At 43.4% G+C, this 71,706-nt stretch overlaps 2 protein-coding genes and 1 pseudogene across 7 annotated transcripts; all 3 read right to left on the bottom strand.

Moving 5' to 3' along the window:
* Positions 1-10,621: 10,621 nt before the first annotated feature.
* On the bottom strand, positions 10,622-12,886 carry SMIM26 (small integral membrane protein 26). Of its 2 annotated transcripts, none has more exons than XM_025399378.1 (2): positions 12,692-12,886; positions 10,622-10,949 (listed from the first exon to the last, which is right to left on the bottom strand). In XM_025399378.1, the coding sequence occupies exons 1-2, from the start codon at positions 12,807-12,809 to the stop codon at positions 10,780-10,782; spliced, it is 288 nt and encodes a 95-aa protein (XP_025255163.1). In that variant the 5' UTR covers positions 12,810-12,886; the 3' UTR covers positions 10,622-10,779. The 2 variants fall into 2 exon arrangements, with proteins under 2 accessions (XP_025255163.1, XP_025255164.1); XM_025399379.1 differs by having other exon boundaries at positions 10,626-10,946.
* A 7,575-nt stretch (positions 12,887-20,461) lies between these two features.
* SEC23B (Sec23 homolog B, coat complex II component) lies at positions 20,462-67,807 on the bottom strand. 5 transcript variants are annotated; one of them, XM_025398656.1, is made up of 20 exons: positions 67,632-67,807; positions 64,255-64,489; positions 63,051-63,108; positions 59,288-59,374; positions 57,280-57,516; positions 56,901-56,986; positions 55,977-56,121; positions 55,381-55,539; positions 54,041-54,156; positions 50,828-50,951; positions 48,881-48,961; positions 45,225-45,314; positions 39,572-39,678; positions 38,810-38,963; positions 35,651-35,728; positions 32,903-33,064; positions 30,601-30,687; positions 27,041-27,196; positions 26,601-26,666; positions 20,462-20,940 (listed from the first exon to the last, which is right to left on the bottom strand). In XM_025398656.1, the coding sequence occupies exons 2-20, from the start codon at positions 64,473-64,475 to the stop codon at positions 20,851-20,853; spliced, it is 2,304 nt and encodes a 767-aa protein (XP_025254441.1). In that variant the 5' UTR covers positions 64,476-64,489; positions 67,632-67,807; the 3' UTR covers positions 20,462-20,850. The 5 variants fall into 5 exon arrangements, with proteins under 5 accessions (XP_025254441.1, XP_025254439.1, XP_025254443.1 ...); XM_025398654.1 differs by having other exon boundaries at positions 67,311-67,800; XM_025398658.1 differs by having other exon boundaries at positions 57,280-57,462; positions 67,311-67,800.
* Positions 67,808-71,455: 3,648 nt separating this feature from the next.
* Positions 71,456-71,706, bottom strand: part of LOC112633625 — a 502-nt pseudogene continuing 251 nt past the window's right edge.

Genomic DNA, 71,706 nt, shown 5'->3' with positions numbered 1-71,706 from the left:
AGTCTTAACAATCCAGACTCTGACCACCTTTAAATTCCTCAAATAGTCATTGGTTGCTACCTCAGGACTTCAGGATCTGCTCTTGCTCTACCCGGAACAGGTAGGTTCCTCTACCTTCATCCACTCTTTGTACAACATGCTTCTCTCCTGCCTTTAGGTTTTCAGCTTCAATGCCACCTCCTCAGACAGATCTTCTCTATCTGCACCAAGAAAAGTAGGTGTTCCTGCTCCCTGTTTTTCTCATGTTTGTCCCGTGGGTTTTCTCTCATAATCTTCTGGCGACTTTCAATGACTGTATTTGCCTGGTAAGCTGTGTTCTTCTACCTGTGTCTCTCATGCTTACCACTGAATCCTCAGCATCTAACACAGTACCTGGGGCTCAGGTAATATTGCCAAAGGAATAAATGTGAGAAGCCAATTTTTTGGCTTAACAGTGTATCATGGATTTACAGTATTTCTCTATTAATAGATGTGCAGATGTTAAGGGCTAATATATGTATTGTAATTACCCTAAACAGTTTTTTCTGTTGATGAACATTTAGGTCTGAATCAGCTGGGATGTTTTTTGGTTCATGGAACTCAAAATGACTCAAACTTTTAAGAAGTGTGTTATTTCCAAGTAGCTGGGACTACAGGTGCCCGCCACCACACCCTGTCAAGGCAGGAGAATGGTGTGAACCCAGGAGTTGCAGCTTGCAGTGAGCCGAGATCATGCCACTGCACTCCAGCCTGGGCAACAGAGCGAGACTCCATCTAAAAAAAAAAAAGAAAAAGAAAAAAAAGAAATGTGTTATTTGTGCACTGTTTTTTTGTTTTTTGGTGTTTTTCCTTTTTTTTATGACCTTAGGAAATGTGACTTAGCCCGATTCAGCTTCAGTCTTCTTATCTGTAAAGTGGGGATAATATCTTGTCTTCAAGATTGCAGTGAGGAGTAAATATAACACAAGAGCACTCAAAAAACGATCTTGCAGCAAACAATCTAAGTATATTTTCACAACCACACAGACATGATGGGGCCGTATCTGTCATTTTGGAAATGATAATAGGCCATATCATTAATCTTAAAAGTCTAATTCAGGCATTAAAGCAGAGCTCCCCAGAGGGTCGAAAGCCCAGTGCTAAAACCCGCTGGAGCACAGCACCCGAGAAAGCATGGTTCATTCCACCTGGGTGAGTTTCTATTGCTAGGAGCACCTTAATTCCATCACTTCTTTGACATCAGCCATTTCAACGTTTTTCTCTAATCTATCAGCACACAAATTGGGGAGCGATTTTCTTCTCTGGAAATGGATTAGTCCAGGAGATTCTCATGTTTGCTTTGAAGTATGCTGGATCTGAGATGGAAAAATCCAAAAACATGGCCAGATGGTCCTCTGATGTGAAATCACCAGAAAGTCTCTGTGAACTCCACGTGCCTAGTTCCCATCTACACGTGTCCTTCCAGAAAATCCACTCAAAATACCTCCTCACCTTGGATGTTACCTTGATTCACCTACAGTGTTTGGCGAGGCACCAACTAAAGGGCAGGCCCGGCCCGGCCACTGAGCAACCAACCGAGTCCTGGGACCTCCCAATGACCTAAGGCAAAAGGTAGTGAGTTCTTTCAATGTCATCTTAGGGCACTGTGTTTAATGGGCTCACTCAAGAATTATTTAATTAATTAGGGAATTTAATGAACTAGGGTACCTTTGTTTGACTCATCATCTACTCTTTTTTTTTTTTTTTTTTTTTTTGGTTGGAGTCTCGTTTTTTTGCCCAGTCTGGAGTGCAGTGGTGTGATCTCAGCTCACTGCAACCTCCGCCTCCTGGGTGCAAGTGTTCCTCCTGCCTCAGCCTCCCAAGTAGCTGGGATTACAGACGCGTGCCACCATGCCCGGCTAACTTTTGTATTTTTAGTAGAGATGTGGTTTTGCCATGTTGGCCAGGTTTGTCTCAAACTCCTGACCTCAAGTGATCAGCCCACCTCGGCCTCCCAAAGTGCTGGGATTACAAGTGTGAGCCAGTGCTCCTGGCCAACATTTTTTTCTTTTTTTTTTTCTTTTTTTTTTTGTTTGAGACAGGGTCTTGCTCTGTCACTCAGGCTGGAGTACAGTGGTGTGATCATTGTTCACTGTAGCCTTGAACTCCCAGGCTCAAGCAATCTCCCACTTTAGTCTCCTAAGTAGCTGGGACTACAGGTATGCACCACTGTACCCCACTGATTTTTTTATTTTTTGTAGAGACGGGATCTCGCTATGTTAGCCAGGCACCATCACCTACTTTTAATTAAAAGCTTGGATTTTGTGAAGCTTCATGTTAACTTGTAAACTTTTGTTGGATAAAAATAAAAATAATTCTGTCCATTAAAAAATAATAACCCTAAGTTTAGGGCTTTATCCCCGCTAAAACATTAACCAGAAATCTTATTCTAACACTTTTTTCTCAAGTGCCTAAATAACCTCTGGTCCTTTCTTCTTCTTTGAATCAGCTTTACCATCCTGCTGGTTTTCTCATTTACAAGTTGAACAAATATTTGACATTTGCTCATTCTTGTATTTGACTCATGTTTTTAACTTTTGAAAAGTATACTTGATGGTCCTGAGCCTCTATGCATCACAGATACAGAGTGGGACTTTAACAGTATTCTTCCATAGCTGGGTGGCCTTTGCCTGCACAGCACATCCAGGGTCCCCAAGACCACCCCCAGGTTCAGTGATTTGCTGGGAGGACTCACAGGATTCAGCATATAGTTATTGTCACATCTGTGGTTTATTACAGCAAAAGGATATGAAACAAAATTAGCAAAGACAAGAAGTGCACGGGGCAAAGTCTGAAGGAAAACAGGCACAGGCTTCCAAAGCCCTCCTCCTATGGGGTTGCAAGGGACACATTCTTTTCCTCTAGCATTGATTTTTTTTTTTTTTTTTTTTTTTTTGAGATGGAGTCTCACTCGGTCAGCTCACTGCAACCTCCCTTTCCTGGGTTCAAGCGATTCTCCTGCCTCAGCCTCCCAAGTAGTTGACATTACAGGCATGTACCACCATGCCTGGCTAATTTTTGCATTTTTAGTAGAGGAAGGGTGTTTCACCATGTTGACAGGCTGGTCTCAAACTCCTGACCTCAAGTGATCCACGTGCCTTGGCCTCCCAAAGTGCTGGGATTACAAGCGTGAGCCACCACGCCCAGCCTGACAACACTTTTCAAGTGTGGTCTACCGGGGTAGCTCAATAGAGACTCAGAATTTAAGTTTTTTTATTGGGAGTTTTAAAATATAGACACCCTCTACATAACACATAAATTACAGGTGGGTGGAGGCAGGGTGAAGGGTGGGCTGGACATAGAGAGATGTTTGAGTCTGCAGAAGCAACACTTGGACCCCCAGGTACCCACCCCAACTTCCTGCACTTCACTCAGGAAACCTGAGGTTTCTGCTTTGCCCGGAGCAGAGGAGGGGGATGTGGCCCCGGATTCAATGGAAACCCTTATTCTAAACAACCATCTCCAAACCCCCTCCCCAGTCTAGTTCCCAGGATTCCTACAGCCAGGCATCTATCCTCAATCCCTGTGGGAGACTGGAGAGAGGACCCTTCTCCTGGGAACTGATTGACAGATGCTGGCATGTCAGTACCTCCCACTAAAAAAATCTGGCTTGCTGTCTCTAGTGGACATTTGTCATAGTATTTGTCTTCCCAGCATTTTGTGAACATCCTGTATTTGGGGAACTTCTCACCTTAAAACTCCACATATCCCCACAGTAGAAGCCAGAAATTCTTTCCCAGACTTAACTGCAGCTAAGGCAAAGGAATGTGACCAACACGCCCTGAGTTAGGCATCCCCAAGTGAAACTAGATTCGGAAGCGAGTGATAAGCAGGCTGCTCCAGGAAGCCATTCTGATGTGGGGTCTTCAGAAACTCCCTGCTCTCAGAGGTACCGGAGGCAGGGGCCCAGCAGGAACAGCCTATTTTGCCAGCATGACCCCACAGTGCCTGTACCTGGTGGCGGTCTGCAGGATACTTGGGGTGCCATTCCTGGCTGCACTGTCTGTAACTATGTTTCCCTGATGATCCCCCTAATTCTAGGAGTTTCCCAATATCCTTTCCAAAGTTCCTTTTCAGCATGAACTGGCTCCAGTTCTGTGGTGTGTTGCTAAGAATCCCAACTTCAACACCAACCACCAGTAAAAAGCTAGTCATAACTTATCAAACACCTACCCCTATCCTCAAGCTGCAGAAGGTTCGTGAAAGGTTCTTAAATCGATGCCCGTACAATAAGAAGGGACATTAGACAAATGCCTCCAACTTGAGACAGAGACAAAAATGAGTCACGCAAAGGAACTTATAGCAGTACAAGAAGAAAGAGTAAGACAACTTAGAACACCTTCAGCCATCAGAAAATATTGTATTCATCAATGAATACGATACCATAAAAAGGAACTAATTTACAAGAGCTTTCTATAATAGCCAATATTAAAATGCAATTAAAAAGTTGGATTGGCCGGGCGCGGTGGCTCAAGCCTGTAATCCCAGCACTTTGGGAGGCCGAGACGGGCGGATCACGAGGTCAGGAGATCGAGACCATCCTGGCTAACACGGTGAAACCCTGTCTCTACTAAAAAATACAAAAAACTAGCCGGGCGAGGTGGCGGGCGCCTGTAGTCCCAGCTACTCGGGAGGCTGAGGCAGGAGAATGGCGGGAACCCGGGAGGCGGAGCTTGCAGTGAGCTGAGACCCGGCCACAGCACTCCAGCCTGGGTGACAGAGCAAGACTCCGTCTCAAAAAAAAAAAAAAATAAAATAAAAAAAAAATAAAAAGTTGGATTACAGCCAGGCACAGTGGTGCACACCAGTAGCTCCAGCTACTCAGGAGGCTGAGGTGGGAGATTCACTTGAGCCCAGAAGTTCAAGACCAGCTTTGGCAATATAGCAAAACCCCATCACAAAAAAAAAAAAAAAAAAAAAAATTATAGGAGACATAATGTATTTGCTTAGTTTTTGTTGTCTGTTTCTCTGCTGGAAGCTAGAACTGCTTGAGGGCATTGTTTATATAGTACTCAGCACACAGAGCAATGCTGGCTCAGCGTCCCGTGGCAGGCAGGGCTATACAAACTGGCCCCAAAGTCTGAGGAAGCTCAGAGGCCAAAAAGGAGGCTGACAAATCTGGTTTCTTAGAAAGAAACATTTAATAGGGACTTAGAACAGAAGCCATGTCTGTGTCTTGGGTGGCTGCCAGGCAAGATGGTGGATCCCCGAGCAGTCACCCCTCAGACCCAGGGCTTTTATACCGTAGGGAAGGGGTGCTTTAGCAGGGATATGTGGGACAACTGAAGTACAATAACATCAAGGTTGTTGGATCTAAGGGCAGGATTGACTGTAAAGACAAGCTCTTACACAAGGAACAATAGATAAGCTACAAATCTTAGAGGTATTCATGGACCAAGGGTTAATCAGAATCCAACATGGCAGATCAGCATCCAAGATGGACTTGCTTTGTCCTCCACAACCAAAGTAGGGGCTCAGCAGGTGTCTGTTGAATGTGAAGGATAATGGAATACACCACCAAAAAATATGCCACTTTGGCATAAGATTTATTTTGAGCTAAAGACACTTGAAAAATTGCAGGTGCAGGAAGGGTGATCTGACCTCCTCTTTTCTTTTTGACAAAAAGAGATAGGCCGGGCACGGTGGCTCACGCCTGTAATCCCAGCACTTTGGGAGGCAGAGGTGGGCGGATCACCTGAGGTCAGGAGTTCGAGACCAGCGTGGCCAACATAGTGAAACCCCATCTCTACTAAAAATACAAAAATTAGCCGGGCATGGTGGTGCACCCCTGTAATCCCAGCTACTCAGAAGGCTGAGACAGGGGAATTGCTTAAACTCAGGAGCCGGGGGTAGGAGTGAGCCAAGATCATGCCACTGCACTCTAGCTTGTGTGACAGAGCAAGACTCTGTCTCCAAAAAAAAAGAAAAAGAAAGCAAGAAAGAGATAAAACTGCCATGTGGAAGATGCCCTCCCTATAGCAGGAGGAAAGAACCATTCTTATCACCAGAGATGGAGAGTCAAGGTCAAGATAATTCCATACAAACAGGCCTTGTTTAAATAACTCTTATCCTCCTCTGGTTTCCTGTACATTTTAGTTATTTTTCCATAGTTGCCTCTTTTTGTTCAACTCAGTATATAACCAGTTAGGTTTTGCCACTTTGGGTCCCCATTTTTCTATGGGGGCTTCCACGTGCATGTAAGAATCTGTACATTTTACTTTGGCTAATCTGTTTTATGTCAATTTAATTCTGAGGCCCAGCCACAAACCCTAAAAAGTATAGGTAAAATTTTGCCTCCTCCACAGTTGTATAAGTAAATGAATGATCCTCTCCCTGAAAAGTCGAAAATAAAGAGATCAACAGTAGTTAAGAAAAAGTATAAAATAATAAAAAGTAGTCTGGAATGTCTATTAGGAATTCCAGACACACAGAAAAAAAATTAAAAGGCAAACGGAATTCCTAAAAAGAAAATGCCCCAGAACCAAATACGAGTTTCCATAAACTAAGAGCCTACTGAGTGATCAGCCTAATCAATTTTTTTTTAAGCCACACTAGGTGCATCATTGTAAAATTTCAGAACACTAGAGATAGGTCCTAAGACCTTCTGGAGAGAAGAAAACAGGTAATAATCAAAGATTAGGACTTTTCAGCTGAAATATTGGAATTGCTAGAATACAGGGGACTGACGCTTTCAAAATTCTGAGGGAGAGTAATGATCAAACCTGGGGTTCTATACCCAGGCCAACTAGTAATTGAATATGAGAATACAATAAAGACATGTTCTGGTCGGGCACAGTGGCTCATGCCTGTAATCCCAGCACTTTGGGAGGCAGAGGCAGGCAGATCACTTGAGGCCAGGAGTTTGAGACCAGCCTGGCCAATATGGTGAAACCCCATCTCTACTAAAAATGCAAAATTAGCTAGGTGTGATGGCGCAGGCCTTGTAGTCCCAGCTACTCGGGAGGCTCAGGCATGAGAATCACTTGAACTTGGGAAGCGGAGGTTGCAGTGAGCCAAGATCGCACCACTGCACTCCAGCCTCGGTGACAGAGCGAAACTCTGTCTCAAAAAAAAGATGTGTTCACACATGAAAAAGAGACAAAAAATTATATACCCTTTCTCAGAATTATGGGGACACAGATCAAGAAAACAGAGATCCATTATAAGATGGCAAAGGAAACAGCAAAGAAAAATGTATGCGAAGCAGAACTAGAGTGATCAGTCCAGATTGTAGCAAGAAGACAATGAGCTCCAAGATTTAAAAAGAGAAAAGAGAAACTGGGAAGGTTTGTGTGGAAAATTATATTGTGAGGTTAGAGGATGTGGAAAGAATGAGAGAGAAACATCAAAGAAACAAAGCAAATGAAAAAAAGAATGCAGTTAACTCCAGAAAGAAAAGTTATATGAGAAACAATTATAGCTTACTTACTTGGCTTATCAACAAACTATGTTTGCATAGTTAAAACAGGGTAACTATCAATTATTGATTCATCAAAAATATGCAATAGTTTTACTGGTTAGTCAGTTGGAAAGAAGGATCAAATCCTGATTAATAAATCCCATATATGATTGATAAATTAAAGATATTAGTAAAAGCTTATTATTTAGAAATGTGGACATAAATACCAAAAAAAAAAAAAAACAAAAAAAACCTAATAGTTAAAAGCGAGGAGGGATAAAGCAGGAACTGTTTTTTCGGTTACAAACTTTTGATCACTAACTTTTTAATGCATTTGCTGCTTTGTTAAAAATATAAAAATTAATTTCAAAAAAGTCATGCTGGCTAATACTATAGAAACCAATTGGAGGGGACTCCAAGTAGAGACAGAGACGACAGGAAGTTGAGGCTACATAAGCAAAGAGGATGGAGGATTTAGGTAAGGTAGTGTTAAAGGAAACGGGGAGGTGGGAATGGAGTGGAATATCTGCAGTAGAAATAATGGGACCTGGTGGCTGGAGGAAGAAGGAACAAGAAGAGGGAGAAGTCTAGAATGATAGGTTCCGGCCGGGCGCGGTGGCTCAAGCCTGTAATCCCAGCACTTTGGGAGGCCGAGGCGGGTGGATCACGAGGTCAGGAGATCGAGACCATCCTGGCTAACACGGTGAAACCCCGTCTCTACTAAAAATACAAAAAAATAGCCGGGCGAGGTGGCGGGCGCCTGTAGTCCCAGCTACTCGGAGGCTGAGGCAGGAGAATGGCGTGAACCTGGGAGGCGGAGCTTGCAGTGAGCCAAGATCGCGCCACTGCACTCCAGCCTGGGTGACACAGCGCGAGACTCCGTCTCAAAAAAAAAAAAAAAAAAAATAGAATGATAGGTTCCTAATTTGAGGAACTGAGCACTCTCTGAGAAAGAGAACGGAAGGAAGAGCAGGCTTGTGGGTGATGGCCGCAATTTAAGTTATGGACGAAGCTGAGGCAGCTAGACATCCAAGTAGCAATGCTAGATGGACACAGATCTTGAGTTCAGAATGCTGGGCTGAAATAAGAGAATAAATTAGATATAGCAGAGAAACCCAGCCAGGTCCCAAGGAAAGCTAGCCCAAATGTCCCCTTAAGCCCCACAAGTGTACAGATCCTGGGTACAGACTGCCAGGTGAGAATAGAAGTTCAGCTGTTTATCCTAGGTGTGCTCCATTAACAACTCTCACCTGCCAAGTGCCACAGCCCTTCAGCCCTTGCCCTTGGTTTCTCTGGAAGTCCCTCATGTTAGGAAATGTCTTCCAAAAGGTTCATGCTACTGTTCCCATCTCTCCCATACTTCTGATTCACTTGCTTCTCACCTTCCCCGTCTACTGTCGCACACTGCTTCTCATTCATCAGTTTGATGCCAACCAAGATGGTCCACTGGAATACACAGCCAACTGGCACGAATCCATGCCTGACCTGATATCCCTTGGGAAGTTGAGTCTCTGCTGCCAGCATCTGGAGCTGTTGTGATTTTGGAATCCTTGTCACTAAGGCTGACTGCACCACAGCACTCCTCAGGCCACCCATATGGTGGAACTGACACCAGTGAGAAATCAAGATGAGGATCTGAAGGTCATAGCACTATAGAGGAACCCTGAAATGTCTAATTCCTGTCCCACCACACATCTCTACTCACAGGGTCCTGATAGCTATGAACAGGAAAACACTACCTACATGAGAAACAAATGCCACATTATTCATAACTGAGGCAGTCTCTATAATCCATAGGCAGGGATCTGATAAAAACTGAACCGAGTCTCTTGCAAGGGTGGAAGCCAAACACTGGGTTGAGGAGAGGCTGGTCAGACTTTGGCACTGCACATGGGAGGTAGTATCTTCTTGGGATACTTGTATTACTCCAGAAAGGTGGGAAAAGCAGCTTGTGTGCAATAAGAAAAGCAAGGCCGAGAGCCCAGGCAGGCTCATCAAGTGGCTGCCTGCGTTTCAGTCCCAGTGTCAGGTCTTCTGAAGACCTCAACATACTCTGCATTTTTTTTTTTTAAGATGGACTCTCACTGTCACCAGGCTGGAGTGCAGTGGTGCGATCTCAGCTCACTGCAACCTCCACCTCCCAGGTTCAAGCGATTGTCCTGCCTCAGCCTCCCAAGTAGCTAGGACTATAGGCGCATGGTGCCATGCCCAGCTAATTTTTGTATTTTTAACAGAGACAGGGTTTCACCATGCTGGCCAAGATGGTCTCAATCTCTTGACCTCGTGATCCACCCACCTCGGCCTCCCAAAGTGTGGGGATTACAGGCGTGAGCCACCGCTCCTGGCCCATACTCTCTGCTTTAATTCTGAGCGACAATACATTTTGTATAAACACCCCCTTTTGATTTAAGTTCACTTGTTTGTTGCCTGCAACCAAGAGACCACTGAGGAAACTGGTCCAGCATCAATCATGTCGTTCTGACTGCATTCTCAGCATTAGAATAGCACTGGCCACAGCTGGTGGGTAATCCACACCTGCCGAAGGAATGAGGGGTATGTGCACTAGTCCTAAAGAATAGGTCCAGTCTATTTAATTCAGAAGTTACAATCTAATTTATATTATACTTACCCAGTATGCAGTAGTACCCAAAGGGCTACTGTAGATTCAGTAGAATCCCAAACTGAATGTGGGGATTTGCCGAAACTAACCTTAAAGTGGCCAGTAAAGCTGTGCCTAATAGCAACATGAAAGAAATACAAATCTTCCTTAACTAGTTTCAGGAAATCAAGCTTATGGAAGCTTTATGTGAAATTTCACATCAGTCTTTCACTCATGCAAATACAGAGGAACACCTCTCGAAAATGCAGATAGTAGGCCAGGTGCGGTGGCTCACACCTGTAATCCCAGCACTTTGGGAGGCCGAGATGGGCGGATCACAAGGTAAGATCGAGACCATCCTGGCTAATACGGTGAAACCCCGTCTCTACTAAAAATACAAAAAATTAGCCGGGCGTGGTAGTGGGCGCCTGTAGTCCCAGCTACTCAGGAGCCTGGGGCAGAAGAATGGCATGAACCCGGGAGGCAGAGCTTGCAGTGAGCCGAGATTGCGCTACTACACTTCAGCCTGGGTGACTGGAGTCTCCCTCTCAAAAAAAAAAAAAAAAGGAGACTCCCTCTCAAAAAAAAAAAAAAGAAAATGCAGCTAGATTCCTTCAAGAAAATATTTATTGCAGATTATTAGTGATTATGTTTTATAGCAATTTTAAATACATACACCTTTCACAAACACAAAATGGGAATCGAGGCAACTATCAAATTTAAATGTTGAACCAAGTCCTGGTTTTCAGAATTCAGCAGCCAGTCATGGTTCTGCACCAGGGCCACCAGTCCACGATTTCCAATAGTTGAGGATCTTTTCTGTAATTGGAACAAAATCTTCTTTATATATGATAACTGTTTCCACATAAAATCCTTTTGGGTGTTCAGATACTTCACCGGGTGTTTCAGTTGTTAAGCCATCCTTTCGGTCTACTTTATCACCATTAAGAGAGAGAAAAAAAAAGGACACCTGAATTATTAACTTAGAAAGCAGTCTCTAAAGTCTCAGAAATTAAGATAAGAATTATGTTCACTCCCTCCAACCCCAATAAGGAAGAAAGGAATGAAAGGAAGGGAGGGAAGGGAGGGAAGGGAAGGGAGGAAAGAAGGGAGGAAGGAAGGAAGGAACGGAAGGAAGGAAGGAAAAAGGAAAGGGAAGAGAAGGGAAAGGGCGAGGGAAAGGAAGGGCAGGGCAGGGGAGGGGAGGGGTAGGAGGGGAGGGGATAAGAGGGGAGGGAAGGAGGCGGTGGACCACCTGAGGTCAGGAGTTTGACACCAGCCTCACCAAGCTGGTGAAACCCCCTTCTCTACTAAAAATACGAAAATTAGCCAGGCGTAGTGGCATTCGCCTGTAATCCCAGCTACTGGGGAGGATGAGGCAGGAGGACTGCTTGAGGTGGGAGGTGGAGGTTGCAGTGAGCCGAGATAGCACCACTGCACTCTAGCCTGGGCAACAGAGCTAGACTCCATCTCAAAAAAAAAAAAAAAAAAAAAAAATTCGCCGGGCAGTAGTGGCCTGTGCCTGTAACCCCAGCTACTCGGGAGGATGAGGCAGGAGAATCGCTTGAGCCTGGAGACGCAGGTTGTGGTGAGCTGAGATCATGCCACTGCACTCCAGCCTGGGCGACAGGGTGAGACCCTGTCAAAAAAAACCAAAAAAAAAAACAAAAAAAAACGAAAGAAAACATAAACATGGACATTAAAATATTTTTACTTTATATATATATAAATATAAAATATTTTACCATATATTATATATAAAGTAAATATATATAAAATTTTGGGGGGGTAGAGATGGTGGTCTCCCTATGTTGCCCAGACTGGTCCCCAACCCCTGGGCTCAAGCAATCTGCCACCTCGGCCTTCCAAAATTATGGAATTACAGGCGAGAGCCACTGCACCCGGCCAAAATGTTTTTAAACGCCTAATGCTGGACACATGTACTTTCAGGCCATTGATAGCTTCATCACCAAATGTAATCTTCAGCATAGTTTTTACACAACAACTTTACTGATATATAATTAACATATCATACGATTAACCCCCTTAAAAGATACAATTTAATGTTTTTTAGTACATTCAGATTTGTGCAACCAGCACCACAATCAATTTAAAAATATTATCATCCACAAAAGGAATCCATACCTTTGGCAGTCATTCCCCATCTCCCCAACCCTTCAGCCCCTAGTAACCACACTGATCAACTTAATGTCTCTATACATTTCCAGCATATTTTTCAAAGCTGAGAAACTTTCCTCCCTTTGCGCCTAGTAACTGGAAGATTTTAATACGCCTTGACTGCTAAAAGTCCTGAAATTGCTCGCCATATATCATGAGGGACAGTAGTACTGAAGCATCACTCTTTAAAAATCACCGGACAGAGTCTCTGAAAATCCACCTTGCACTTTACACAGATTCTTCCAATTCCGAGTATAGGGACGGCCCTATGCAGTAAATGACTAAGATCTAGGTAACAATATTTACAAGGTATTAATAATTCCTGGCGTCTAGTTCTTTGCAGATTCCATTTAACAAACGGCTGTTAGCACCCGTTTCAATTAGTTTTGCAGAATAAACCTGGGGTTTACAGAACAGGGAGGTTGTTTCGACGACCCCCGGGGAACTCTCCACCGAAGGCCGTGTGTCCCGGGGCCGGCCCCGCCGAAGAGCCCTACCTGATGACTTCGCCATTGTCCAGTTGTAGTAAAACACTGAGCCCAACACAGACCAGGCGCCGATCCCGTAGACCACCGACATCCGCCGGTACCAGGCCGTGAACTCTCTTCTATACATGGGTACGCCGACGAGTGCCTTGAATCTCGCAGGCCCACGGCGGAGGCTCGACTTCCGGTGAGGTAATCGCTGCCATCCCCGCCGCAGGAATCATCAGGGAGCCGCCAGTTTTCCGCGTCCGCTTCCGGCTCTGCCCCGATGCATCTTGGGGCCTGTGGTTCGGAAAGTTGTTCCGGTGTCCGGACTTTCGGGTGCAGAGCTGTGGGCGTGCGATACTTCTTACCACGTGACGAGGACTAAATGACAACTTCTTAGAGGAGAAGCTTCTCACTTACAAAATTGTAATGCCTTCATGGGCTCCAGACGGTATCTGAAAAGGTTACTTCCAATTCCTCTTCCAGTTTTCAGATTTGCAGGGATACCGCTTGTCTCTCCCCGCAACTCTTCTTTTCCCCCATTTTGCTTTCCGGAAATCTGGGTGAACTTTAAATACCTCCAAGCCAAAGCTAATCCCTCCGCTAGGCTCTGGGTCTTTTTTCCTGCCTCAGGGGCCTTTCGCCTCATTGACACCCTAAGCCCTCCCCCATTTTCATTACTGACGTTTATCATTCATGCAAACGTGCCCATGTCTCAAAAACAAAAAATCTCCTTCGACTCCGTCCAGCTCCAGCTTTTGTCTTATTCATACATTTTTTTAAGGCAAGATGCCCTCAATAGACTGAAAAACTTAACACACTGAAGAGCAAGTGTGATGTGCTTGGCACAAGGCAGGATCGGTAAATTGACATTAAGTACTTTTCAGCCATACTCAAACTTGGTTTCGGAAGCATTTGCCACCACTGACCCCACCTGCACCTTTCATGGCTTCAAAAACATCCTTTTCCCTGGTATCCTTCAGGGTTCTTTTCACCTTGCCCACCCTTTAAAAACTGATGTTCTGCCCTACAGTAATATATATCCACAAAACTTAACTCTGAATGGATCACTCACTTAAATGTAAAAGCTAAAACTATTTAATATAAGCCTAGAAAAAAAAAAAAAGGAGAATATGTTTGCCATCTTGGAATAAGCACAGATTTCTTAGAATAAAAAAGGCATCCCAGGCCGGGTGGCTCATGCCTGTAACCCCAGCACTTTGGGAGGTAGAGCAGGGAGGATTGCTTGAACCCAGGAGTTCCAGACCAGCAAGGCCATCATAGTGAGACCCCATCTCAGTTTATATATATATACATAAAGCAAAAATGGATAAATAGGGCTTTTTAAAAAAATAACATTTTTGTTCTTTGAGGGTCACAGTTGAGAAAATGAAAAGCCAAGCTACAGAATAAAATATTCACAATAACATACATCTAACGAAGGACTTGGATCCAGAATATATGAGGACCCTTTACAATTCAGTTATAAAAATACAACCCAACTAAAAATCAGGCAATAAATTTGAATAGAACAAAAGAAGATATACAAATGACCAATAAGCAGAGGAGCATCATTAGTCATCAGAGAAATGGACATTAAAACAGTACAATAAGAGACTATTACACACCTACTAGAGTGGCTAAAATCAAACTGAGAATGCCAAGAGCTGTAAGGATTTGGAACAATTGGAACTCTTATTGATGGGAACATAAAATGTTACAATCTCTTTGCAAAACTTAGTTTTTAAAAAGTTGAACATATGCCTACCATATAACCGAGGCATTCCATTTCTAGGAAATGAAAACCTTTGTCTACACACAGCCGTGTACATGAATGTTCATAGTTTTATTCTTTTTTTTTTTTTTTTTTTTGAGACGGACTCTCGCTCTGTTGCCCAGGCTGGAGTGCAGTGGCGCGATCTCGGCTCACTGCAAGCTCCGCCTCCCGGTTTCACGCCATTCTCCTGCCTCAGCCTCCCAAGTAACTGGGACTACAGGCGCCTGCCACCACGACCGGCTAATTTTTTGCATTTTTAGTAGAGACGGGGTTTCACCGTGTTAGCCAGGATGGTCTCGATCTCCTGACCTCGTGATCCGCCCACGTTGGCCTCCCAAAGTGCTGGGATTACAGGCGTGAGCTACCGCGCCCGGCCTGATAGTTTTATTCTTAATAGGAAAAAATGGAAACCACCCCAATATCCATCGAGTTAATGGCTAAACAAAACGTGGGATACCACTTGGCGATAAAAAGGAACTACAGGCTGGGTGCAGTGGCTCATGCCTGTAATCCTAGCACTTTGGGAGGCTGAGGTGGGTGGATCACCTGAAGTCAGGAGTTCGAGACCAACCCAGCCAACATGGTGAAACCTCGTCTCCACTAAAAATGCCAAAATTAGCCGGGCGTGGTGGCGGGCGCCAGTAATCCCAGCTATTCAGGAGCAAACTATAGTGGGAGAAAGCTGATCAGTAGTTGTCTGAAGTAAGGGTGTGGAGAAAGAGAGGGACTAAAAGGGGTCTGAGGAGACTTGGAGAGGTGATGGCAATGTTCTCTATGTTGATTAGTTTGGTGGTTTGTCAAGATTTATCCAATTGTATGCTTTAAATCGGTGCAGTTTACTATATGTGAACTATAGCTCAATAATTGTAGACAAAACAGAAAAATTGGTATTGTTTCAAGCTTGCCTCTCTTCTCACCCTTCTCATCAGCCTTATTCATGATACCTATTTTATTTGTTAATAACTCTCAAATCGGCCGGGCGCGGTGGCTCAAGCCTGTAATCCCAGCACTTTGGGAGGCCGAGGCGGGCAGATCACGAGGTCAGGAGATCGAGACCATCCTGGCTAACACGGTGAAACCCCGTCTCTACTAAATATACAAAAAAAAAAAAAAACTAGCCGGGCGAGGTGGCGGGCGCCTGTAGTCCCAGCTACTCGGGAGGCTGAGGCAGGAGACTGGTGTAAACCCGGGAGGCAGAGCTTGCAGTGAGCCGAGATCGCGCCACTGCACTCCAGCCCGCACGACAGAGCAACAGAGCGACAGAGCGAGACTCTGTCCCAAAAAATAAATAAATAAATAAATAACTCTCAAATCTACTCCAGATTCTCTGAAAGCAAATTCATGTTACTGCCAACCTGCTATGCATCCTCGGCTGCATATTCCACAAGCTCCTGAAGCTAAAAAAAATGTTCAGAATTGAATTTATCAGTGCCACTGCCACAGGAAACAAACCTTCCCTTTCTCTTCCCTAATTCAGAGAGTGATTGAGAAATTTCCCAAGCCAGAAACTTGGAATCATCTCACCTGACATCCTATCTGTCACCTCTGTCTAAATACCGTCTCTGTTTAGGCCTCATTTCTCACCTGGATTAGTCTCCTCTCATCCTTCCCCCTCTGGAGTGTGTTTCAAACCTTAAATTATCATTTCACCCTCTGCCTAAGATAAGTCAGAGGCTTGCCTTACCTTCAAGATGGAGTTCAATACCCACAAAAATTAACAATTAATAAAAAGATGGAGTTCAGAGTCCTCACTGGGCATACTGGGCTCAGTGACCCCTTCTCATGATGGGTGTTTTCCACACAGCACTATCACCCCACCACCCCCTACATTCTGTGGAAAAAGTCACTGGTACCCCAAGGTGGGACCTGCATGGCCATGTCATACCATGCTGTTCCCTCAGTTCCTTAACTCACTGACACTTGAGATCACCCCAGAGTTAGCTGGGTCTATCATACACTCTTTTTTCTGTTAATTTGAAACAGAAAAGCTGAAGAAGGATGTTTTGGCCTTAATCTGTACAGACAGCTTTATGTATTCTTCTATATGATGTGTTAAAAATTACATCCAAAACTAAAAATATTCTTGGAAAAAGCGCAGAAAATAAAAGCTCTTGGAATTTAAAATGTAAATGTTCAACTTTTTTTTTTTTTTTGAAATGGAGTCTCCCTCTGTCGCCCAGTCTGGAGTACAGTGGTGTGCTCACTGCAACCTCCACCTCCCAGGTCCAAGCGATTCTCCTGCCTCAGCCTCCCAAGTAGCTGGGATTACAGGTGCCCATCACCACTCATGGCTAATTTTTCTATATTTTCAGTAGAGACGGGGTTTCACCATGTTGGCCAGGCTGGTTTTGAACTCCTGACCTCAAGTGATCCGCCCGCCTTGGCCTCCCAAAGTGCTAGGATTACAGGCATGAGCCACCGTGCCTGGCCAATGTTCAACATTTTAAGATAGGAAACTCTGCTAGAATTCTGCTAGAATGTACCGCAGAGACAAAAAGAAATACAATAACTTGTATTCAAATACAAATTCAAAAGATAGAATATCAGAATAAATCCAGCTGGTCCAACATCCAATTAATAGGAGCTTCCAGCTTCATTTTCTACATAGCACTCATTACCTTCTAATGTATCATTTACTTCATTTTTTTGTTTGTTTGTTTTGGTTTTTTTGAGACGTGAAGGGGTGGCCTGCCCCTCCACACCTGTGGGCGTTTCTCGTTAGGTGGAACAAGAGACTTGAGAAAAGAAATGAGACACAGAGACAAAGTATAGAGAAAGAAAAAGTGGACCCAGGGGACCAGCACTCAGCATACGGAGGACCCAGGCCAGCACTGGTCTCTGAGTTCCCTCAGTATTTATTGATCATTATCTTTACCATCTTAGAAAAACGGAAGTGGCAGGATAATAGGATCATCATAGGGAGAAGGTCAGCAGTAAGACATATGAATAAAGATCTCTGTGACCTAAGTTTAAGGAAAAGTGCTGTGCCTTGATATGCATATGCAAACATCTCCATAAACCTTTTTAGTGCATAAAGAGCAGAATTGTAAACAGAACACACAATGGGATTTTACACCGAGATGTTCCATTGCCCAGGGGCAGGCAGGAGACAGATGCTTTTCTCTATCTCAACTGCCAAGAGGCCTTCTTTCCTCTTACACTAGTCCTCCTCAGCACAGACCCTTCACGGGTATCAGGCTGGGGGATGATCAGGTCTTTCCCTTCCCACGACGCCATATTTCAGACTATCACATGGGGAGAAACCTTGGACAATACCTAGCTTTCCTAGGCAGAAGTCCCTGCGACCTTTGGCAGTGTATGTGTCCCTGGGTACATGAGATTAAGAGAATGGTGATGACTTTTAACCAGCAAGCTGCTTTCAGGCACTTGTTTAACAAAGCACACCCTGCACAGCCCAAAATCCGTTAAACCTTGAGTCACCACAGCACACGTCTCTTGCAAGGACAAGGTTGGGGGTAGGGTCACAGATTAACAGCATCTCAAATACAGAACAAAATGGAGTCTCTTGTCTACTTTCTATATAGATACAGTAACACTCTGATCTTTCTTTTCCTTTCCCCACAGAGACGGAGTCTCGTTCTGTTGCCCAGGCTGGAGTGCAGTGGCGCAATCTCACTGCAACCTCCGCCTCCTGGGTTCAAACAACTGTCCCTGCCTCAGCCTCCCAAGTAGCTGGGATTACAGGTGTGCGCCACCATGCCTGGCTAATTTTTGTATTTTTAATAAAGGGTTTCGCCATGTTGGCCAGGCTGGTCTGCACACCGCCGCGCCCAGCCATAACATTTACTTCTCACATTGTTACTGTTGGTCTTCCCTAACTAATGCATAAGCTCTATGAAAACAGGAATTTTTGTTTTATTGGCAATATTCCCAATGCCTAGAAGACTACTCCATGGACAAGTACTGGATAGTTATTTGTTGAATTAATGAAAGAATGGCTCCAAAGTTCTGAGATTATCTTGGGCCTATACTTTTAGAGCCAGTGGGTTAGTCTGTTTTTGCCTCTCTGTAACAGAACACCTGAGACTGGGTAATTTATTTTAAAAAGAGGTTTATGGTTTATGTTTATGGCTCATGGTTCTGTAGGCTGTACAGGAAGCATGGTGCCAGCATCTGCTTCTGAAGCCCTCAGGAAGCTTACAATCAGGGCAAAAGGCGAAGAGGTAGCCCGATGTATCACATGGCAAGAACGAGAGGAAGAGGTAGGGGAGGTAACACTTTTTAAATTTTTGAGAAAGTCTTTGTCCCCCAGGGAGTGCAGTGGCATGATCTCGGCTCATTGCAACCTCTGCCTCCTGGGTTCAAGTCATTCTCATGCGTCGGCCTCCTGAATAGCTGGGATTATAGGCGCCCGCCACCACGCTCGGCTAATTTTTGTATTTTTAGTAGAGACAGGGTTTCACCATGTTGGCCAGGCTGGTCTCGATCTCCCGACCTCAGGTAATCCGCCCACCTTGGCCTCCCTAAGTGCTAGGATTACAGGCATGAGCCACCATGCCCAGCCAACACACTTTTAAACAATCGTACCTCGTTTGAACTCAGGACAAGAACTCTCTCATTTCTGTGAGGATGGCACCAAGCCATTCATGAAGGATCCACTGGTATGACCCAAACTCCTCCCACCAGGCCCCACCTCCAATCCTGGGGATTACATTTCAATGACAGACTTGGAGGGGACAAATATCCAAACCATATTACCTAGCAAAGCTGTAAAGTATTGAAGACAGAATAGATTTGCAGATATGCTGAGATCCAGTGAATTCTCCCCAAGTACTCCCTTTAGTAAAAGTCATTTGAGAATGCAAAATGCCTTATGGAATAAAGGGAAGAGTGGAACTAACCCAAGATTCCAAACAGAAGAAATTCCTGGATGACAGCTGTGCAGCAGGTCAAAGTGATTGGCCCTCGTTAAAAGGGGACATCAGTGGCCTCCAAAGAAGAAAAAAATGGACTTCATTCAGTAGAATAAGCTAGAGTTTCTTAGTAAATAGAGAACAAAATATTTCTTCTCTCAAAAAGCAAACAAAGTTTAGAAATTCTGAGGAAAACCACAGCAAATCTAAGAAATCATAATCCAAATAGGGAGCAAGCCAACATATGGCGCGATGGAATGTAAGAAAGTAACTCTGATTCTGTCCTTCGGAATGTTTTCCTCCAAGTGGCATAGGGACTGACTGGGACACTAGCACCCTAGAGAAAAATGGCATCCTACCTGGCTTGGACTTGAACAATATTTACATCATCATGACTGTGTAAATGCTTCTTAGGAGCTTTCAGCTTTCACAATCAACTTAGTGACAAAAGATATGATAATAAGCCAGAATATAATTTCTTTTTTTTCTGAAACAGGGTCTTGCTCTCCCACCCAGGCTGGAGTGCAGTGGCATAATCAGAGCTCACTGCAACCTTGAACTCCTGGGCTCAAGCGATCCTCCTGCCTTAGCCTCCCAAGTAGCTAGGACTACAGTTACACACCACCATGGCCCAGTAACTTTTAAAATTTTTTGTAGAGACAGTCTTGCTATATTGCCCAGGCTGGTCTCAAACTCTTGGCCTCAAGTAAGTCTCCTGCGTTGGCCTCCTAAAGCATTGGGATTACAGGTGTGAGCCACTGTACCTGACCCAGAATATAAATTTTACCTATCTTGATAATATAAAAATAAATAATATATATAAAAATAAAAATACAAAAATGACCAAAGGTATAGCTGGAGAATAGAGAGAAAGGTCTTAATATCTTGATTCTTTGGGAATTGAGATATGGGCTAAAATTAAATACATCAACAACAAAAATCTTGTAAGGAGAGGTTAAAAGCAGTTATCTTCAAAAAGTAGGTCTGAGTTTATAGAGTGGAGGTAACTTATTTGTTATAAGCTCTTTAGGATAAGGTATTTGTTTCATTTTGATCCTGCATATGTATTACTTTAATTATGAGGATTAAGTTCAGGAAACACCTCTTAAGGAAGTCACTTAAAACACATACACACTCACACAGACACCTCAGGAAATCACATTTGTATTAGCAATATTTTAGCCAGTACTTTCTGCATCTAGATTTATTTCCTTTATGATCATTAAGATTCTCACCTAAACAAGTTGCCAAAATACACTACCTCTGATTTTATTTAGATTCTAAAAGTTAGGATACAAAAAGCACATAAACATCTACAAGTACCAAAACATTTATGACCTTATAATTTTATAGTGCAAGAAAAAGGACAAAGACAGGAATACAAATAAATTATAATCTAAAGAGTTACATACAAAATTTCCTTGATTATTTGTTAAAATCTGCTAGAAAAGTAACAGGAATGTTATTAAGCCTTTCTAGACATTTTGAACACGATCTGACACCGTTCTCTTCAATTTCCTGGTTGCATCCTCAGCTTAGCAGGCACTGGAGACAGCCAGCTTCTTCAAATGGTCCATGAACACCTGCAGGCTAACATCATCAGTTAGGATGGGTGCTCCAGTTTCCTGAAATGTAATGATAAAGATTAGTTGGCAGATATCTTAGAAGCTGGTTAGAATTCATGAGCTGTCAAGCACCTTCCCTCAGAGTATTCACAGGTGTTGTCCCCTCTGCTATGAGTACTCCCATCACCCCATCCTCTGCCTCACTAACCACTTCTTTTGACTAAAGCACAGTTTCCTCACAAAATCCTTTCCTGGTATGCCGAGATAGGCCGCCACCACCTGCTAGTTTTGAGCATCAGGACTTCTACTTTACCCTCTTCTCCACAGTCCTCATGAAGTACCCAGGGTCTAGCTCCCCACCAATGTGAGCTCACGGAGCCCACATGCCTGCCCTTCCTCTTAAATGCTCTGCTTACCACAGAAGCTGGATAATGGTGTACCCATGAACAAGTGAACCGGTATCTCCACTGAACAGATGGATACTTCAAATATCAGAAAAAGCTTATAATTTTATTAATGTTATGGGAAAAAATTGAATAGAAACCTCAATTTGTAGTAAGATTCCAATTTTGTAAAGACATTTAAAAATATATATACACACACACACACACACAATAATACACTTTATATTATGTAGAAAAAAGCTGGAAATAGTTAACTCTTTAGAAAATGATTCTAGGTAATTTAAATTTTCTTATTTTTTAAAACATATTCATTTTCTAAAATGAAACCGTACTGTTCTAATTAGAAAAGTGTAAGCATGATCAAAATGTTTTCAGAGGATTTCGAGGAAGAAGGAGTAGAAGATATACTTTTCTCTATTCCTCCCACTAAGTACAACTGAAAACCTTGGGCATCTTATATAAACCAAGCCTAAGACGACGTTTAAAGGTGGAGAGAAGACAGAAGACACACTGAAGACCTCGGGACGCAAGCAACAACACAGCAGCGAGTCTCCGGGCTTTCTTATGCCTCATACACTCCGAGTTTGGAGCTGAGGAAGCTGGCAAATTGTCACTGAGCGCAGACTCAAAACAAAACAAAACAAAACAAAACAAAAACAACAAAAAGCACCCACTTTCTCTAGCCAAAGGACTAAAGCAGCCTAGCAAGACAGAACAATCTTAGATAATAACCCCTGTACTCCAGGCAAAAATGAGAGGAAAACCTGTGGCCCTGACCCCCCTGAACCAGCAAAGGCTGGGTGGGCAGCCAAAATTTCTACCCTCACAAGGCAGTACCAAGGCACCCCAACACTCCCACCAAGATGGTGGCAGAGAAGGCTAAGTATGGAACCAGGAAGTTCATCCCCAATGGCCAAATAAGAAATTGTCCTACCCCTGTGGTGTCAGTAGAGGTCATGTGGGGAGCCTGGACTTCCACCCCAACCTGGCAAAAATATATGCGCCTCCCCCTGCCTACTGGGGTGGCATCAGAGGCCTGGTGGAGGGTCAGGACTTTCACCATCACCCAAGTGTAACAAGGCCATCTCCACAGCGGTGTCATTGGAGGCTACGGGGGAGCTGGAACTCCCATTCCCACTAAGCAGTAACAAGATATCACTAGGCGCCCCCAGGTGTCAACAGAGGCCAGTGGAAAACCTGGACTTCACCTCCACCTGGCAGTAATGGAGCCCACCAGCACCCCCCACACCCCCACCACCACCTTCCCTGTCAGAGCAGTGTAAGAAAAAATCAGTGAAAAGTAGCAGGTTTAAATAAGATCCAGGGTCTCATACAAACACTCAAGTGTCCAAGTTTCAATTAAAAAAATCACTTATACAAAGTGATTACCAAGACCTCCAAATGAATTTAAAAAGACAATTGACAGGTGTTAACACCAAGTTGACAACAATGTTAAAATCACCTGACAAAGATTTTAAACTAGCCATGATAAAAATGCTTCATGAGCAATTACAAACACACTTGAAACAAATGAAAAAATAGGAAGCCTCAGCAAAGAAACAACAAGGTCCCAGGAAAGAAGTGGAAGACATGGAGAACCAAAAGGAAAGTTTGTAACTGAAAAATACAGTGACAAACAAAAAGCTCAGCACATAGGTTCAATGCAGAAAGGGAACAGAAAAAAGAATCAATAAATTGGAAGACAAAATAATAGAAGTTACCCAAATGAACAAAAGAAAGAAAATACATGGAAATGTAGTACCTGGGGTACTGCAACAAATCTAACATTCATGTCACTGGATGTCAAAAAAGAAAGAAAAGAGAGCAGGTGACAAGGCATTCAAAGAAATAATGACCGAAAACTTTCCTATTTGGCAAGAGATACAAACCTACAGAAGTAAAAAGCTGAGTAAACCAAAATAGGATAAACCCACAGAAATCCATGCCAAGACATGTCATAATTACACTTTCTTCTCTGCCCCTGCCCATCCACCCTGAAAACTAACAACAGAAAAAGACTACTGGAAGCAGCCAGAGGAAAATGACACCTTCTCTACAGGGGAAAACACTGAGACTGACGGTGAACTTTTCATAAGAAACCATAAAGGCCAGAGGAAGCGGCACAATATTTTTCAACTGCTTAAAGAAAAGAGCTGTTAGTCAGAATCCTATACGCAGAGAAAATATTCTTCAGAAATGAAAGGGATTATCAAGACATTCTCAAATAAAAGAAAACTAAAAATTTATCACCAGCAGATCTATGCTAAAAAGAATGGCTAAAAGTAGGCTGGGCGTGGTGGCTCACGCCTGTAATCCCAGCACTTTGGGAGGCTGAGGCAGGCGGATCACCTGAGGTCAGGAGTTCAAGACCAGCCTGACCAACAAGGAGAAACCCTGTCTCTACTAAAAATACAAAATTAGCCAGGCGTGGTGGTGCATGCCTGTAATCCCAGCTACTCGGGAGGCTGAGGCAGGAGAATTGCTTGAACCCAGAGGTGGAGGTTGCGGTGAGCTGAGATCCCGTCATTACACTCCAACCTGGGCAACAAGTACAAAACTCTGTCTCAAAAAAACAAACAAAAAAAAAAGAAAAAAGAAAAAAAGAATGGCTAAAAGATCTTTAAAAATAAAGAAAACAATAAAAGCAACCATATAGAGAAATATAATAGGTTTTCCTTTTTAAGACTTATCAATTACGTTTGATGCTTGAAATAAAAATTATAACATTGTCTGATGTGATACTAAATGTATGCAGAGGAAATATTTAACATAATTATATTACTGACGGGGGAGAAGAAAGTGATGGAAGAGGGAGGTAAGGTCTCTAGACTTCACTTGAACTGATAAAAAAATACCAGTAGACTGTGATAAGTTAACGCATATATGATGTAATACCTAGGGTCTGACCAGGTGTGGTGGCTCATGCCTATAATCCCAGCACTTTGGGAGGCTGAGGTGGGAGGATCGCTTGACCTCAGGAGTTTAGGACCAGCCTAAGCAACATAGCAAGACCTCATTTTAATTAAAATAAAAAAAAACCTAGGGCACTTAGGAGCAACTACTTAAAAAAGCTAAATTAGGAGATACACTCAAAAACATTACAAACAAGTCAGAAGGGAATCCTAAAACATGTTCAAATAACTCATGGGAAGACAGGAAAAAAGTACACACAACGAAGGCAGGAAAAAAGTATACAAAACGAAATGAAAAAAGAAAAGCAGAAAACAAAAAATAAAATGGCACACTTAAGCCCTAACATATCATTAATTACATTTTATATATAAATGGTCTAAATATACCAAGTAAGAGAGCTCAGCAGATTGCATTAAAAACCATGACCCAACTATACACTGTCTATAATAAATTCACTTCTTTTTTGAATTTTGTTTTTCAAGATAGAGTCTTGCTCTGTCGCCCAGGCTGGAGTGCACTGGCGCAATCTCGGCTTACTGCAACCTCCACCTCCTGGGTTCAGGCAATTCTCCTGCCTCAGCCACCCGAGTAGCTGGGACTACAGGCACGTGCCAGCATGCCAGCTAATTTTTGTATTTTCAGTAGAGACGGGGTTTCACTGTGTTGGCTAGGCTAGTCTCGAACTCCTGACCTCGTGATCTGCCTACCTTCGCCTCCCAAAGTGCTGGGATTACAGGTGTGAGCCACCACACCCAGCCGGAAGAGTTTTTAAAAACCTATTGCAAACAGGAGAGAGTAAATAATAATGACTAGAGCAGCAACCAATGAAATTGAAAATAAAAAGATAATAAAGTCAATGAAATGAAGAGCTGATTCTTTGAGAAGATCAATAAAATTACCAAACTCTAGCAAGACTGACAAAGAAAAGAAAAAACAGAGATGACATAAATTTATCAATATCAGGTATAAAACGGGTATCACTGCAGACTCTACGGACATCTAAAGGATAGTCAGGGAATCCTACAAGCAACTTTATACACGTAAGTTTGACAGTGTAAACAAAATGGAACAATTCCTCAAAAAACACAACTGCCATAACTCATCCAATATGAAATCAATAATTTGAAAAGCCCTATAACTATTAAGGAAGTTGAATTAGTAATCTAAAAACTCTCAAAAAAGAAATCTCTAGGCCCAGATGGCTTCATAGAAAAATCAACCAAATGTCTGAAGAATCCCCAATTCTACACAATCTTCCCCAGAAATTGGAGAGAAGGAAAGACTTCCCAATTTATTTTATGAAGCTAGCATTATCCTGATACCAAACCAAACAAAAACAGGAGAAAAAAATGAAAACTACAGACCAATATTCCTCATAAATATAGATGCAAAAATTCTCGAAAAAATATTAACCAATAGAATTCAGCCATATATACAAACTCCACCTCCCATCAGATCAGTAGCAGTACTAGATTCTAATACGAGTGCAAACCCTATTGTGAACAACGCATGTGAGGGATCTAGGTTGTGTGCTCCTTATGAGAATCTAATGCCTGATGATCTGTCACTGTCTCTTGTCACCCCCAGCTGGGACCATCTAGCTGCAGGAAAACAAGCTCAGGGCTCCCACTGATTCTACATTATGATGAGTTGTACAATTATTTCATTATATGTTACAATGTAACACTCATAGAAATAAAGTGCATAATAAATGTGGTGATGGAAATGCCGCACATCTTGACCTTATCAATCTCAGTATCCTGGTTGTGATACTGTATTATAGTTTTTGCAAGATGTTAACACTAAGGGAAAATGGGTAAAAGATACAGGTGATCCCTCTGTATTATTTCTTATAACTATATGTAAATTTACAATTATCTCAAAAAAGTTTAATTTTAAAAGTGTTATAAGAAAACAGAATGAAAGGAAAGACTCATCTGAGAGAGACACAAATGCTGGGAACAGTTAGATAAAGTAGTAATTGGTGGGGGGCGGGGGGGTGGGAGAAAAGGAAAGGAATTAGGCTGGAAAGTGAGGAGGCGGCAAAATCGATGGTGACAAGTTGCCCTGTGTTCTCAGCAGAGAGAGGACTAGGGGCCACGCTGCTGTGTGACGAAGGAGACGACCCCCATGGAGGCCACAGTACAGTGCTCTGTCCCCTGGCCTGAACCTGGTATGTTATGCTGTATATTGTGGAAGGGGACCCACCCAGGGAGCCCCCTCAAGCTCCGGCCCAGTCATGTTATTCAAGTGGATTCGCTGCCTGCTACTCCCCAGCAAAATACCCAAGTTATGCAGTTATTCTGTCTCCAGGCCAAAAGAGATCCAATTTGTAGAATTTTAAAACAAATTTAAAAAAAAAACTAGCTTGGCATCCTCCCCAAATACCTGAAAATTTCTTACCTGGCCCCAAGCATAGAGGTTATTGTGTGTCTGAGATGGGTTCACTTTGGACAAAAGGAATCGAGCCTTTAACAACAACAAAAAGGTTTAAAGATTAAAAAGTGACATTAATATTAATGTAACAGAAAAAAGATAATTTTTTACAACATTTCTTTGGTTAAATTAGAATTGTTTTACTGCACAGTAATTGATTTCTTTAGCTTAAGCCCACTGGCTCTCCATTTAAGGATCCTAAAACATAAAATGTGTATTTTATCTCGGCAATCCCTTTACATAAGTGTATTCTGACCACTCATTTAAAAATAAGTCATATTTGGAAGATTACCTGTGTGTCAACTTATGTCATCGCATAAAATATTAACCATCCTGTTTGGATGTATAGCAATAACAATCTATCATAAAACGAACAAACCACTGGAGCTAGAACTCAGCTTGCTCACCTGACTGCCTCCATGCTCCGTGTTAATGTAACGTGGCATCGGGAAGCGTGCTTGCAGAATTTCTTGAGCATCATCCAGTGGTGCCTGCAGAAGATGCTTGAAGTTTTCGTACTCGGGCATGTCCTGGTAGCCAGCTTTACGCCATTGGGCTATGGTCTACACAGAAACAAACCAACCAAAAACTATTGTGGAAACTGTAACAACAGCCTTCACTGACACTGACATTCTACCATTGCCACCCAGAGCTTGTTTCCAGTGAAAAAGTCTAGTGTCAAAAATGACAAGCTTCAGAGGGAGAGCAAAGCAGAGCTACCGGCAGGAGGAGAAGCAGGAGTAAGAAAAATGGGTGCATCCAGGACACCCCTGCCTGCACATTACCCCAGGAATGTCAGGCATCACTCATGCCTCCTCTCTTCTATATCAACTAGTTAACAAAGCCTGGGGATTACTCATCCCAAGGAGAGGCGGCCTCCCTCCTTTTCCACTTCCGCTGTTATCACTCAGTCTAGCCTCTCTTCTCCACATATCTGGTAAGGAAAGGGCTTTGCTGGCTGCCCACACAGACTCCACTCCCCCATCTCCTTGCCTAATGGCACACATATTACACTCCTCCTCCAGTAAGCAGTAGTCATACAGACTTGGGTGCAACTGACTCATCCCTATCCCCTGCTCCCCCTGGGCCCTGAATTGGGGTACCCTTGGCAAAGGAGACAAGAGCTGTAAGAATCAAAGTATGAGTGTTGATCAGGCAGTGAAGAGAAGCCATATGCTAAACTGTAGAAAGCAGACGATCTGTCTCCCTGACTAAGCTACACATTTTATCACCCTTCCTTCTTTTATATTCATCAACAACTGCTCTAGAAAATATCTTATATCACAGGAAATCAAGAAACATTCATTAACTGATTCATATACCTTTATAAATAAAGTGAAGTGCTTTTGCATGTTATTTAGGGGAACAAGAAGACAATGGACAGGAAAAATGGAGAAAGAGGCTACAGCAAGTGTGCAATGTGTCTTAACAGAGCCATTAACATGGCTCCAGGCAGAGGATTCTCATCAGATGCCTCCTTCTGTAGCCTGCTCGCTTCCTCTCAGAGTGGCAGTTACCATTTTCCAGGTCTAAATGCTGTGATTGACAGTTGGCCTATGGGAAATGCCCACAAGCTCACCAGGGGCCAGGAGTTCCTAAGAACACTTGCATTCAGCACACTCGGGGCTTTGGGAAGGTGACAGCAGTGTCACTGTCTTTATCCTTAGAACCCCTCACTTGCACAAGAAGGTGCTCAATAAACAAGTAAATGAACAGCATCAGGGGTTACAGAGGAAATGTCGATAAGGGGTGAGCTTAGGGCAAAGAATGTTTCATCGTCAGTACAGTCGGCCCTCGGTATCCACGAGATTGGTTCCAGGACTACTCCTCCCAATACCAAAGTCCATAGATCCTCAAGTCCCTCATACAAAATGGCATAGTATTTGCATATAACCAATGTACATCTTCCCATATACTTTAAATCATCTTTAGATTACTTATAATACCTATTACAATGTAAAGAATATATAAATAGTTCTTGTGTGTTTCTTTTCTTTTTCTTTTTTTTTTTTTTTGAGACAGAGTCTCACTCTGTCGTCCAGGCTGGAGTGCAGTAGTGCAATCTCGGCTCACTGAAACCTTCACTCCCCGAGTTCAAGCGATTCTCCTGCCTTAGCCTCCCAAGCAGCTGGGATTACAGGCGTCTGACACCACGCTTGTATTTTTGTATTTTTAGTAGAGACAGGGTTTTGCTATGTTGGCCAGGCTAGTCTTGAACTCCTGACCTCAGATGATCCGTCTGCCTTGGCCACCCAAAGTGCTGGAATTACAGGCATGAGCTACCACACCTGGCCTGTGCTATACATTTTATTTGTATTATTTTTTATCATTATTTCAAAATTATTTTTAACCTGCCATTGGCTGAATCTGCAGAGGTGGAACCTGTGGATACGGAGGGCCTACTGTACCGATACCAAAGGACCCAGTGGGAAGAGCAGCTGGTCATCCGGCTCTCAGTCTAGGACTATTACTGACAGCCTAGCACTTGTGTGCAAGTGGCTAGCAGACTGGGTGTTAATATGCTGAAAAAAGTTTACAGTTATAAAATACTGAGGAGTATTAGAAAACGAATACTTCCTAAGTTACTAAAGGAATCCCAAAACACAATTTATATCTTTTCACGATATCAGAAATCATTTCTAATGGTTGGCCACTAGGAAACCAAATCAATAGCCAATATTATGAAGGTAGAGAACATACAATAGAAGAAAAAGCATCACTGAATATAAATATCACCATCATCTCCATTAAAGGATTTTTCCATAAAGATGCAAATAATTCAGAGAAGCTATTCCCTTTCTCAGGGCATGAGCCCCACTGAGAAACCCCACAGAGTCTCAGAATTTCTTTCTGAGAAAGAAATGGACTGAAAGCTATCCACAGCCATCCTAGGGATCCACAGACATAGTGTGAAGTTCCCTGGGCCATGTTATTTCATCAAAGCACAACTTTAGCTCTAAACGCTAACTCTGAAAGAACAGTAGTATGTATAAAATATTTACTGAGGAGAATAAACTAGTTTTGCCTAACTTTGAAGGTAATGATTTACAGTGATTTAAAAGAACCGGCCAGGCGCAGTGGCTCACGCCTGTGATCCCAGCACTTTGGGAGGCTGAGGCGGGTGGATCACGAGGTCAGGAGATTGAGACCATCCTGGCTAAAACGGTGAAACCCCGTCTCTACTAAAAATACAAAAAAAATTAGCTGGGCGTGGTGGCGGGCGCCTGTGGTCCCAGTTACTCGGGAGGCTGAGGCAGGAGAATGGTGTGAACCCGGGAGGTGGAGCTTGCAGTGAGCCGAGATCCGTGCCACTGCACTCCAGCCTGGGCAACAAAGCAAGACTCTGTCTCAAAAAAAATAAATAAATAAAAATAAAAAAAGAACCACCTGAGATTTTTTTATGGCATATATTATTATTTATTATTTTTTGAGATGGAGTTTCACTCTGTTGACCAGGCTGGAGTGCAGTGGCGTGATCTCAGCTCACTACAACCTTCACCTCCCGGGTTTAAGTAATTCTCCCACCTCAGCCCCCCAAGTAGCTGGGACTACAGGTGTGTGCCACCACACCTGGCTAACTTTTGTATTTTTAGTAGAGATGGGGTTTTGCCTGTGGTCAGGCTGGTTTTGAACTCCTGACCTCAGGTGATCTGTCCACCTTAGCTTCCCAAAGTGCTGGGATCACAGGCATGAGCCACTGTGCCCGGCCCATATTTACAGCAAATATTATTAAAATTAATAAACATACAAATACTCCAGAGACATAAGAAAAGGTTCTATTCACTAGAATAAAAGCCACTGCGCTTTCTAAGCCCAAACTGTTGTTACAAATGTCATTAAAAACCTAAATTAATGAATAAGAAGAAAACAAAAACCAGTTAAGGACAATAATTCTCCTTGTGTGCACAATTAAATAAATGTGTATGCCTTTTCCCCAATTTAAAAACAAAAAATAGTATCATCTTACCTCACCAAGATAAATGACAATTTGAAAGAAAGTATCCATCAGCAAAATTCTGTCAGCTAGAATGCTGCTGCTATCCAAGAGTACTGGCTGAAGAAAAAGAGAGAGAAAGATGGCATTGGTTTTCCCTGCTCCCCACACAGCCACCACTTCCACCCAACCCTGACCCCATGCCTGGTATCCATAGCAAAGGCTATTTACAAATGGTGCCCAGCACAGTGGCTCCCCCGTTTTCTTCCTGACACACTTCCACTTTCTGCTCCTGACTCATTCTCGACTTTGTAGGAAAAAGAGACTCCAAATAATTCCTCATCAACTGAGAAGGGAAATTAATACCTTTTTTTTTTAAATTAAGAGTCGGGGTGTTGCTCTGTTGCCCAGGCTGGAGTCAAGTGATGTGACCCTGGCTCACTGCAGCTTCGACCTCCTGGGCTCAAGTGACCCTCCCACCTCAACCTCTAGAGTCGCTGAGGCATGCCACCATGCCCAACTAATTTTTTATTTTTTGTAAAGACAGGGTCTGACACTATGTTGACCAGGCTTAGTAATATCTTTTGATCTTAGAACGAAAAATAATTCTGAATATTCTCAGTTTTGTATGTATTTTAGCAATTAGAGACACTCTCTGTAGATGAGACAGAATAAAGATGCCTATATGAAAAATAGCATTTAACACAAATTTTGAAGTTTACTACAAAATATATATTATGGCTGGGCGTGGTGGTTCACGCCTGTAAACCTAGCACTTTGGGAGGCCAAGGCAGGCAGATCACTTGAGCCCAGGAGTTCAAGACCAGCCTGGGCAACATGGCAAAACCCTGTCTCTACCAAAAACACAAGAAATTAGCTGGGCAGTGGTGGCATGTGCCTGTGGTCCTAGCTATTCAGGAGGCTGAAGGGGGACAATCACCTGAACCTCGGAGGTGGAGGTTGCCGTGAGCCAAGATCACACCACTGTACTCCAGCCTGGGTGACAGAGTGAGACCCCATCTCAAAAAAAAATACATGTCTATTATTTATTTATAAGTAATATTTTATATATTATATAAATAACTATATAATTTTTATATCAGTAACTTTTTTTTTTGAGAGGGAGTCTTGCTCTGTTCCCAGGCTGGAATGCAGTAGTGCAATCTCAGCTCATTGCAGCCTCTGCCTCCCGGGTTCAGGCGATTCTCCAGCCTCAGCCTCCTGAGTAGCTGGGATTACTGGTGCCATGCCCAGCTAATTTTTGTATTTTTAGTAGAGACGGGGTTTCACCATGCTGACCAGGCTGGTCTCAAACTCCTGATGTCAGGTGATCCACCTGCTATTTTAGTAATTATTTCAATAATGAAAGTAAGTTGTACTCAATAAAGAAAATTTTAAAATGTGTACCCAAGAATAACAAATATTGATATTTTGGTTTTTTTCCATATAGTTCTTTATTTTTGCAGGGAATATTTAGAAAAGTTTCTATTTTGACTTTTTTTCATGTAACATTTTTACATAAGGACTTTCTATTTTATTATGTTACATACATTTTGTGAATACTGTTGGCCCTCCATATCGGTGGGTTCCACATCTGAAAATTCAACCAACCTTGGATTGAAAATATATGAAAAAAATATGCATCTGTACTGCACATGTACGGACTTTCTTGTCATTATTCCCTAAACCATACAGTATGACAATTATTTACATAGCACTTACATAATAGGTATTATAACTAATCTAGAAATGACTTAAAGTATATAGGAGGATGTGCCTAGGTTACATGCAAATATTACACAATTTTATATTAGTAACTTGAGTATTTAAGAATTCTGGTATCTGAGGGAGGTCCTGGAACTAATCCTCCATGAATACTGAGGGTCAACTGCATTTCTAAGGTTACTTATTTATTTTCCTATATTAAACATTCGGATTGTTATTTGATTCACTATTATAGTGGTTCCTTTACTATTTTTTTTTTTTTTGCACAAAGTCTATTCTGTATCTAGGAGTCTTTCTTTCAGTTACAAGACATGGAATTGCTGGATGTAAGTATACAAGCACAAGGAAAAAGAAAGCAACCATGTTATTTCTTAAAGTTTTTTACATTTATTCCTGCCTTCCACAAATAATAGCTTTATATGTCTTTGACATTTTCCTAAAGGTATTTTTTAATAGAAATTTAAATTAAATTAAATTTAATAATTTAAATTACTATAAAAACTCAAAGTTTTATTTTTTTACAGTTCTGCTCTCTAAGTAAATTTGCTTAAAAAAGAATATACAAGTTAGGTATTCCAATCCTCAGGAAAGCACTCAGGTAGAGCCTTACCTCTGGTGGCCCATGAAAGGAGTAAGAGTAGAGAATGGGCTGGATCATGATGAGAGACTGGGTCAGGTCCTGCCGGGCAAAATGATGTCTGTAATATGACGACTCATCAGGACTATTGTTAAACACTTGAAGAAATGGAGATCTTCTCAGATGGAACATGAACTGCATTCACAAAGAATGAAAGAGAAATGCATATAGTTGTAACCTTCTTAGACACCCACAGAGTAGATCTACCTCAGGGGTCTGAAATAGGAGAACCCAGAAAAGGGCTCTCTGGGTTCACAGAACAGAAAGCATAAGGTGGTACCAGGGGCTGGGGAAAGAGGAAAACTGGGAGTTGTTGCTTAATGAGCACAGAGTTTCAGCTCTGCAAAGTGAAAAACTCTAGACATCAGTTGCTCAATAATGTGAATACACCTAACACTACTCAACTGTATGCTTAAAAATGGTTAAGATGGTAAATTTTGTTGTGTGTTTTACCACAATTAAAAATTAAATTATTTTATTTATTTACTTATTTATTTATTTTTAAAAAGGGCCTCTGGCTGGGCGTGGTGGCTCATGCCTGCAATCCCAGCACTTTGGGAGGCCAAGGCAGGCAGATTACCTGAGGTCAGGAGTTCGAGACCAGCCTGACCAACATGGAGAAATCCCATCTTTACTAAAAATACAAAATTAGCCGGGCATGGTGGCGGGCACCTGTAGTCCCAGCTACTCAGGAGGCTGAGGCAGGAGAATCGCTTGAACCCAGGAGGCGGAGGCTGTGGTGAGCCAAGATCGCGCCATTGCACTCCAGCCTGGGCAACAAGAGCAAAACTCCGTCTCAAAAAAAAAATTAAAAATTAAAAAAAATATATATATATATTTTTTTTAAAAAAGGGCCTCTGGGTATGTCAGAGCTTCCACAGTTAAAAGAAACGCCAAAGAAACATTTCCAGAGTCACTGTGCCAGGCAGTGGAGACAGAATATCTGCTCTCAGAGAAGTCAGACCCAGTGAGAAAGGCACACTTGGGGCTACGAGTTATGAGCCAGCGTATAGGATAGCACTGGGGAGGTGGGGGTGGAGGGCCAGGAGGAGACTTCCTAGAGCTCTGGGGACTGACGGTGCACTCTGAGAGACGTGGCTGAGGAGGCCACAGCGCCAGGGGGAAGGGGATTCCAGGCACAGGAACAGCAGGTGACGGCTTAGGACACAAGCTGGGATGGTGAAGTACGGGTGCAGGGGAGAAAGGGACAAGGGATGACACTGCAGCCATAGGTTCTCACCCTCGAGGATGAGAAGAAGGGGTGAGGACAGACTTTCAGCTCACGTTAAAGAGTTGCCAGAACATGAAAATGAGCTGCCTTGTGAAGTACAAAGCTTCCTGAGACTCCAAATATTGAATCATAGGTTCCTAAATAATAATCAAGGCTGACATTCAATACATCCTACATGCAAGGCACAAAGCACTTGACAAGAACTACTTAATCCTTCCAATAAGCCCATGAGGTAAGTTCTCTTACCATCCCTAGTTTACAGGTGAGGAAACTAAGGCACAGAGGGGCGAGCAACTTGTCCAAGACACTCACCCCACCACTGAGTGTCACAGCTGGACTGTACACCAGGCCGCCTGGCTCTAGAGACTGGGCTCTTGGCCTCTCTCCTAGAATGCCTTGACAGAAGGAATCTGAGAAAGCATTTCATCTGGTTTTCAAGCTGTGCTCTTAGAGTTTTCATCAAGTCCTCAGGGGCCCAGGGATGAGGGCTCTGGTGGGACCCACTATGGGGGTGGTACATGGGCACAACCAGAGAAGCGCCAACTCTATCTGCTTTATGTGCTGGCTTTTCAGGGCAGCTCCTCTCAAAGAAAGGATTCTATGACTTAAAAAAAAAACAACCCTGCAAATCACTTCACCAGAGCAACTCCCCACTGCTAGAGGTGGGAAACCAAACTCTACAGGACTCTGGAACTTCCTCTAAGGTCAGCCCAGCGGGGCCAGCACTGGAACCTCACCCTGACTCTGGCCGGTCCAGGGCTCTTCCCACAACACAACTTTAACCTCTCACACATGGGCACCTCAGAGTCCCAGGCACCTGCTATGGAGCTAGGTCACATTTAGTGCTAAACAGGTGACTGGCATTGTGCTAAATATTTAATACTCAATTGGCCTCAGCTCCTGCAATCCTTATAGACACCCATGAGTTACACTCTATTTGCTAAATCACAATGGAGATGGAAATTCATCTACTTTTCCCGCTCCTCTCTCTTGTCCAATGGCTTCCAAAGGCTTTGTTCATGCTGAGTGCAGTTACTTTCAGGAGCTGCTTATTGCTCACTCCTGGTTGTGATGCACATAATAACCACAGACATATTATTAAATACTTGTTGCACTAACTGTGGTTTTGTTTTGTTACATTCATCTCCATGTGTGCTCATTTTCTTGGTTTGTCGCTGAGGTAGCTGACTGTTTCCCCAGAACTTCTACACATCAGAGATATTTTTTATGGCCTTATATCAATGATCCTATTTTGCAAGTTCATGAAAATGTATGCATGAGTTTCCTCCCCTCTGCATGTCATCTTTATCTTCTATAGGGCTTAGGGTGCTGTCTTGCCTCGACACACATTCAACTTGGGTTGAACAATCTCTGTCACCTATAGACTGAGTCTCAAGACATTAAAAAGCCTTCACTTTACCCTGAGAATAAAGTTAATTTCTATCAAAATTTACTGTTCTGTAGTTATTTTAGAAACATATATTACTTACCTGAGGATACAGAGAAAAGGAATCTGATAACCTAAAGGAAGTGGGGTCTTCTTTGTTATACTGTCCAAACTTTTGACACTATGGAAAGAAAATACCAAAAAACAAACAAATACACACAAAGAGAGAGAGAAAAATCTAAGTTAGCATTACCTGGAAATATTCTTGGACTAAGCTACATCCAGTCTGAACTCTGCCACTTACTGTAAGTCCTAGACTAGCATTTCTCAAGCAGGCAAATGACCAGGGGGGACTTGTTAAAATGCAGGCTCTGGCCAGGCGTGGTGGCTCACACCTGTAATCCCAGCACTTTGGGAGGCTGAGGCGGGCGGATCACGAGGTCAGGAGATCGAGACCATCCTGGCTAACACGGTGACACCCCATCTCTACTGAAAATACAAAAAAAATTAGCCGGGCATGGTGGCGGGCGCCTGTAGTCCCAGCTACTCGGGAAGCTGAGGCAGGAGAATGGCGTGAACCTGGAAGGCGGAGCTTGCAGTGAGCCGAGACTGCACCACTGCACTACAGCCTGGGCAACAGAGCGAGCCTCCTTCTCAAAAATAATAATAATAAGAAGAAGAATAAATTTTTTTAAAAAATGCAGGCTCTTGGGAGGAATTGAAGATTCTGCATCTCTAATCAGCTCCCAGGCAGTGCTGGCCTGAGGACCGCCCTGACCAGAGAAGCTAGGTGAGCTCTTCCAGGCACCTGTTCCACATGAAAACCCTCTAACATCATGAAAACTAACAATTACAGTTACGCTTTGATGTTCTCTCACACTAAAACTCAAATTTATTTCTTCCAATGGCAGATTTCTGAACCACAATGTTTTCTCTTCCTGCCTTTATTTCTGCTCACACATTTCTGGTCACTAAAGAATTGGGTTATTCACCATTTAAAGAAACCCCATTTCTAACAATAACTTTCTTCCCACAAAATCTGGTGTCCTTCCGCAGTTCTCATCTTCTTGAATTTCCTAGCAGCGTGAGCCTGGTGACTGCCCAAACGTCTTGAAACTTTCTCCTTCAGCTGCTAATACATCACTTTCCTACTTCTCATAATCTCTCCAACCAACCCTTTTCTGCCTTCTTCAATGGTTTTGTTTTCCTCCTCCCCCTAACTGTGAACTTCTTCGGGGTTAGTTCTTGGCCCCCTCCTCCTATCCTCACTGTTATGGGTACAAATGAACACTAGAGCCAGATGGGTGTCACCCAAATCCACCCTCCAGTGTCCAGTGCTGACCTCTAGCCTGAGCCCCAGTCAGGACACCCACCCAAATATGGGAGTTTTCGTGAGACATACTTTTGCAAGTTCACATTCAATTATCAAAAATAAACTATTACGTTAAAAAAAGAAATTGACCTTCTCTCACCCTAAAATTGCACTCCTTTCCCATCTTCTACCTCACCACCACTCATGCAGTTACCCACGTGTGAAATGTCACTCAATGCTGACTTTTTGGTTTTTGACTTTACAAAGAATCATTTCATCAAGTTTTATCAATTCTTTCAGTTTACATCCTGATTTCAAACCTTCAGCTTCCTCCATCTCTACTGCTACTACACTGGTCTCAGCACCATTGAGCCTGAAAAATCTTCCATTCACAACAATAGCCTTTTCTCCTTGCAAATGTGCCTCACATGGTGATATTAAACGTAAACACAAGCATCATGCCGACGTCACACCCCTGCTTAACAATCACACCCAAGTCTCCCTTGCTCCCTAAAGGTAAGGAGCTCCCTAATCAAGTGTACCTTCCCTGACTCTGTTCCCCACTGCACAACCTGGCCTCATGTGACACTGGTTTCTCCAAAGTCCTCAGCATAAGCTAAAAGACCCAGCTAGCTCCCGCGGGCTCATTCCTGCTAGCTCCCCACTCAGCAGGCCTTGCCTTCTCCTCTCCAGTGAAGCTATTCTTTAATAAAAAACCTGACTCAAGGCTCATTTCCACAGGAAGTCTTTGTTAACCACCTGGGCCCTCTGCCCTTTGAAATCTTAAAGCAGCACTTTTCAAATTATGTTTGAAATGTTGACACTTCCTGAAAAATGGATCCATGAGATAGCAAGGGCAAATAGAGGGCTGAACAAAATGAAACAGTTTCCTTACTGGGCCTTTCCATGGTGCCTTTGATCACAAACACATGCTGTGACTCTCCAGGAAGGTAAGATTATCCTGTGCCAATTATTGATTTATTGCCTTGTGCTGGCTCCACACTTACCCCCTTTGCCTGCTGTGCAATGGACACGGGCCCTTTCACTACCTCTCGTTTGCCAGCTGGCATGATATCAAGCTTTGTCAGTAGAGTGCGCTGGAGGTGTCAGCTTCGGGCGCCTGAGTGCTCACTCAGCAGCTTCCTGGGTGCCAGGTCCTGCTGCACCGTGGCTTCCCCAGCGCTGAGTTCCTGAAGAACATGGCAGCCAGCAGCTAAAGCAGCATCCCTGCATGCCTCCAATGAGACATTTTCCGGTACACAGCTTTCCCTGGCACCCTGGAGGGTGGATTTTCTTCAAATTCCAGAGAGTGAATTTCTAGCAAGTTCCCCTGGCACAGCACCATGGCAACCTCTCTGCAAAAGACTCACCAAGCCATGGCCATGCCGTCCCAACTAGGTCTGGAACAGCCCTGGGGAGAGGGAGCACTTCCTTGGGTGCTCTACCTCAGCCCCAGAAGTAGTGGCTGCCCAATTCTCTATACTTCCTTCTAGCCAGTCTCTCTTCTACTCCCTTAGTATTCTTTATAAAAGACTTCCCCTGTTTAAATTACAGTGTTACTTCTCTCATCTTATTAAACCCAGACTGATATATTTTAGTTTAGGGAGATGTCCCTAAACTCACCAGACCTGGATTCCTATTTCTAAAACTACTTTCCAGATTTAGAAGAAAAATACAAGACCAGAGCATTCGCAAAATGACTCAACTAAGTCAACTCAACCCACACAGATTTGTATCACTCTCCAAATGCTCCATGTGTGTTGTTTCTTCCCCAACTATAATGTAAATCTCCGAGGGGAAAATGCACATTTAACACGTCTTTACCAGAATGTCCAGTGGGTGGCATAAGGTAGGCAACTGATAAATTCTTGCTGATTCACTATATAATAATAATTAAGTGACAATTTTCTTCTCTCGAAAGTAAAGCAAAAACCACTGTCCCCAATTTACCAGTCGGATGAGTTGTCGGTCCAGCCACCGGAGCACATCAGGTCCCTCCTCTGACTCCGCTCGGAACACCCCCAGCCGTGCCATCAAGACTGCTGCAGCCTCCTGGTCAAATGCTGCTTCTATGTGCCTGAGCTGACTCTGTACATCTGCCCAACTGACAATTCCAGAGTTAGTGCCATGCTTATGTTTAGGAGAGAACAGAAAGCCAGACATCCATTCAGATAAAGAAACACAGGGTAGGTGCAGTGGCTCATTCCTGAAATCCCAACACTTTGGGAGGGCGAGGTGGCAGGATTGCTTGAGCCTAGAAGTTCAAGACCAGCCTGGGCAACATTGTGAGATTCCCATCTTGCTATAAAAAGTAAAAAAATTAGCCAGTTTTGGTGGCAGGTGCCTAGGGTCCCAGCTACTTGGGAGACTGAAGTGGGAGGATCACTTGAGTATGGGAGGTTGAGGCTGCAGTGAGCTGTGATTGTGCCACTGTACCCCAGCTTAGGCAACAGAGCGAGACTGTCTCCAAATGGTAATAAATAATAAGTTTTAATCTATATTTCCTACAAAAAGATGATGCTTCTAGGCAAGTATTCATAGACCCAATTGGGTTAGCCAAAAATGCCTCCCCTTCTGATCAAATAAGCCAATGAGGTCTGGTGAGAACCATTCAATGGAATCAAACAGACAGACTAACAAATGTTAAAGTATCTCTTCAAGGGAAAAATGTCAAGTCAGTTCCTCAACAGAAAGGAAACCGGGGCTGCTTACTTTCGGGCGATGGTGGTCACGCGGATGCGTCTCTGGGTGCTGGAGTGCTGATAATGCGTGACGAATTGGATCGCTCCTCTGCCTCCTTGGGGGATCGGGGCGTTGTGCTGCAGGGTGAGAGGCCATAACTTTGTCTGTTATGGGCACGACTCAAACACAGTGACAGAGCCCACTGTACTCTTCTAAAATGACTGACACAGCAATGATGGGAAGGTTCTTGACACATTTTGAAGGGCACACTTAGGATTTGCACATTTCACTGCATATAACCTTTATCTCCAAAAAAGATGAAGAACTACATTCAATACTGAACTTAAGTTAATGATACACCTGCTGAAGGGTTTAGGCATGAAATACATGGATGAATGCGGCTTGTTTTGAAATGCATCAAAACGAAGATGGATTGATGGATCACACACTGGACGAGTTATTGCTGATGAATTGTCCAGTCTGTGATGGACTGTTAATCATTAAACAAACACAGGCATCCCTCACTTATTTGTAGATTTTTTAACAAGTTGGAGATTTGTGGCAATCATGCATCAAGCAAGTCTATCAGCGCCGGTTTTCCAACATGTGCACACTTCATGTCTCTGTGTCGCAGTTCAGTAATTCTCACAATATTTCAAACTTTTTCATTATTATTATATGTCTGCTGTGCTGATCTATGATCAGTGATCTTTGATGTTACCATTTTAATTGTTTTGGGGTGCTACAAACTGCACCCATATAAGATGGCAAACTTAACTGATAAATGTCGTGTGTATTCTGGTTGCTCCACTGACTGACCTTTCCCTCATCTCTCTCCTCCTCCTTGGGCCTCCCCTATTTCCTGAGATTCAACAATATTGAAATGTGGCCCACTAATAACCCTACAATGCCCTCTGAGTGTTCAAGTGAAAGGAAGAGTCACACGTCTCTCACTTTAAATCAAAAGCTAAAAATCATTAATCTTAGTAGGGAAGGTACGTTGAAAGCTAAGATAGCTGAAAGCTAGGCCTCTTGCCCCAAACTGCCAAGCTGTGAATGCAAAGAAAAAGCTGGAAATTAAAAGTGAATATGTGAATGATAAGAAAGTGAAACAGCCTCATTGCTGATGGGGAGAACGTTTTACAAGTCTGAATAGAAAATCAAACCAGACACAACATTCCCTTAAGCCAGGGCTTAATCCAGAGCAAGGTCCTAACTCTCTTCAATTTATGAAGGCAGAGAGAGGTAAGTAAGGAAGCTGAAGGAGAAAAGCTGGAAGCTGGCAGAGGTTGGTTCCTGAGGTTTAGGGAAAGAAGCCATCTTCATAGCATAATGGCACAAGGTGAAGCAGCATGTGCTGATGTAGAAACTGCTGCAAGTTATTCAGATTAGCTAAGATCACTGATGAAGGTGGCTACACGAAACAACAGATTTTCAATGTAAAGGAAATAACTCTTCTGTTGGAAGAAGATGTCATCTAGGATTTTCACAGCTAGAGAGAAGTCAATGCCTGGCTTTAAAGCTTCAAAGGGCAGGTTGACTCTCTCGTTAGGAATTAATGCAACTGGTGACTTTACTTTGTTTTTCTAAGACAGGGTCTTGCTCTGTCACCCAGGCTGGAGTGGAGTGGCATGATCTCAGCTCACAGCAACCTTGGCCTCCCAGGCTTAAGAGATTCTCCCACCTCAGCCTCCCAAGTAGTTGGGACGACAGGCTTACACCACCACATCTGGCTATTTTTTGTATTTCTGGTAGAGGTGAGGCCTCACCACATTGCCCAGACTGGTCTTGAACTCCTGAGCTCAAGCAATCCATCCACCTGGCCTCCCAAAGTGTTGGGATTACAGGTGTGAGTCACCGCCCCCAGCCAGCTGGTGACTTTAAGTTGAACCCAATGCTCATTTACCATTCCAAGTATCCTAGGACTCTTAAGAATTGTGCTCAATCTATACTTCCTGTGCTCTACAAAAGGAACAACAAAGCCTGGATGACAGCATGGCTTACTAAATATTTAAAGCCCACTGTTGAGATCTGCTGCTCAGAAAAAAAAGACTCCTTTCAAAATATTACTGCTCATTGACAATGCACCTGTCACTCAAGAGCTCTGAGGGAGATATAAAGGAGATCAACGTTTTCATGCCTGCTAACACAACACCCATCCTGCCTCCCATGAATCAAGGAGAAATTTCAACTTTCAAGTCTTATTACTTAAGAAACACATTTTATAAGACTATAGCTGCCATACATAGTGATTCCTAGGATGGATCCGGGCAAAGAAAATAAAGAATCTTCTGAAAAGGATTCACCATTCTAGATGTCATTGAAACACTCATCATTCATGGGAAGAGGTCAAAATATCAACTTTCACAGGAGTTTGGAATTTTACTCCAATTCTCATAGACAATTTTGAGGGGTTTGAGACTTCAGTGGAGGAAGTCACTGAAGATGTGGTGGAAGCAGCAAGATAACTAGAATTAGAAGTGGATCCTCAGCTGGGCGCGGTGGCTTATGCCTGTAATCCCAGCACCTTCGAGGCCGAGGCAGGTGGATCACCCGAGGCCAGGAGTTCGAGACCAGCTGGGACAACATTGTGAAACCCCGTCTCTAATAAAAACACAAAAATTAGGTGGGTATGGTGGCAGGCACCTGTAATCCCAGCTACTCGGGAGGCTGAGGCAGCAGAATTGCTTGACCCTGGGAGGCAGAGGTTGCAGTGAGCTGAGATGGCACCACCGCACTCCAGTCTGAGCAACACAGCAAGACTCCATCTCCAAAAAAAAAAAAAAAAAAAAAAAGTGGATCCTGGCCAGGTGTGGTGGCTCACACCTGTAATCCCAGCACTTTGAGAGACTGAGGTGGGAGGATCACTTGAGCCCAGGAGTTTGAGACCAGTCTGGGCAACAGAGAGACCCCATCTCTATTTTTTTTTTTTTTTTGAGACAGAGTCTCACTCTGTTGCCCAGGCTGGAGTACAGTGGCGCAATCTTGGCTCACAGCAAGCTATGCCTCCTGGGTTCACACCATTCTCCTGGCTCAGCCTCCCAAGTGGCTGGGGCTACAGGCACCCGCCACCATGCCTGGCTAATTTTGCTTTGTATTTTTAGTAGAGATGGGGTTTCACTGTGTTAGCCAGGATGGTCTCGATCTTCTGACCTCGTGATCTGCCCGCCTTCGCCTCTCAAAGTGTTGAGATTACAGGCATGAGCCACTGCACCCAGCCTTTTTTTTTTAGACAGAATCTCCCTCTGTCTCCCAGGCTGGAGTGCAGTGGCGCAATCTCGGCTCACTGCAACCTCCACCTCTCGATTTCAGCGATTCTCCTGTCTCAGCCTCCTGAGTAGCTGGGATTACAGGCGCGCGCCACCATGCCCAGCTAATTTTTCTCATATTTTTAGTAGAGACGGGGTTTCACCATTGTTGTTTAGGCTGGTCTCGAATTCCCGACTTCATGATCCGCCCGCCTCAGCCTCCCAAAGTGCTGGGATTACAGGCGTGAGCCACTGTGCCTGGCCTATTTTTTTTATTAAAAAGATAAAGAAGTGGATCCTGAAGATGGGCCTGAATTGCTACAATTTCATGATAAAACTTTAATGGATTCAGAGTTGTTTCTTATGGATAAGCAAAGAAAGTGGTTTGTTGAGATGCAATCTACTCCTCACGAAGATGCTGTGACATTGTTGAAATGACAAGAAAAGACTTACAATATTACATACACTTAGCTGATAAAGCAGCAGCAAGGTTTAAGAGCATTGATTACATTTTTGAAAGAAGTTCTACTGTGGGTAAAAAGCTATCAAACAACACTGCATGCTACAAAGAAATCTTTCCTGGAAGGAAGAGTCGACCAAAAATTTCATTGTTGCCTTATTTGAAGAAATTCCCAGGCCGGGTGCAGTGGCTCACACCTGTAATTCCAACACTTTGGGAGGCTGAGGCAGGTGGATCACTTGATATCAGGAGTTCAAGACCAGCCTGGCCAATGTGGCAAAAACCTGTCTTTACTAAAAATACAAAAACTAGCCAGGCATGGTGGCAGACACTTGTAATTGTAGCTACTCGGGAGGCTGGGGTGGGGGAATGGCTTGAACCTGGGAGGTGGAAGTTGCAGTGAGCCGGGATCACACCACTGCACTCCAGCCTGGGTGATAGAACGAGACTTCGTCTTAATTTAAAAAAAAAAAAAAAAAAAAAGAAGAAGAAGAAAAGAAACTGCCACAGTCACTCACCCTACAGAACTACCAACCTGATCAGTCAGCAGCCAACAACATCAATGTAAGACCTTCCACCAGCAAAAGATTATGACTTGCTGAAGGATCAGATGATCATTAGCATTTTTTTAGCAATACAGTTGACCCTTGAGCAACACAGGTTTGAACTGTACGGGTCCACTTGCATGTGGATTTTCTTCTGCCTCTTGCCACCTGAGACTACAAGACCAAGCCCTCCTCTTCCTCCTCCTCCTCAGCCTACTGAACATGAAGACGAGAGTATGAAGACTTCGCGACGTCCATTTCCACTTAACAAACAGTAAATATACTTTCCCTCCCTTATGATTTTCTGAAAAACATACTCTTTTCTCTAGCTTACTTTATAGTAAGAATATAGGATATAACATATATGACTTACAAAATATGTGTTAATCAATGGTTATCGGTCAGGTTTCCAGTCAACAGTGGACTACCAGTAGTTAAGTTTTGGGGGAGTTACGGTTGTATGTGAATTTTTAACTGTGTGGTGTTGGCACCCCAACACTACTCAACGGTCAACTGTAAAGTAGTTTTTAAATTAAAGAATGAACAGGCCGGACGTGATGGCTCACGCCTGTAATCCCAGCACTTTGGGAGGCCAAGGTGGGCGGATCACGAGGTCAGGAGATCGAGACCATCCTGGCTAACATGGTGAAACCCCGTCTCTACTAAAAATACAAAAACGATTAGCCAGGCGCGGTGGCGGGCACCTGTAGTCCCAGCTACTTGGGAGGCTGAGGCAGGAGAATGGCGTGAACCCGGCAGGCGGAGCTTGCAGTGAGCTGAGATGCGCCACTGCACTCCAGCCTGGGCGACAGAGCGAGACTCAAAAAAAAAAAAAAGAAAAAAAGAATGAACAATGTTTTCAAAGACATAACACTATTTAACACTTAACACACTATAGTGTAAACATTACTTTTATATGCAGTAGGAAACCAAAATATTCACGTGACTTGCTTTATTGCAATATTCACTTTATTGTAGTAGTCTGGAATTGAACCCACAATATTTCCAAGGTATGCCAGTACAGCAAAATGTTAATTACAGAATCAAGTTGATGGGTGCACCTAGGTACTACGTGTTCACTGCAGAATTCTTTCAATTTTTCTGTATGTTTGGCATTTTTCATAATAAAATATTAGAGAAAGAATCGATGCACTCAAAAATTCACCGACATGATGATGACTAGTAAAATCCATTACACTTCTAATGACCTTATCAGTTCAACAATCAAGGGACAAAAGTAATTTGCTGCCTGACTCCGACTAAACCCTTGAAGGAATAAATAAGAGGAGGTCATGCCAGACTATCATCAGGCCTAATACAATACCCAAGGAATATCGGTTTGTGAAGAAAGTAACCAGAGACCACTGGTTTGAGATAAATCACAGAACAGGACACTAAGACATGAAGACATGTGAAGAAATCCAACTCACCTGATTGACAACTTCAAAATAGATGCCAAGTGTAGATGTAGGATCTAGGCCACAGATTTTCCACTGACTCGTGCCACCAACACCAAGTTCCTAGGGGTAGGAAGAGGAATTTAAAAAACAAAACCAGAAAACCATCCCTATGGTTAATCGCTAATGAAAAGTACTGACTGAGTAGGGCAGGCTACTTAGAGTACCTTCTTTTAGGACAACATTTAAGTTGAAATGAAATCTTCTACTGAAAAGAGAACAACTGCAGACCCGATGAAGGCTTAATATTTACATTTATACTTTAAAATTAAGCTTTGCCTGTAATCCCAGCACTTTGGGAGGCCGAGACGGGTGGATCACGAGGTCAGGAGTTCGAGACCATCCTGGCTAACACGGTGAAACCCCGTCTCTACTAAAAAATACAAAAAACTAGCCGGGCGAGGTGGTGGGCGCCTGTAGTCCCAGCTACTCGGGAGGCTGAGGCAGGAGAATGGCGTAAAAACCCGGGAGGCAGAGCTTGCAATGAGCTGAGATCCGGCCACTGCACTCCAGCCTGGGCGACACAGTGAGACTCCGTCTCAAAAAAAAAAAAAAAAATAAAATAAAATAAAATTAAGCTTTTTATATTGACATTCTAATTTTTATTATATCACGTATACTACACATATATGTTGTTTATATTTATTTATTTTGAGATGGTCTCTCCCTCTGTTGCCCAGACTGGAGTGCCATAATACAATCACAGCTCACTGTAGCCTCGACCTCCTGGGTTCAAGCAATCCTCCTGCCTCAGCCTCCCAAAGCGTTGGGATTACAGGTGTGACCCATCATTCCGGGTTTACACATACACTCTGTGTGTGTGTGTGTCTCTGTGTGTGTGTGTGTGTGTGTGTGTGTGTTGGGGGGGTGTCTCCGCATGACACATAACACTGAAATCCACAAATTATCAAGTCAGACTCTTAAGAAAGACTCTTGACGGCCGGGCGCGGTGGCTCAAGCCTGTAATCCCAGCACTTTGGGAGGCCGAGACGGGCGGATCACGAGGTCAGGAGATCGAGACCATCCTGGCGAACACGGTGAAACCCCGTCTCTACTAAAAAATACAAAAAACTAGCCGGGCGAGGCGGCGGGCGCCTGTAGTCCCAGCTACTCGGGAGGCTGAGGCAGGAGAATGGCGTAAACCCGGGAGGCGGAGCTTGCAGTGAGCTGAGATCCGGCCACTGCACTCCAGCCCGGGCGACAGAGCCAGACTCTGTCTCAAAAAAAAAAAAAAAAAAAGAAAGACTCTTAAAGTGAAATCACACAGCAGCTCTAAGGTGGAGAGCGGAGAGGGTGCGCTCTGTTCTGTCAGTACTTCCTAAGCTAGATAATGAGCTAGATGGATTCACGGGCGTTCACCTTCCTTGTAGTGGCCTTTTCTAAAGGAAGCAAGTGTTTATTATCTGCTGGAAGGTAAAGAGCTGTGCTCAGGAAAAAGGCCAAGAAGTCAAAGGAGCATTCATGCCTCCTCTTCTTGCCTTGCTAACCCCATTCTAAGCACCAGACAGATGACGGCTCCTCCAGAGCTCCAAAATATCATTTTCTTACTGATACACAAATTCCTTACTTAAACATTTGCTCTTTAGATGCCTTTATTGGAGAAACAATAAAGACAATTAGGAAACGACCATTTTATAACCCTCAAAGAAATAAACTGATTTGCGTGAAGATCAATGGATGCTAAAAACCATTAGGCTGTTGGCAAACAAGATTTTCATATTGTGCTACACACTCTCATTCAAAAGACTGCCCGCTCATGGCAAAGGGGAAAGTCTTCCCTTGCACTAGAAAGGCAGTGGGGCAGTCACCACCATCACCGTGCGATCTAACTCAGCACATCTAACATGGGACAGCAGACATAGTGCCTCTGGAGGTGACACAGCATGAAGTACACACTGCCCAGGAAGAATGTTTGGCAAAAAGGCTTCACCTGAATCTGAACACACCTTTAACCATAACTCTCACTTTACAAAGGCTATAGTATCAAATGCAATGCCGGTTGGGGGAAAAACAGCTACAAAGGGCATCTGGGGGGAAATTAGGGAAAAATATGAATTAGATATTAGGAAATTATTATTTTCTTAAGTTTGATAATGACATCGTGGTAGGAGAACATCCTTGTTTTTAGAAGATGCATACTGAAGTGCTTAAGGACTGTCATGATATCTGCAAATTATTTTCAAAGGTCAGCAAAAAAAAAGTTGATAAGTCAAATGTGGCAAATAAATGACAATCAGATAAAGCAAATGTGGCAAACAAGACAATACAGCAATTATGGCAAAATGTTAACAATCAATGACTAAATGGTAGGTATACAGAAATTCATCATACTCTTCTTCAAACTTCTCAGTATGTCTGAAAATTGTATTTTCCTATTCTCTGCATCCTCATTCCCCAAACAAAACTTTCATGGCTGAATTCTACTAGAAAAATTAATTAGCTTGTACTAATTCATAAAAATGCCTTCTTAAACTATTTCAGGAAGTCTTCAGCAGGCAGATTTTAAGTCCATGAAAAATATTTTATAACAAGGCAGTCTTCCAAAGCCTTGCCAGGAAATAGGGGTACAAGCCCCTTAGTACTCTGGGAGTAACGAATGACTCATCAGATGGGCTTTAGGGCAGCAATCTGCCTCACTCAGAAGACTACAGGAATATGCTCTCAAATCGCCTTGCCTCTGCCAAGCTCAACAAAAGTTGAATCTATGTGGTCACTCAGGAACGTCTGTTGCTGACAACATGAAAGAAGACCCACACTTCCAGTGTGCCAGGCACGAACTGCTTCACCTGAACCAACTCACTTAAACCTCCTAACAATGCTGTAGAGCAGGCACTGTTATTATCCCCATTTGCCACGTAAGGATACTGAATCACACAGCAAATAAGTCCTTTGCTCAGGCCAGGTGTAGGGTGTAAACCTGCACCCTGGATCCACATCTGGTTCTCTGGTCTACCCTCCCACTGACGATGACAGTGAGGGAAGAACATGACTGTGTAACCCCAGCCCAGGACCACCCTAGAGAGGCCTTGCCAAACCAAATGGTTTCCCTCCTAGCAAGTAAAGTATAATCAGAGGAAGTGGACAATAAGCAAAGCCGCTCATCCCAAAAGATAATTAAACTGTTCTCAAAATCTATTACAAGAGAAAACAGACGTCTGCACACACAGCAGTGTCACCCACTTCCACACCAACTCATGGTGGTCTCTGTTGTAAAAGGCTTGTTATTAGCTGAGTGAGACAAAGGTATCACCTCTAAGGGCAACGAGCAATAGGCTTACTCTGGAGGGACTGTGCTGAATGTTTGCCTTGTGCTGAACAGCATGGCATGGCTTCGGCACAATGACCACAGGCAGTGGAGTCACGGACACTTGGGCTCTAGCTCCTTCATGTCAGTTCTGACCCTGAGCAAGATACTGAACCTTTCTGAGCCTCAGTTTCCTTCTCTCTAACCCTTTAGACGAACAGATGGAGTAACACCACCTCTCCGAGTAAAGTCATCAGTGAGGGTTAGCCCTTCTGTCACTGCAGACACATCCGACAGGTGACACATGTGAGATCATCATGCTCTGACACTTCTGACGGGTTAAATCCAGGGCAGGAGGTGAGGGTGACGGAGTTGTTTTCCTTACATTTTCCGACACACACGGTCCTTTCACATTCAGAGATACGCATGGACCAATGGCTCCTGCAATCTTCAGTTCCCGAGAGGTCTATAACAAATACATGACAGTGTAAAGTTAAAGATCACTTCAATCCACTCTGCTCTCATCTTGGCCACAATGAAAGCTTAGAGGAAAAATATAACACTACTATTCTGCCAAGAGAAAACCCCACATGGATCATAACTACTTAGACCTACAAATTTCTCCGCAGCCACTGAGATTAGAACTTTAATAAAATCCGCCCTTAGAAACACGTGAAACAGGAGCATTTTCAACTCTCACAACTTACATTTTAAACTTTGAAATTACTGTACATGTAGATAACAATTCTAACAATACTACATTCTTTTCCAATTCCTTGTATGAATATATTCACATTCATGTATATCGATAATTATTTGCGTATTCCTAATCAGAGAACATACTATTTTGTGTTGCTTTAAAAATACTTAATTCATGAACTCCAATATAATGACAAGGTCAACATACCTAGATTTTAAAAATGTGAATTCATTTCAAAAGTCCATCTTTAAAAGAAAACCCTTAAACATTTAAGATTATGGTTTAACGTTTAACCTAGATGATTTAATAATTATCTCTAATTCTCCAAGTAATAATTCCAATTATATCTTCTAATGGTGGCCCCCTACCTGCCCACCAACTTGCGACTCTGTTGCCCACACTGAGTGCAGTGGCACAATCATAGCTCGCTGTAGCCTCAAACTCCTGGGCATACGTGATTTTCCCGCCTCAGCCTCCTGAGTAGCTGGAACCACAGGTGTGCACCACTGCACGTGGTTAATTTTTTTTTTTTTATCATTTACAGAGACAGGGTCTTGCTATGTTGCCCAGGCTGGTCTGTAATTCCAGAGCTCATGCAGTCACCCCACCTTGGCCTCCCAAAGTGCTGGGATTACAGACATGAGCCACCGACATGAGGCCTAACACCCTCTTCTAATGTTTTCTCAATGACTTAGAATCAGCTGTATCAGGGCCAGGAGTCCCTACATGGGGAAAAAAAAACCTCGCTATGCTGTCTTTTTTTTTTTTCTGAGAAAAAGTTTCACTCTTGTTGCCCAGGTTGGAGTGCAATGGCACGATCTTGGCTCACCGTAATCTCTGCCTCCTGCATAACAGCAATTCTCCTGCCTCAGCCTCCCAAGTAGCTGGGACTACAGGCACGCACCACCACGCCGACTAGTTTTGTATTTTTAGTAGAGACGGGGTTTCTCCCTTTTGGTCAGACTGGTCTCAAACTCCCAACCTCAGGTGATCCGCCCGCCTCAGCCTCCCAAAGTGCTGTGATTACAGGCATGAGCCACTGTGCCCGGCCCAATGCTGTCTATTTTAGGGCACTCTGGCTATTCTTCAGGAAGGCATTAAACACAACCACGGCTCTGTGCAATGCAGTGAGCCATGCTGATGGCTGGGTGGATGCAGACCACTGTGCGGCTGCCCCTGTCCTCAGGCCACAGTGCTGCTCATAACACCCACCCTACTTCCTATTCTATCTCCTACTGCCTTGAAGCAGGGTGGAGCAGAGCCTGCAGGGGAACCAGGCAGCTCGTTACTTAGAACATAAATAAATATAGAGGTCTTACTCAAGAAGAAAAGTGATAAAGTGAATAACATGCTTTGTAACAGCCATTTGGTTGAGATCCTCTTAATTGGCTTTTACACACCCGTGTCCAGCAGGTGGGGGTTGCCAGAAGTCTGGATATTGATTGAAAATGTAAGAACACTATAATTCCATTGAAGTTTTAAAAGTATGGCCAGGTACAGTAGCTCATGCCTGTAATTCCAGCACTTTGGGACACTGAGGTGGGAAAATTGCCTGAAGCCAGGAGTTTGAGACTAGCCTGGGCAGTATAGTGAGTCTACATCAAAAAAAAAAAAAAAAAAAGTCTACTGTACCTTTACGTCCAAAGTAGCACCAAATGCCATTCGGAAATCTCCATTAAAATCTTTAGTAAAGATTCTTTGGAATGTCTGCTTGAAGAGAGAAGTGTTGAAAGAATCTCCCATTACCATGTAGCCTCTAGGTAAGAAGAAAACAATCAAGTGAATATTAGGAAGATTGAAAGCTATTCAGATGCTCCCTCAGTATTTACAAAAACAATTTAAAGAAAAAAAGAAACCAGGTCCGCAAACGTGCTACTGATTAATTTAAATATAAAAAACAGGCCGGGCACAGTGGCACACGCCTGTAATCCCAGCACTTTGGGAGGCTGAGGAGGGCAGATCACTTGCAATCAGGAATTCAAGACCAGCCTAGACAACATCGTGAAACCCCATCTCTACTAAAAACACAAAAATTAGTAGCCATAATCCCAGCTACTCAGGAGGCTGAGGCAGGAGAATCACTTGAACCCAGGAGGCAGAGGTTGTAGTGAGCCAAGATCGCACCACTGCACTCCAGCCTGGGTGACAGAGCAAGACTGCTTCTCAAAAATAATAATAATAATAATAATAATAATAATAATAATAATAATAATAATAAATAAGTAAATAATAAAATAAATTAAAAAAATAAAAAACAGCATGTTCAATTCACACTTAGGAAAGAAACTACTTCTAAAGCATTAAACAGAATAAGAACAAGTCTAATTCCTCTCACAGTTCTTTGGTATGGGAAAATACCCAGGCCTGTGGGAAATCCTTTTCAGGTTAATTTACTGCCTCAAAACACTGAATTCTTGACTTACAAGAATTATTTTTTCCAACTCATGAGTATTAACACTAATCCCTTACTGGAGTTAGAGGAAAACATTGTGTGAAATGTCAGCATTTCATGCATTTGGACAGAGAAGCACAGCTTGATGCAAGTTATGCCTCCAAACGTCATTCATAAAACAAGATCTCAGAATCTAGAAGAACACAAGAAAGATCATCTGGCCCGGCCATCGCAGAGCATCTGAACCATCTAGTGAGGAGTCAGCTATTTGGCACCAAATATCTACCTCTTCCTTAGTTTCCTGGAACAATGACATTTTCCAGCCTGCCTTGCCTGTGGCCATGTGCCTCTGTTGGCGTGTGAGTTCTGCCTGTTACTGTGTCCTTTACGTGTAGAGTGTGTTCCTCCAGGAAGAGCAATCCTTCTCTGACCTTTCCTCCTTCCTGCTGCTGTAAATGGCTAGAGCTCCAGCAACTGTCTTGAGCCACCGATGGCATATGAATGCGGCAGAGCAGCTGAGTAGGAGCCTCAGCCCCTAATGACGATGAAAGCAACATACTAGCCCCGGGCTGCCCACCTCCAGAGAAATAAACTTATTTTGGGTTTTCTGTGACATTCACACAATTCTAATATTAACTCTCAACCAACCCCTCTACAAAATACCTGCCAAGTTACATCCAGACTAGGCTTGAACTCCTCCAGCATCGGGAGCTTCCTCCCCGAGCTGTCCATTCTGTGTTTGAACAGCTCTGTTAAGGCCCTTCTTGATATTGAGTGAAATTTCATTTGCCAGCAGCTTCCACCCACTGGTTTGGTTCTAGTTCTACCCTTTGGTCACATACAGAACAAATCATATTCCTTCACAGGAAAGTCCCTCAACTGTTGAATACAGTTCTCACACCCCACATGTCTTCAGCTTAATCTTTTCTAGCTCCTTCAATCATTCCTCACGTGACAGTTTCCAGGACTCTCCACCACTGCTCTTCTTCAAACATCTCCAGTTCATCTCCTATCGCCCCTTCAAATTGCAATGCTCAGAAAAGAAAACAATATATTTGGATAAGGTGTGACCAGCACCAAAGAAACCAAGAATATGGTCTTCCCTGAAGATAATCTCCTATAGCACAGCCTAAGATCACCTTGCCTTTGCTGTAAGTCATCCCACACTGTTGGCTCACCTTGAGCTGTACTAACACATGTGTGCACCAGATGGTAATTCTTCACAGAAAAAGTTCACACAAACTCTAGTACACAATCTAAGGGTGTTCACAAATACACTAAAGCTTTTCTATGGACATTCTGAGTCAGAACTCCTGGAAGGCCCTGGTAGGAGTTCATACTATTAAATGTGGATTACTGAGATAGCTATATCAGTATCATTTGGGACCCTAATTCTATCACCTAACTCATCTGCTGTGCTCTAGGACAACTTCAGCTGATTCTGGTTCTACCTTCTATTCCCTTTACTCACTGGGGACCAGCAGCATCACCAGGGAGCTTGTTAGAAAGGCAGAATCTCAGGCCCATTCCACAGCTCTATGATGCTTCTCAAACTTCTGTGCATGCAAATCACCTGGGATACTGTTCAAATGCAGGTTCTGATTCAGGTCTAGAGTGAGGCTCAAGATGCTGCATGGTTCTCAAACTCGGCTCTACGTTAGAATCATGGGAGAAACTTTCAAAATGCTGATGCCCAGGCTACACCTCATGCTAACTAAATCAGCATCTCTGAGGACAAGACCTAAAGAAAGAGTAGTTTTTAAAGCTTCCCTGAAGATAACAATAGGTAGCCAGCTTCAGACCAGTGCTCATCAGTGGCTCCTACACTTTCATGTGCCCCAGAATCTCCTGGAGAGCTGTATTCCTGGGGTTTCGGATTCAGGAGGTCTGGGTAAGGCCTACAAATATACAATTCCAATCAGTTCCCAGGAGCCCCTAAGGCTGCAGGTCTGGACACCACCACATGTTGAGAACTACTGCTCCACACTCTGGCCTGTGAATATAATACTGAATTAGGCTCTGTGTCAGTACAGCCTCTAGGTTGAGTGCACTTGGAATTAGCCACAAAGTATGGCCACTTAGCCAGGTCAAGTTTCTCCTAGTTGCTGCAGCATTCAGACCCTGTTTTCCCCACTTCTCAAAAAGAAGTGCCCTGATGAAGGCCAGATAGTCCATACTGCTTGCTTTCCTGGCTTGGTCTCTGTAAAAGTGTTAACAACTCTAAGGAAGAAATGAAGTTACTCTGAAATGACTTGTTTGTAGTGAACCCTTAAGCCCTCCTACTAATCACTGCTTCCTTCTCCAAGGAGCCCTCCCCAGTCACTGAAACCACAGCCCAGAGCTACCTGAAAGCTTCTCCAAGTTGGCCATGCCCATTCCTATGGCTCCATCACTAATTTCTCTTTCCTTAAAATAACACTCTCACTCTGCCCAGGTTTTTGCTGTCAACATACCCAGTAAGATTTGCACAACATTTCATCTCCAAAAGTCCAGTTTGATCAAGGGCACAAGCATAAATATCAATGCAGTGACCATTTGCAGCTGTTCGATTAGCAAGCATCTCATAGTGCTGTGAAGAGAGGAAAGCTATCATTAGGAAACACTGACATTATTCCCAAGGTATACCTGAATACACCAAAGGAGGTAATCAAATATAAAAATATGTAAATCATTTTCTTTTCTCTTTTTGTGATAGTCTCTCTCTGTTGCCCAGGCTGGAGTGCAGTGGTGCGATCTCCACCTCACGGGTACAAGTGATCCTCCTGCCTCAGCCGCCCAAGTAGCTGGGATTAAAAGCATGCGCCACCATCCCCAGCAAATTTTCGTAATTTTATTTATTTATTTATTTTTTGAGACGGAGTCTCGCTCTGTCGCCCAGGCTGGAGTGCAGTGGTGCAATCTTGGCTCACTGCAAGCTCTGCCTCCCGGGTTCACACTATTCTCCTGCCTCAGCTTCCTGAATAGCTGGGACTACAGGTGCCCGCCACCGCGCCCGGCCAATTTTTTGTATTTTCAGTAGAGACGGGGTTTCACCGTGGTCTTGATCTCCTGACCTTGTGATCCGCCTGCCTCGGCCTCCCAAAGTGTTGGGATTACAGGCGTGAGCCACCGCGCCCGGCCTCGTAATTTTATTTTTATTTATTTTTTGAGACAGAGTCTCACTCCATCACCCAGGCTGGAGTGCAGTGGCGCGATCTCAGCTCACTGCAACCTCTGCCTCCCAAGTAGCTGAAATTACAGGCACATGCCACCACACCCAGCTAATTTTTGTATTTTTAGTACAGACGGGGGTTTCGCCATGTTGGCAAGACTGGTCTCAAACTCCTGACCTCAAGTGATCCGCCTGCCTTGGCATCCCAAAGTGCTGGGACTACAGGCATGAGCCACCACGCCTGGTTTAATTTTTGAATTTTTAGTAGAGACAGGGTTTCACCATGTTGGTTAGGCTGGTCTTGAACTCCTGACCTGAAGTGATCCACCCCCTCCTTCCAAAGTGCTGGGATTACAGCTGTGAGCCACCAGGCCCAGCCTGGAAATCATTTTCAAAAATATCTGAATAAAATAAAAATATAGTTTTCAATCTCAAAACCCTTTGAGTAGTTTTAAGGTAACTCACTCCAATTAAGGTCTGAAAGTAGGAGCAATAATTTAATAGCAGCTAGGATCGGAAAACTGTCTCTGAAACAGCGTCTTGCTGACTATGACACATGACAGCAAAGTAGCTGTCACTCCAGAGCAGCCCAAACCTGACAATGGGCTTTCAGAATTACAGCCCGTACCCAAGAGCACCTACCTTGGTTGCCTTTTTCATGAATCGTGCATTATCTTTCTCAATATCATGCCAAGAACGAATAGGAATCTTTAATTCATCTCCAACCACCATGCCAGGCCCTTGGGTAGGGGGACCTCCAGTAAACAGCATGATTCTGGCTCCCGTGTTTGGAAAAGTGCCCTAAAATAGCGAATGGCAGCATGTTAGAAGTATACAGCCCCACCTCTGTGTATGGTTTCAATTTCCCAATAGAAATACTCCGAAGATGCGTTCTCTCCAGCTGTTCTAAAAAATGGTGATACTGCAGAATAATACAGATGATAATGCAGAAAAGCAGCACTTACCTTCTTCCAACCTGATGGGTTTGCACACTTTTATTAACTCGCTGTGAGTGCTCCCCATTGCTCTAATTCTCAGTTTTTCATGAAAACTTTTGGCATTTTCAAAATGTTGAGGGGCTCCCTCAACGTGAATGATAATGATGCCTGAAATGCTTTCTGATACATTAACACACATGGTTGACTTAGATCACAAGTGATTTTCAAACAAAGTCAACAAATATATTTTCCGAGAACAAGTTTGTATGATTTGAGAGGTCCTGGTAAATTCCAAATTACCTCCAACAAGCCAACAGCAATGGACAAAGCAACGCCAGTGGATCGCAAAGGTCTCTTCCCCTGAGTTACTGGCCATGGGTCCCTCTGTAGCTCCCCAAGAAGATCAGTGAGGTTCATATCAATCTTGTGAACAGGCTGCAGAAATCTGCAAGATTTTGAACAGACACATCAACCCAGATTGAATAAAGTACTATGGTCTTCAACACTAGATGCCACACAATTATTGCTCTCCAAGATAATCATTCAGAGTAGTAAACGACTGGTAATTTTTTTTCTTCAAAGCTATCTCTCTACTAACACAAAACAATTTAAAGCAGTTTTATTGAGGGATATAAAGCCCAATACTTAGCAATTTAAATATGTTGCATGGAAAAAAAATTGTCTTGAAAAGAAGCAATTCAGTTTAATTAATTTTTAGGCAGCAAAGAAATCCTAAGGACGTGCCTAACACAAGTTCAGTCTATGTGAGGTCCATTTACGTGGACAATTGTCATCATTCCTCATCATTCTAATCTGTGCTTCTCTTAAGCCTTGAGAGTAAGAGGTTGTCTTCAGCATGTCGGGCGATGCATTTTATCGAGCTTGCTAGCCCAGTCTAGGGCAGCCCCAGGCGCTCAATGGGCTGAGTGAAGTGAATACCCGGTCTTAAGTATGTTTGAGGACACATGAAAGAAGCCTTTTCAGTTTTTCCAGTTTTACTTAAGCATCAAAAAGGACATCAGATGTGGAATGTCTAAGCACAGCAATTGAGCACAGTGGTCTCAAAACCTTTTTGATAAAACACTGAATACTGATGAGGCTTAATCATTTATCTTTTTCTCTAATAATAAGAAAATAAAAGTTCTAATATTTTTCTTTCCTTACTTCCGTGGATCATCTGCCTGTGCATCATAGTACATGTAACACTTCATGTTAGGATCTCACCTGGTTGAAGCAAAAGGGTGCTCCTGTGGTTGCACAGGTCGTGCTTGCTGCATGGGCATGGCTGGCTTGGTCAGGCCCAACATATCCTTAAAAAAAAAGGCCAAAAAGATTCATTTCCAATGACACGAAAAGTGAATGACTAATTTTTAAGAAATGTCCTCAATTGGGTGTGGTGGCACATGCCTCTAGTCCCATCTACTCAGGAGGCTGAGGTGGGCCAATGGCTCGAGCCCAGGAATTCAAGGCTACAGTGAGCCATGATCACACCACTGAACTCCAGCCTGGGCTACAGGCTCTTTTAAAGAGACCCTAGTCTCCTTAAAAAGAAAAGGAAAGAAAAAAGTCCTTGTTCCTGCTCCTGTAAAAGTAAAGTACAAACCTGTATTTGTTTTGCAGTTAAATCCTTGGTCCCTCGGAAGACATAACTTTTGGAGATTCCTTCACAGCTTAGTTCATGAACCTGCACCATCCTTCCAAATGTGATCAGACCCACCAGAGCATCTGGAGGAAGAAGACTCAGGGACATCTGCAGGGACTCTTTGAGTGCTTGAAGGTCATCTTCCTCCAGGCATGTGTCAACCACATAGAGAAAGATCAGAGGGGACTGAGCACCTCGCTTTGGGCAAAGAAAAACAGTATAATGATCAATATACAAATAGACTTAACCAGCACTTTTTAAGGCAAATTAGGTATGAAAATCGTAAGTCTTCATCTATATTTAGTTTTAGGAGATAAGGACATCTACACAAAGCTCTAATTAACTCATTAAATGACTTAGATTCTATTAAATCAAACTAAACATAAAAACTATTTGTATCCAACAACTTACTCAACATTTTTTAATACTTCCTACATGCCAGACATTGTTCCAGGTCCTGGGACACACAGTGAACAGAAAGAACAAAGACTTCTACTTGCCTCAAGGAGCAAGCTTTCTGGAATGGAGAGGTGAAGGGAGACTGCAAACACCAGGAGGAGAGGCAGAGGGCAGAGTCAACTGTTCAACAGAGAAGTCAGGGCAGACTCATTTAGAAAGTAGCATGTGAGCTGGGTTCATGCCTGTAATGCCAGCACTTTGGGAGGCTAAGATGGGAGGATTGCTTAAGCCCAGGAGTTCAAGACCAGCCTGGCAACATGGCGAGACCCCGTCTCTAACAACAACAAAAAGTATAAAAATTTAAAAATTAGTTGGGCATGATGGCACATGCCTGTGGTTCCAGCTACTCGGGAGGCGGAGGCAGGAGGATCCCTTGATCCCTTGAGCCCAATTTGAGGCTGTAGTAAACTATGGTTGCGCTACTACATACCAGCCTGGGCAACAGAGCAAGACCCCATCATAAAAAAAAGAAAAAGAGGGCCAGGTGCAGTGGCTCATGCCTGTAATCCCAGCACTTTGGGAGGCCAAGGTGGGTAGATCACGAGGTCAGGAGTTCAAGACTAGCCTGGCCAACATGGTGAAACCTCGTCTCTACTAAAAATACAAAAATTAGCCAGGCATAGTGGGGTTCACCTTGTAATCCCAGCAACTTGGGAGGCTGAGGCAGGAGAATTGCTTGAACCCAGGAGGCGGAGGTTGCAGTGAGCTGAGATCATGCCACTGCACTCCAGCCTGGGCTACAGCACGAGACTCTTAAAAAAAAAAAAGAAAAAGAAAAAAGAAAAAAGAAAAAAATGTTTGAGCAAAGCCTGAGGGAGGAGAGGGAAGGAGCACTACAGATACAGGGGAGAGCTCCAGCCTCAGGGAAAAGCTAGAGCAGAGGTCCTCAAACAGGAGTGTTAGCACATTTGAGGAGAGTCAAGGAGGCCCACTGGGCTGAACAAGGACACTAGCAGATACTGGGGTTGGAGTGGTAACATGCAGGGCTTTGAAAACTGTCTTTTACCCTGGGTAAAGAAAAGCCATTTTCACCACTGAGGTTTTCTGAACAGAGAAGTAACATGATTTGTTTTTAAAGAGTTACTCTGGCTGCTGGGTGAAGAATAATGTATAAACAGGCAATGGTAACATTAGGGAGAACAATTAGGAGATTCAAGTAAGAAGCAGTGACTGGCCCAGGGCAGCTGGTCATAGGGAGGGGGAAGTGGGTGGATTCTGGATAAATTTCTAATAGAGTCAATGGGATTTTCCAGTGAATTAGATATGGAACATGAAAGACAGAGGTGAAGGATAAGTCTAAGGTTTTGAAGCTAAACAACTAGATGATGGGGTATAATATCAGGACTTGAAAACAATGCCAGTAAATGCACACACATCAAACCTAAAGGTTAGGATCCTGCTATCCTCACAGCTTTAAGTCCTTGGCCAGGTAAGAGACATGGTAGACAAAGGATTTCAAGAGAAATTCAATATTTAACATTGCTCATTAAATGCACAACAAAGAAATTACCTGTATCATGTACTCAATTGTAGAAAATTGGGGCATCAATTCAGCAGGCTGATTCACCTCAGATATGCCTCCATAAGCTGGAGGAAACTGAAAAGAAGGAAACAATTTTATTAGGGCTGGCATATCTATATTACACTTTTGATTTTCCACGTGTAAAAATGATGATGCCAAGACAAGGGGAACACTGGAGCCCAGGAGCTTGAGACTAGCTTGGGTAACACTGTGAGACCCTGTCTCTATACAAGAAATAAAATAATTAGTTAGGCACAGTGGCTCGCGCCTGTAGTCCCAGCTACTTGGAAGGCTGAGGTGGGAAGATCACTTGAGCCCAGGAGGTTTAGGCTATAGTGAGTCATGATTGCGCTACTGCACTCCAGCCTAGGAAAGAGAGCGAGACCCTGTCTCAAAAAAGAAGAAAAAAACGGTAATGACCACATATTTATTCTGAAAGCACAAAATACAGGACATGTTACAAAAATATAAAAATCAGCATTTAAAACTTCTAACTCTGCCTTATATTTATATCATTTTCTATCTTCTTAAAAAAATATTTTTTAGAGCAGTTTTAAGTCATTGTTGTAACTTCCAAATGTTTAAAAACACACTTTATGTTGCCCAAGCTGGTCTTGAACTCCTGGCTTCAAGTGATTTTCTCGCCTCAGCCTCCCAAAGGGCTGGGATTACAGGCATGAGCCACCATGCCTAGTCAAAAACACACAAATGAAAACCATTTCTTAAGTTTTGCCCTGCAAATTAAAGGTTGAGATTTCACCTATTTCACCAATAGTCAATAGTCTAAATAAAGCCAAAGACTTTATTTAGGTTTATTATTTTTGCTATTATCAATAAAGTAATACATATGCAATATAGAAAAATTGGCAAGTCCAGGAAAATAGAAGCACACAAGGGAGGAAACCTCCCAAAATCCTATCGCCTAGAGGCAGCTACTGTCAATCTCTTGGCATATTTCCTTCCAGACTTAAGCACAGTTGAGAACATCCCATATATACAATGTGGAACTTGTTTTATCCAGTCAACATAATGCCACAGGCATTTTCTTTTGTTTTTAAAACTCTCCGCAAATGTTTTAAATTCACAGCTTGTGGGTTGGTTTATAATCCAAATAGTCTTTAGCTTTACATTAAAAACACAAGTTTAGGTCCATCTCCCCAAGTTGAGCAGATGATCATGCCAGGCCAGTGACCTCAGAGTGACCAAATGTAAGTGCTGCTGAGGAGCTGACAGACAGCTTTAAGGGGCCTCTGATTGGGAGAGAGGGGTACAACTGGGCATGCGAGCCCCAGCAGGAATCTCAGTCAGAGCCAGCAGAAGACTCTAGCGCCATCCTGGCCATGACTGCCCACTGGCTGCAGCTCCCAGCAGGGTAAAGCTCGATCAATGACTACAGACACACCAGCCACCTTCCAGCAACCTGGAGAGGCCCTATTCACCCACCCAGTCAGCCAGCTGCACAGAAGGGAGCAAAGGAGACCGAGATCACTCTGATCCCTCCATCTTCCAGCTCTATATTCATTTAGAGCTAGAAAACCCCCATGCTGTCCAGCTAGGAAGGTTACAAAAGATTATTTCCACTTAGGACACATAGATTTGCAGATCATACTTGTAAATTGGCAGGTGACGATCTCAGGTAAGCATAATAATATCAAATACTTACATGGCACTTAACCATGTGTCAAGCACTGTTCTAAGTCCTTTATACTCACTCAGTTTAATTCTCACAATAATCTCGTGAAGTGACTATAGGTATACTGAACTATCATCCTAATTTTAAAGACAAGGAAATGAAGGCACAGGCAGTTAAGTGACTTACCCAAAGTTACACAGGAAGTAAGTGGTAGATCTGAGAGTCAAACCCAGGCAGTCTAGCTACAAATCTCTGGCTCTTTAGCCACTATGCTACCCTGCCTTAGAATTTTTATAATAAATTATACTAAACAGAGACATTAATCCCAAATGTAATAGGGAGCAGATATGCTTTTCAGATTTGTATAACTTCTTTTTTTTTTTTTTTTTGAGACGGAGTCTCGCTCTGTCAGCAGGCCGGAGTGCAGTGGCGCGATCTCGGCTCACTGCAAGCTCTGCCTCTTGGGTTCACGCCATTCTCCTGCCTCAGCCTCCCAAGTAGTTGGGACTACAGGTGCCCACCACTACGCCCGGCTAATTTTTTGTATTTTTAGTAGAGACGGGGTTTCACCATGTTAGCCAGGATGGTCTCGATCTCGTGACCTCGTGATCCGCCCGCCTCGGCCTCCCAAAGTGCTAAGATTACAGGCGTGAGCCGGCTAAGATTTGTATATACTTCTGAATCTCTCATGAAGATACATTTTGAATGACATTTGCTTATAGTTTCTGAACCTATAGTCAGTCATCAATTGCACACTGTTCTCTTCATCACTAGACTTAAGTGCTGCATCTGAGAATGAGTAATTGTAATGATGATCAAATATATGAACAAATGCATGTGAAGAGCTTAAGATCTGTTAGAACAGTGTACACTACACTAGACACAATTTTTTTCTAACAACTTTATTAAGGTAGAGTTTACATAAAATTTCACTCGTTTTAAGTGCACAAGTCAAAGATTTTTAGGAAATGTACAGTTGTGCAATAATTACCACAATCCAGTCTTAGAACACTTCCACTACAGGCAGTTACTTTTTTTTTTTTCTTTTTTTGAGACAGAGTCTCACCCTGTCGCCAGGCTGGAGTGCAGTGGCGCAATCTCGGCTGACTGCAACCTCCACCTTCTGGGTTCAAGCAATTCTCCTGCCTCAGCCTCCCAAGCAGCTGGGATTACAGGGATGCGCCACCACGCCCAGCTAATTTTCTTTCTTTTTTTTTTTTTTTTGAGATGGAGTCTTACTCTGTCACCAGGCTGGAGTGCAGTGGCGCAGATCTCAGCTCACTGCAACCTCTGCCTCCCAGGTTCAAGTGATTCTCCTGCCTCGGCCTCCCGAGTAGCTTGGACTATAGGCGCCCACCATGCCAGGCTAATTTTTGTATTTTTAGTAGAGAGGGGGTTTCACCATGTTGGCCGGGATGGTCTCGATCTCCTGACCTCGTGATCTACCTGCCTCGGCCTCCCAAAGTGCTGGGATTACAGGCATAAGCTACCGTGCCTGGCCTAATTTTTGTATTTTTAGTAGAGATGGAGTTTCACCATGTTGGCCAAGATGATCTTGATCCCTTGACTTCGTGATCCACCCACCTCAGCCTCCCAAAATGCTGGGATTACGGGTATGAGCCACCACGCCTGGCCGCACAGTTATTTTTATGGACAAGTCTCTCCTGTGACTTGTGAGCTCCTTCTAGTTTGGTACTTTAAAAATTTTTAAATCAAAAGAAGCTCAGCACTGATACCTGGACCCTAAAAGTTAGAAAGATCAGAAAATGAAAATTTAGTAATGTACACTATCCAATTAGAATATACTGAAGTCAAGAGAAATATGAACAACAGGTGCTTTCTTAGGGTCACAGATTCACTGCCTACAGAAAATGTGTAAAAGGGAATTCAATGAGCGCCCTGCCCCCAGTCCCAAGCAAATGACAAGCACTCAAGAAAACCATTCAACAGAATAAACCACAAATGTTCAAATTCAATATTGTGCTTACCAAAAGCTATCACCCTGAGTTTAGCAGAAACTGCTCACTGACAGTGTAAACATGAATTCAACCTAACAACTTTTTTCATAATACAACTAAAATAAAACATATAACATATTTTGTTAAATAATTCACATACCTGATTTCTTTGAAAACAGAAATTACAGGCCCAAAGTTTTGCTCGATAATCAACCTGACTGTGAGAAAGATAAATATTGTTAGTAGGTACCACTTTTATTTTTAAGTTAGAAAGCGTTTATTTATAAATTTCAAGTTCAGTAAATCACACAAATAAATGTTTCTATGTGTATGCGTAAGTAAGTACAAGTACGCAAAATGTTCACTGCAGTTAGAATTCTATCAAATAGCCACAGTGAAGAAACACTAAATCTCTTTTTCTGTTTCTCGATTTCCTAATTTTTTTAATGTCATGATTTATATAAATTATAGGTTATTTCCCTTTTGCCTTTTATCTTAACATACTCTTCATGATTTTTTTCTAACATCTTTATTGTCCAGCTACGTGAAACTACTAAATCCCAACATTAAGAGCATATTTCACACACAGGAAAATGTTTCTAGATTTTAACCTGACTTAGACCACTTGAAGAAAAGTTGGGCAAGCACATTTCACTTCCTCAAACTGGTTCAAGATAATGCTTCAGTTACTTTTCCCCTACTTTCTACATGGAGAAAATTAATAACCAGTGGCTACGATTTTACATCACAGCAGCAGCACTCATATATGGGCACATTAAATAAAAGCAATGGGAATGAAGTAAAAAATGTTCCCTCATATAAAAATGTTATGACACTCTCCACCTGTTTAAAAATCATTTCAAATAATGTCCACATTTAAAAGAAATAGGTCACTATATCAGGCACACACACACAAAAATTACACTTAACAAATTGTTAAGAGCTAAAATTTCTTCTGCCTGCTACTTCTCCCTGCCATATGGCATCACTGTACCAGGGAAGCATGACAAGACAGTCTAAGCTTTTGAATTCTTTTGGGAAATTAAGAGGAATCAATAAAGTCTACAGTTAAGCCAAAAGCAAACTGATTATCAGCAAAAAAAAAAAAAAAAAAAAAAGTGAATTACAAATCCTCTCCCTCTACCTCATTCCTGTAAGATTCCAATTTTATCTGGAATTATCAGGCCAGGGAGATGTCTACAAATATTCACCACTTACTACTCACCACAAGAATCATTAAGAGTTTCACTACTGCTCATCACAAATTTGATGACTTGCCCAAATTTAATGACTTTTATGAGCATCACATAAAAGTCATAATATATTGTATTTATCATTTTTACCAGTTTCAAAAGAATCCATACCAAAGTGGGTTGAGAACAGCTTTACAAGTTGGCCTGCTGCAAAGCACAGGTTCATATTGTACAGGAGGTAGGTCTGGACGTTCTTTCAAAGGAGTAAGGAGACAAGCCAGGGGTACAACCATTCTTGTAGCCTCCAGCCGGCTGGAAGGCCACACATTCCAACTAAAACGCACACCGTCCCGTTCTTCATTCTGCTGGATGAACTCCAGGTATGTCGCCATAGTCTAAAAGGGAACTGAAGATAAAACGTTAATAACCTTAATGGTATGTGAAATTCTGAACTAAATGTCAAAAAAAGAAGATGGGCCACGTAACACAGTATTACAGTGCTTCTTTTTTTTTTTTAATCCCAGCTTGGCTCACTGCAGCCTCCACCTCCCGGGTTCAACCAATTCTCCTGCCTCAGCCTCCCAATTAGCTGGGATTACAGGCATGTGCCACCATGGCCAGCTAATTTTTTTGTATTTTTAATGGAGGCGGGAATTCACCCTGTTGGCCAGGCTGGTCTCAAACTCCTGACCTCAGGTGATCCACCCACCTCAGTCTTCCAAAGTGCTGGGATTACAGGCATGAGCCACTGTGCCTGGCCCATCTAACACAGTGTTTCTTAAATACTCTGGAAGAAACTGTTGCTGTAGAGTGACAGCATTTTGTTTCCTTCTGATACCCAAAAGTTGGTTAACCACACAGTTATTGCTGACCACTGCTCCTTTCTCAACTCTCAAGCACTTAAAAATCAATCAGTGGGAGGTTCACAATCACCTGATCATCTCCAAACTACATGTAGTTAAATACTATGACTTCAAACCTCCTCACAGATCACACATCCTATCAGTGAAGCCAATTTTAGCCCCTCGCTCAAGGGTAAGTCTTGAACCCTGTTCAGCACCCAGCTATCTTCCTCTCTAATCTCCTTCCTTTCCTTCTCTATTAAATTTTACATTCCAAGTGATTTTTTTTTTCGGTAGCGGGGCGGAGTGCTTGTTCCCTTCCGTACTTGGTTAACTTTGGAGAAAAGAGCTGGATACTAATCTTCAAGTTTAGTTCATAATGGGAACCAGTTTTGAGCTAAATTATTTCTACTTGGTATTACCAAAATTACTATTATGCTGAGTCTCACCAGAACCTCTTTCCTCGCCACGGTTGCTTATGTTCATGCCTTGAAAGGATGTGGTCAAGGCCAGGCGCCGTAGCTCATGCCTATAATCACAGCACTTTGGGAGGCCAAGATGGGTGGATCACGAGGTCAGGAGTTCAAAACCAGCCTGGCCAACACAGTGAAGCCCCATCTCTACTAAAAATACAAAAATTAGTCAGGTGTGGTAGCACGTGCCTGCAGTCCCAGCTACTCGGGAGGCTGAGGCAGGAGAATTGTCTGAATTCAGGAGGCGGAGGTAGCAGTGAGGCGAGACGGTGCCATTGCACAGCCTGGGCAACAGAGCCAGACTCTGTTTCAAAAAAATAAAAATAAAAAAGACTGTGGTCAATAAAACTGTCTTACAGGCTGAACTCTCAAACCCAGATGATTCCAACTTCATTGAGTGTTTATACATCCTGTTCATATCCTAAAATCTAGGGTAACACACAACTCAGCTATTGGGGCTCAAGGGAACAAGCCCCTCAAGAAAAGTAGTAAAACGGCAAAACAAAGAGTTTATCATATTAAAGTGGCCTCTCGCACCCACTTCCTTCAATGTGGATAACAACCATCTCTGTTATTTTGGGAAGTACCAAATGTAAATAATTTTGATCAAGGCAATAACATTGCATGGCTAGAAAAGCAAATGAATTAGTCTACTACATGGAGCCCAGAACATAAGAATTCCAGTGTTTGCTCCAACTGAAACTCTAAGAAATCTATTTGCTATTTCTAGCAACGGCAAGAACCTGAAGCACTGTGTCAGCACTCTGGAGCTTCATGGGAAGCAAAGGGATAACTAAAGTCGGAATGAAAGCAAGTTCTAATATCACAACTCTCAGCAAGCATGTCAGCAGATTTCATTAAATAACCGTCTCTCTCTCAAAACGTTCTTTATTAAAAGGTACTGGCCGCCAGGCGCAGTGGCTCATGCCTGTAATCCCAGCACTTTGGGAGACCGAGGCCTGTGGATCACCTGAGGTCTGGAATTCAAGACCAGCCTGGCCAACAAGGCAAAACCCCGTCTCTATTAAAAATACAAAAATTAGTTGGGCGTGGTGGCAGGCGCCTGTAATCCCAGCTACTCGGGAGGCTGCGGCAGGGAAGATTGCTTGACCTCGGGAGGCAGAGAGGTTGCAGTGAGCCGAGATCGCGCCACTGCACTCCAGCCTCGGCGAAAAAAAGAAACTACTGGCTCCATCTAATGGTTTCCAAGTATGTACAGCCTAAGACCTGCCGCTCCCTCCTTTTCTCACTGCCTGTTTCCCTCACCCTTCTAGGGTCTGGATTCTGAGCACTGGACACACAATCCAAGGGGACTACAGAAGATCCACGAATCCTCTGAAGTTATGCGCATGAGGGAATGTGCCTTTCTTCTAGGGAGATGGGTCCACGGCTTTTAACAAAGTATCAACGGGGAAGGTATCTGAAGAGGTAAATAACTGAAAGTATGAATTAGTGAATGAATGAAAGGCCTGGAAAGATAACAGGAGAATACGCCAAAAAATCTGAACCACCCTTATCTCGCCAACTCGTAACTTCTCAGGACACAGTGACCATGTGTATACAAGATTAAATGAGGTTTAATCCTTGAAGGGAGTCCAAGGACCTGGGTTCCAGTTCCAGCTGTCATGAAGCAAAAGTCGTTTCACTTGTCTAAGTCTTGAGTTTCTCAACTATAAAACGGGGGTTGGGTCCTTCCAGCTGTGCGCACCCCGCAATTCTGGGGAACCTGGAGCCAGAAATCGGTGCCAGCCTGGTGCGGGATGACACCCTCAGGGGACTCCTGGATCATCGATTCCCCCCGCTACCCCAAACTGTCAAGAAAAGGCCTCATCCCAGAAGCCGCCCACCTTCGCCCCCGGCAGAAACTCATACCCGTGCCCTCGGACCTCCGTCACCTGGGCGCCGCGCTCACCTGGCCGGAACCGCTCACCCAGCTAGAGCCGTCTTCACCCACAGCTGCAACAGCCAGGCCCCGGCTCCCACCGCCAAGTCCAGCTCAGCTCTCAACCGATTGGCCAGCGCCCCAGCGCGTCATGCCACGCCGCTGTCCACTGGCCAATCAAAGAGCGCTTCTCCAACGGACTGGCGGAAGAGAGAGACTCAGAGAAGCCCTGTCACCATCTTGGAACAGGGCAAGACAGGTGTGTATCGCACTTCAAAACCACAGTTCCTCGGAACACGTTTCCACACCCCTAAACGTTCCTGTTTCAGAAAACCCCGGCGCCTGCCGCACCGTGGCCTAAGCGCAGCCAGCGCTCCTCAGAGGTTCGCCCTGATACAATATAACATCCGCCCGTCTCAGTGGGAAGTCCCGCTGATCGCCTTAGCTACCGGAAAGCGAGAACGATGACGTACGCTCGCGGAACAGGGAGCTGCACGGGTTGGAAGAAACTAAGGCTGCCAGAAGAAACTAAGGCTGCCGGAAGAAGGCGTCAGCGGGCGGAAGGGGCGGGGCGGAGGGGCGGGGCGGGTGGTGTGCGTGGCGGGGCTTAGGCACTTGCTGGTTTTGGGAGTCAGCCTCTGTGGCCAGTTGAGTTTGAGGTACAGCGGTGTGGTGGTGCTTCACGTTACAAGCTCTCCTGTCTCGCTTGCTGCAATGTCTTGGCGCTCTCAGCGAGTCCCTATCATTCTTCTACATGGAGATGAATAATTGAGAACTGTAATATTCAAGCATTTTAAGAGAGTAAGCTTATAACTACATAGAACATAACTTTCTTTTTAAAAATAATTCCAACTTTTAGATTCAGGGGGTACACTGCATATTTGTTACCTGGCTATGAGGTTTCGAATTCGAACGATCTGGTCACCCAGATACTGAGCATAGTACTCAATTTTTTCAGCCCCTCCTAGCCTCCCTTGCCACTCTAGTAGTCTCCGGCGTCTATTAATGTCACCTTTGCGTCCATGTGTGCCCAATACTTAGCTCCCACTTACAATTGAGAAGATGTATTTGGTTTTTGTCATGCGCATCTGTGTGAAGAGACCACCAAACAGGCTTTGTGTGAGCAACATGGCTGTTTATTTCGCCTGGGTGCAGGTGGGCTGAGTCCGAAAAGAGTCAGCGAAGGGAGATAAGGGTGGGGCCATTTTATAGGATTTGGGTAGGTAAAGGAAAATTACAGTCAAAGGGGTGTTGTTCTCTGGCGGCAGGAGTAGGGGTCCCAAAGTGCTCAGTGGAGGAGCTTTTTGAGCCAGGATGAGCCAGGAAAAGGAATTTCACAAGATAATGTCATCACTTAAGGCAAGGACCGGCCATTTTCACTTCTTTTGTGGTGAAATGTCATCAGTTAAGGCGGGACAGGGCATTTGCACTTCTTTTGTGATTCTTCAGTTACTTCAGGCCATCTGGGCATATACGTGCAAGTCACAGGGGTTGCGATGGCTTGGCTTGGGCTCAGAGGCCTGACAGTTTTCTGTTTCTGCATTCTTTTAGGATTATGGCCTCCAGGTATCCATGTTGCATCCAAGTTGCTGCAGGCATCCATGTTGCATCCATGTTGCTGCAAAAGGCATGATAGAACACAACTTTATACAGCCACCACAACCGTTTTTACACACTGCCAAGTGGCAAACATGAAGACATTCATTACTGTGACTCAACTGTTTTAATTTAATTTAATGTAACTTAATTTAGGAGAGCTAAGTAATTAAACATGAGGCCAAAGTACATAAGAAAGTGGCAGTCTTTTATTGCAAATATGCATACACTCTCAGACGAGGTTCTCTGGTCCTCAGGTGTGGGGGGCCAGGGAAGTCGCACCGGCGCTCTCGGGTGATGTTCTCCGGTCCACAAATGCGGGGGCCGAAGAAGTCACGCCGGCTCCTGCCGGCAGCGGACTTTTATGCCTGGGAGCTGGAAGGGGAGGAGTTTGGGGCGTTTGTGTAGGAGTGGCTTCTTGAATTTCGGTGTCCCCAGCTTGACGTCATTCTGCGCATGCTCAGTTGATTTGGTTCTTTCCCCGGGCGCGGGAAAATCTGTGATGAAGAACCCGGAAACAACAGGGACTGCTCCATCTTGTTCACCTTCCTCCATCTTGTCCCTTTTCCTTCACCCAAACACTCTGCAGCATATAAAAATAAGCAAAACGATGTAGACATAAAATTATGCAAGAACATATCTAGGCATCCAAGAAGTATCCATTAATTAGCTCAATTTAATACTAAGTTTTAAGTTATGTACAGATCATAGAAATTATTAATAGTTTAAGGCACACAGAAACAATTACTGTTAAATGTGAAGATGATTCAGTTTTGTTGAACATATTTACATTTTTCAGGATCTTAAACATGTAATGTTAATATTAGCTTATCAATAGTAAATTTTTATACATTTAGGAAGTTCAGATTAATTATTCTCTCTGTAAGGAAACAAACTCAAGTAAAATGTACACATGTATAATACTTAACACTGAGAGAAGACATAGCTGGGATTTTTTTTTTTTTTTTTTTTTTTTTTTGAGATGGAGTCTCGCTCTGTCGCCCAGGCTGGAGTTCAGTGGCACCATCTCGGCTCACTGCAAGCTCCGCCTGCCGGATTCACGCCATTCTCCTGCCTCAGCCTCCCGAGTAGCTGGGACTATAGGCGCCTGCCACCTCGCCCGGCTAGTTTTTTGTATTTTTTAGTAGAGACGGGGTTTCACCGTGTTAGCCAGGATGGTCTCGATCTCCTGACCTCATGATCCGCCCGCCTCGGCCTCCCAAAGTGCTGGGATTACAGGCTTGAGCCACCGCGCCCAGCAGCTGGGATTTTTTTTAACCAAAAATTAAAATAATATTATTTGCCAAAGATTTGCCTTGATTATTTGAACCTGGATTCTTTCTGCACTAGCAATTTCTGTAAGGATTGTTATAGGACCATCAGGTTCAATTGCCCATTGTGCGGTAACAGAAAGAATAGGAGTTGCAGCAGATAAAGAGTTCCATAATCAAGTGGCAGCCAAATGAGGAGACAAGAGGAATCCTCAAATCTACCTCCCCAAGAGATTAGAGATGGCATTTTTAAGAAGTCTGGAGGGTCAATGGGCTCAAGTGTGGGGATTTCTGATTGTTCAGGAAGTGAGAGGTGAAGTCATGGGACAGGGAGATGAAGAAACTTCATTCCAGTATTGTTCCTTGGTGGAGGTCTTTATTTATTTAAAAACATTGTTTTTGTAAAGCCGGGTCTCACTTTGTTGCCCAGGCTAGTCTCAAACTCCTGGCTTCAGGCGATCCTCCCGCCTTGGCCTCCCAAAGTGCTGAGATTACAGGTCTGAGCCACTGTGCCCTTCCTGGTGGGAATCCCTAAACAGTTTGGCATCAGCTGTTCTGTGGGAATTCAGGATCTGAAAAACACCTTAAGCAATTCCTGGGTACGAAGATCTAGTGTCAGAGATTCTCAATCAGGGAGCAGGTGATCGGTGTGCTGCAAGGCTTTTGGTTAGTTAGCAGCTGCACGGAAGTGAATTGAAGTGCACCAATGCACCCTGGTCAGTGCCTAACTAACCTGCCTAAAGCCTGACTTGTAATCTTGTTAACCCTGTGAGGATGGTTTCAGCATTTTTAAGAAATTTTGCATGCATAAACTATTAGAAGATTAATTTACTTATTTTCTGGAATTTTAGGAATAGTTGCTTTACATGTGTTTATTTCCATAAGTGAATTATAACAGAGCTCCTTTAAGACATGAAATAATCTAACTTATTAAAACTTTACAAAGGTACCAAGATATTTTTTACTCCCACAACAAGAGGGGAAGGCCTTTGTTGATTACCGCTGTGAAAACACATAGACACATAGCATATAGCTTTGGTTCTACAACTTTGGCCACAGGTCAAAATAAATTCAGAAACATAAAAATTCAGTGGACTAGATAACAAAAAGCTGTTCTCCTTCCCAGTGGGCATGGAAGTCTTAACTGATTTGAACTCATAAATAGACAAAAAGGCAAACAAAGAGACTAACCAGATTTTTCGTCACCTCTTATCCAAAAGAGAATAGATCTCTAAAAACTATTAATTCACTTAAAGAGATCACCAGATGTTCAGAATGGAAAACCTAGTTCCTATTTTTTTTTCCCCCCGAATGAGGCAATATATTAACCCAGCATGGTTTGTTCTAATGCTTCTTGTTGGCAGCTGCCACCTGTCCGGCAATTCTGTCCAGATCTCTCTGTCCCTGAGGTGTCAGTTTGCGGTCCCCATCTTGGTCCTTTTCCACCATTTTTCAGCCCCTCCAGGGCTTGGAGGACCTGGCGGAGGACGCTGTTGAAGCCTCGGCTGAAGTGGCTGGGCATGATGCCGTTTCTCTGACGTCCCCCGTAGATCTTGGTC

Source organism: Theropithecus gelada, chromosome 10 (genome assembly GCF_003255815.1).
Source record: "Theropithecus gelada isolate Dixy chromosome 10, Tgel_1.0, whole genome shotgun sequence".
Taxonomy (NCBI): domain Eukaryota; kingdom Metazoa; phylum Chordata; class Mammalia; order Primates; family Cercopithecidae; genus Theropithecus; species Theropithecus gelada.
This window is presented reverse-complemented; position numbering and strand designations above follow the sequence as displayed.

Bases quoted from the DNA above. Each gene is read 5' to 3' on its own strand.
- SMIM26 (XM_025399378.1), bottom strand. From the start codon at position 12,809: ATGTATAGAAGAGAGTTCACGGCCTGGTACCGGCGGATGTCGGTGGTC. The intron at 10,950-12,691 runs GTAGGGCTCTTC...ATGGTGATAAAG, and splicing joins GACAATGGCGAAGTCATCAG to TAGACCGAAAGGATGGCTTA.
- SEC23B (XM_025398656.1), bottom strand. From the start codon at position 64,475: ATGGCGACATACCTGGAGTTCATCCAGCAGAATGAAGAACGGGACGGT. The intron at 38,964-39,571 runs GTAAGCAGCCCC...TGGAATTGTCAG, and splicing joins GTGACCACCATCGCCCGAAA to TTGGGCAGATGTACAGAGTC. The intron at 26,667-27,040 runs GTGAGCAAGCTG...TTGTTGTTAAAG, and splicing joins CGGAGCATGGAGGCAGTCAG to GCTCGATTCCTTTTGTCCAA.